Source organism: Mustela erminea, chromosome 15 (assembly GCF_009829155.1).
Source record: "Mustela erminea isolate mMusErm1 chromosome 15, mMusErm1.Pri, whole genome shotgun sequence".
Lineage (NCBI taxonomy): Eukaryota > Metazoa > Chordata > Mammalia > Carnivora > Mustelidae > Mustela > Mustela erminea.
The window spans coordinates 7,488,329-7,560,417 of record NC_045628.1 but is presented as its reverse complement, the minus strand read 5'-3'; positions in this window follow the sequence as shown (position 1 = coordinate 7,560,417).

Sequence of the window (72,089 nt, the reverse complement as noted above, 5' to 3'; positions counted from 1 at the left end):
AATTAGTTTACATCTGTTTCATCAATACAAGTTGTTCAGTATGCAGCAGAGGGTCCGCTGTCTGAAACAGAGGGTCACTTTGCCAGACCAGATCTAGAGAGGTGGAATCTGGGGGGGGGGGGGGGGGAGGTCTCGTGACAGGAGACTAAGCTGACAGCAATCCTATATCACATTTCTCCTGAACAACAACAACGAAAACATCTCTCCCGAGCAACATGCACTGAACCAGCTACCTATGCTCTGTCAGGTACAACACCAGACTCTTTCCTTCTACCACAATCCTTGTAATTGCATGTAGTCCTTCCCTGTGTGGGATCAGGCAGTTTGCTATTGTTTTCTCAAGACTTCTGGCAGAAAGAGTAGCTTCCTACTTCAAAGAACCCTGAACCAACTCCTGTGTTCACTCCCACTGAAACTCAGAGCTCCGATAAAGCGGGGTGCAGCTAAATGCAAAAAGGTAATGGAGAAATTAACCTTACCTTAATTAGTTAGTAACTATGTTCCTTTACATTTACCATATTCTACTGGCTAAAAGCAAGTCATAGGGTCCTCACATACTGAAGGGGAGGTTGTAGGGTGTGAACAGCAAAGCAGTGAAACTCCTGGGGCCACCCTTGATAATTACCACATGTTAATATCAGCACATTAATAAATTCTGCATTTTTGCATTAATATTAGTGCATTAATATTTCAGTAGTTGTGACAATGCCAAATGTTATTGATAAATCAATACATATTTTTATGATATTTTATTCTATATATTCTTTGTTTTTGTTTTTAAATAAAATATCATATACAAAATAAGACCATAGCAATCTTTAACAATTTCATTGTTGCTCAATCTTAACTGTTTCTCTGCTGTGAAGAATAAATTCCCTATAACACATTATGGCAGGATAAGAATTTTAGAAAAACTATCTGAAACAGCAGAAGTGAGAAGCATTCATGAATTTCAAGCACTGTGAGAATTTTTAAAATATCAGAAAGAGAACAGCAGTGATTTTTAAAAATCATAAGCTAATATGTCATTCATTTTGCATAAATTAAGTTTTATTCAGGGCAGCCTCCATTGATAACACATTTGAAAAAGAAAAGTTAAAATGGAGAAATGATTACTGTAAGAAGTTACTTTGACTTTATAAGTGTCTGTAACAAACTGTTCGTAAATGATGGAAAACATCCAAATCATTTTCCTCACTGTACATTAACGATATTTATGTGTATTTGATTATGATTACCATTGGCCTCATTGCGTATTTTACTGTGTGTGCGTGAGAAAGAGAGAGAAAAAGAGAGAGAAGGAGGAAATGATTAGGAAAGATGGATGAGAGTCTAGTAGAGGAAATAGACCTTTTGAAGATGGATGGGTGTGGAACCAGTGACCTTGACAAGGTCATTACTGGACCTACATCCCTGACTTCTGATCAGAAGAACTGATGTTTGTCTATGGCCATACCACCCTGAACGCGCCCGATCTCGTCTGATCGCAGAAGCTAAGCAGGGTCGGGCCTGGTTAGTACTTGGATGGGAGAAGAACTGATGTTTGTTTAGAGTATTTATTGGTCTGAATTATGTAAAACAACTCATCTGCATTCTGGTTTATTGACCACCAAAATCTCATGAAGTCACTACTGGGTTAACATCCATTTTTCTGACAAGGAATCATAGCCTTAGAGAGATTAAGGCACTTGCTAATGTATACTACTAATAATTAGTGGATCCAGAGTTAGAATAAGTTACTTAACTCCAGAATCTGCACTTGGCTTACTAATTCAGGCTTTTAAATTTCAACGTTATAATTGAGGCTAAGAAGCAGAAAATAAGAGACCCTTGGAAGCAAATTAACAGCATTTATTCATTCAATTTTTAATGAGAAGCTGCATTTTTTTTTATCTATGATAACTTCTAATAAATGGTCACAACATTGATTTTTGGATACACATACACGCTATTTAAGTATATCTTACCTCTAAATAAGTTTATTTTCACCATTTGATAACTTCTCATTATCTTATTTCCCTGTTTTGTTTTTTTTCCTTTGTGTCTGTGTTTATTCAATCCCTTTACTTATCTATATTCATTCCAACAACCTGAGACAAAAACTTACCTGCTATGGGAAACAACACTAAAACAATATTTATTAGAATTCATCCACATATGAGAGGCGGACACCAGCAACCTCCTGAAGTTTTGAAAAGTGTGGAGTTGTTCCTGACTTTGCATGTGGAGCTCCTTAGAGAACCACCTAGTAAAGCTAGTCCATAGTGCATAGCTGCAGGACAAAACACCCTTCCATCGGATCCAGTTCCTGACTAGTTGATATGATGTGTCCTGGCATTAACACTAAGTTAGGCTGCAAGCTGTGTGCTTGTATCTCTTTTCTCCTTTCTGATCTTTTCTTTTCTTTCTTTTTTTTTTTTTTTTCTTTTCCCCCCCTTCATCCATATTCACAGCTGTGGAATTGGTCGTCTTTGAGATTTTGATAATCAGGGTACAGATTTGATGGAATCCAGCAATAATCAATAATCCATTGAAGGATATGTACTTCATAGATGGTTCTCTGGGAGACCAATTCATTTACCTAAATGGGCAACCCCCATGCTAATTTACTTAACAGAAACCTGCAGGTGTGGGCGATTCCATGAGATGAGTGGGTTGCATTCCCATACTGGGCTAACACCTTAGGGGCTTTTTTGTTGTATTTTCTTGTCTTATATTGTATGTATGTATGTATGTATGTATGTATGTATGTATGTGTTTTAATTTTACTATTTATCTTGAGAAATGTTCTAGTCTGGGTATGACCTCAGCAGAGCTTCCCTAGGTCTGTCAACCCAAATGAGGCATGCTGACAGGGCTGGGAAGGTAAGCTACGAAGACAGCTCTGGAAGGTAAATGGGTGACCTTTATTATTCCATGATTGCTGAAACCACCTCTGGTGACTTAATAGAAAGTTTATTTGTTTCCAACATACCCATTACCAAAACATGGTAGTTAAGTAACCCCATGGCCAACTGCATTGTGTCAATCAAACACTAGACTAACTAACCTTTTATTAACCAGTTGGCAAGGACTAGTTGGGAATAAAACAAAACAAACACAGACCTCTTGAGTCTTCTTACCGCATCTCCATTTTCCTTTGCTGTTGAAAACAAGCATAACGTGTCAAGCTAGGAGTGAACTTTAGGCAGGTGGAAACCAGCAGCCAAACTTGCTGAGGGTCTGTTGGAGGTTAGTCTCTGAAGTAAAATGATGAATAAGAAATCACTTCCATTTTGGCAACTCAGAGTCTAGGAGGTTGACAGAAATTTAAAAAAAAAAAAAAAAAGGAAGTTAATTACAACAAAGCAAGAAAATGACAAAAGCAAGCGGCAGCTATAATGGTGGTGGGAAACAGAGTGTGCTGGATGAGATGGTGGGCTCCAAGAGGAGCCTTGAAAGAAGAGATGACACTTAACATGAATTCTTTAATATGGCTGGGAGTTCGAGGCTACCACTGTCAAGGTCTACATGCCTTTGTATAGATAATGTATAGATAACAACTAAGAAGAACTACATCTTTGAATCTATGTTTCTCTTTCTTCTGTAGTCATTTGAGTTTCATATCCCAAATTACAAAATGTTTTCAGGGGATAGAGGCAGGCTTGGCCAATAGTCCTTGCCTCAGTAGACCCACAGCCGCTCAGCTCCATGACTGCCACAGCAAAATGCAGATATACGTCAACGATGCAGATCTAATTTAGACTGACGGGGAGTACTCGGAAAAACTCTGGCATTCTGTACAACTAAATGAACACTCGATGGGTTCTGTTGTTTTTAAATGAAACTTCTTGTGTTTGTCCATGAGACCATAAAATGTGGAACAGTGCTGGAGGCCTCTGCTATTTTTATCTGAGGTGCACAGAAAGTATGACTTTTTTTTAAAGGAAATGTCATTCCGGTGATGGGTTGCTAGCTCCTACCACATGCACCAAGGTGACTTTTAGAGCAGTGCTTTGCAGTGCTCAGACAAAGTCAGAAACTCAGAATGTTCAGCATCCTGAAAAAGGCTCACTGATTGGGACAATATTTCTTCCATTGATAGACCACACAGCACTGTGCTTCTCTTGCAGTTTTATAGTTCTATTCTTTGAAGTGATAACTGCTCAGCAGAGCTAGCTGAGTGTCTCTCTGTATGTGTGTGTATCAATGAAACCATGTGTGTATATTCTGAATAAGTCATTAAGTGACTTAACCTAACCAAAACTTAAGCACAGGAGCATAGCTGATACCAGTGTTGGCATGAGATTACTTTCTTCAGGGTAATCCTGGTTCAGCTCTATCTGTGCTGGAAAATCAAACTTAGATTATTAGTAGGGTTGGAAATAAATGGCATACTTCTTTATGGTAATTATATGTGTAGGCGGTGAAATATTAGTCAACAGGCTTTTACCAAAACAGTAAATGTTTTTGTTTTATTCTTTTTTTCTTTTTTAAGATCTTATTTTTATTTATTTGTCAGAGAGAGAGAGAGAGAGAGAGCCCAAGCAGAAGGAGAAGGAGGCAGAGGGAGAAGCAGACTCCCCACTGAGCAAGAAACCCAGGACCCTGGGCTCATGACCTGAGCTAAAGGCAGAAGCTTAAACAACTGAGCCACCCAGGTATCCCTATTTGTTTTGTTCTAAACTCAGTCTTACCCACAATATTTGAAGGTCAGTAATCTTCAAATGCAGACATTCAGATGAGGTTTCACAATGAAAAGATTAGAATGTATCTGTTCAGATAAAGTGTTACATATCGATTTTGAAGTCATGGTTAGTAAAAGCATGGACTTTCATAGGAACCTTCTTACAAAACAGAGGTAACCGAACTGTGACTCATACACTGAACTAAAGAAAATACAGTAACAGCAAAAGCCAATAAAAATGTGATTTCTCAGATAAATATAAATCATTTCTAGGTAAACCAAAAGGGGAAAAAACAGGTGTTAACATCCTATTATATAGAAGTGCACATTACTTTTCAATCTCTTGCTTATTATTTGTGACTTTAAGAATGCCATCTAACCTTTTTTAGGCTTTAGTGATTCCCCCATATAAAATGAAAAAAAAATCGAAATCATCTCAGATTAATATGTATATTATATTTATTATACTTATAATTATATTTAATTTAATTATATATTAAATATATAGATACATAATATATATTTAATTATATATTAATATAATTAAATTGCATTTATGATTGTTATATATTAATATATAAATATGTTATATATACATAACGTGTGATTGTATTTTAATTATATAACATATATAGCATCAAAGAAAGTTTCTTGCTGTTTCTTCCAGCTCCAGGGTCTGCATTCTCACTGGTTTTTAGAATAATAACATATATGCAAACTGCAAATCTCAGATTTTAATGAAACAACTTTTATGTTATGAAGGAGAAAAGATTTCCCAATTTTGAGATTATTCTGAATCTTCAAGGCTGTGTGACTGAGAACGAAGCCGATGTTTCTACTATGTGGTCCGCTTGCCTTTTCCTCCTCATTTGTGCTGACCTGCTAGTTCTTCCTTTGTTACCTGAAATTCCAACAATGGTAATTCTTATTCTTCTTGTCAGAGGCCACATAAATAACACTAGTCATTGTCTAAGTTCAATGTGCCCTCTGGGGTCAATGAAGAAATATTTTTGTGTGAAAACTTGAACTTTCTCTTGGGTAAGGGCCTGTTATTTTCATAATTCAGCTACAATTATGTCATCAGAGCATTCTTTCCAGGACTGCCAGGCATAGAATAATTGATAACAGAATAGCTATACTGTAGAGTGACTTCACTTTATGAAAATAAACCACAGTTATCATTTGAAACTTACATGAAAGAGAGATTAATGGATCAGAAGAAGAAGACTATAATTCTATAAATCACCGCAGCTCACTTGTCCATTTCCAGTTGCGGTGATTGGTGAATGATTCTAGACATTTTGCACTTTGAGTGATCAGTAAGGGACAGTAAATTAGACAGGTTGGAAGAGTTTATTGGTTGTCCTGGTCAGTTTATGTAAGGTTCTATATGTCTTATTTCATGGTAGGAGGCACGATGAAGAATGCCCCAGCATCCTGGCTCATTTCGACTTGCTCTCTGTGTCCAAATCTCTTTACCTTTCAGTTCAATGATTTCAATAACGAAAACATGGGAATTACGTCCTTGGGGGATGATGTAAGATTATTTGAAAAGTGCATTGTGCTATTCCGATGCACGTTGCTACATCAGTAGAAAATATTTTAATTAACAACATGTAAATCACTCCAAATTTCTTGACCAAAAGAGATATTTTGAAGAAGAATTTGAGAATTAAGCACTTAATGAGGAGTCATCTTATGAATATAAATGGATTCATGGGATATGTTCATCAGTTTGAAGCTTAACACAATTGAAAAGCTGTAACAGGAGTTTATTGTTAAGAAGTAGCTTGAACAACTCTTTTAATTCAATGTGTCATTTGAGTTGTTGTTAAATAGCCATAGCTTATTTTGAAATACAAATTAATTATCTATTACAAGCATGCCATTGCTTATCTCCTTCAAAGTCTCATCAGTATGCAAATGATTCTAATTAGGTCACTGTCAGACAATATTAGTGCAGAGTCACTTTCCATGGTTTAGAATGAAAGGTTTTGGTTCTTAAATATTTATAAAACTGTTTCTGAAATCAGCTTTACTTAATTGGGATTATTCTGGAAGTCTTATTGGTTCAGAGGAAATAATCTATGACAACAAAGAAAACATTCTTTACAGAGCACTGATGTTTAACTGACACAAAGACAATTAGAATATTAAAGAAAAATATTCCTACTTGTCATATACATTTTGTTTTATATTCTTAAATCACTAAAATATCTTTCTGTATATTTTAATCATCTGTTTTTTTAACGTTCACCGTGAGAACAAAGAATTAAAATGATTGCAAATGTACTTTATAGAAAGTTTAGTTCATTAGGGATAATATTCTTCCCTACAATAAGAGAATTACTATCAATAGATATTAATTAATAAAACAGGGCATCCCATGGCTGTATTACTATGTCCCATAAAGTAGATTTTGATTAAAAGGATGTCTTTTCATATGTCCAATCTTTATGATCTACTTAGATCACAGAAATTTTTTTTTTTTGAACAGCCATAGCGAGATTTCTTGTATCATTCAAATTCCCCGACATTCTCTTTACTGTTGAATATAGTACAAGTCCAAAGCAATATGTTGAATATGGTATAGGTCTAAAGCAATCATTTGGAAAATGAACAGCAACGAGGGAAAAATCAGTATTGCAAAACTTTTTCTGGGCACTATGTGCTGATGTAGTTTGATTGCCACCACTCTCACCGCCCCCGCCAGGTGATGGTCATAGTGCGTTGTGAACAGAGAACAGTTCTCTGAAGGAGTCGATGGGAAAGGGGGAGGCAGCATAATCAGAGACCAAATGCGGGGGACTCAGAAGTTGAGGCGTGCAGGATGATAATGGTCTAGAAAATTAAAGATGTGAAGAAGAATAGAGAGATTTAATAGAAAGGAAGAGGAGAGGTGAGCAAATACGACATGGGGAAACCAGAAGAAGCCTCAGAAGCCGAAGCACGCACACCTGAAGAAAACGAGGGATCTAAGAAATGAGGTTCGCTGAGACATTCCACAACAGGAGGCAAGTACACCAGACCCCAAGCAGCATGGTCAGAATCTTTGCTCTCCAGCATCCTTCAGCGCAGATACCCTTTCTTCTTTCCACATGAGGAGACCACAACAGAAAGATTACAGCAGTTTGCTCTGGCCAGTGCAAAACTCAAAACCCGTTTTTTTTGTTTTTTGTTTTAGAAATATGTGTCTTTGTTGTTATAGACCTCTCTGAGAGACATTACAGCATCACGATGAAGAATTTATGTTCTGGAGTTAAACATGAGACAGCTAGCACTCAGTCAGAAGTGGGATAATGAGTGCGTCACTTTATTTCTCTAAGACTCAGTTTCCTCTTCTGGGGTTTATGCAGATTTAAGGAATTAAGCATGTACAGGGTTTAGCCGTAATTTCTGGACATAGAACACAGTAAAAAATATGGTATCTATTTTTGTTATTATGTGTCCAAACAACATGGCCCACTTATGTTTATCTTAAATATAAGATATATTATATCTTATATAAGATAAACATTATATATAAACATATATGAGATATTATGTATATATAGTATCTTATATATAAGATAGACATTATCTTATAATGTTTATATTTTATATCTTATAATTATATATAATATATATAATTATATATAAGACATAAGATATAGATATATAGATATATATATCATATATAAGATAAATGTAATTGGGCCATGTTGTTTAGACACATAATAACAAAAATAACTTGCAAATATAATTCATTCTTGAGTTTCTCTGATTTGCCTATGAGGCAAAGCTGCTTCAGCTATCAGGAAGGACCCTCCAACCTCCTACAATATAGTATTCCTCCAACTAAATATTGAACTAATTTTCAAAGAATTCTATTTGAAGGCTGTTGCCCAGAATTCCAAATCGCTTCCATTTGACGTTTTACTAATATCCTACTGATAGCGGAGGAATTTGGTACTGTGAGTGGATAGGCAATGGTTAAGGGTACTTTAACAAATTATTTTTAACCTTGCTAACATATAGTAAAACATAATATGTAAAAACCATTTCCAGTTGTAAATCATATGAACTATGTATTAAATGTAACTTAGTTGTTTTTTAAAGATTTTATTTACTTGAGAGAAAGAGGGAAAGAGAGAGAGAGAGCACAAGCAAGGTGGAGAGGGAGAGGGAGGGGGAGAAGCAGACCCCCAGCTGAACAGAGAGCCTGGTGTGGGGTTCAATTCCAGGACCCTGGGATCGTGACCTGAGCCAAAGGCAGACACTTAACCAACAGAATCACCCAGGTGCCCCAAAATATAATTTAGTTTTTAGTAAAGTTATAAACTCAGTAAGGTTCACATAACAATATCAAGTTAAGATGGTGATTATTCTTTCTTTACTAACTTGACACTCGTGGTGTAAAATGTGCTCCAGGCTTTCAAGGTGCAATGTTGTTGGGATTGAGTTTGCTCACCTGACCGCATGCCGTGTCATGTCTCAATTTGTCTACCATCTTTCTTTATTTGACTTACTGTGTCCCACATGTCACTTAATCTTCCCCTGATATACATAAGTCATTTGTACAGTTAGTCAACATTATTTATGTCTTCTTAGCCCATAATGTTAAAAATAACATGTATTGCAATGTTAGTCAATGAAATTTTGAGATAGTGTTTGATAAAAATTATCATTCGTGTCATCAGAATATGCTTGTATCCTATTTGCATAAGTCACCATCATGGGGTTCCTGGGTGGCTCAGTCAGTTAAGCATCCAACTCTTGATTTTATCTCAGGTTTTGATCTCAGGGTCATGAGATTATCCCCATGTCAGACCCGACACTGAGTGTGGAGCCTGTTTAAGATTCTCTCTCTCCTTCATCCTCTGTAGCTCCCTGCTCACACACTCTCTCTCTCTCTCAAAAAAAAAAAAAAAAGAAGAAGAAGAAGTACAAAGCATATATTTAAATATTGTATTTCTGCATTGTGGCCTACTAGATATCCTACCAACTATACTCTGAAAATCTCTAGAACTTCCTTGTAAATTCTTTTCTGAGCTCCTGAGAGCATGAGGGAGGTCAGCGAGCCTAAAAATATCATAGGGGACAGGAAGCCAGCATTCTACGCAGTCAGTAACACCACCTGTTCCTGTGTATATGCACTGTGCTGACCTCAACGCTTGCATGTTAATACTAGTGTGGGAGGCAGGAAATGGCACCTTAGGCTCCCATGACTGAATCCCCCACAAAAACCTGGGGCCCTCGCAATACTAGAGCTTTGCTGAAAAGGTTCAGGAGAGCAAAATAGGTTTCTATTAGAAGGCAAATTTTTAGTCTGTACCAAGCTATGGTCTCATAAGGAGAAAGATCTTTTCACAGGTAACTTAGAATGATTAATTTTCTCACACATAGATTTAGGGTTTGGATTTGGATTATTTATGTTATTGTCATGGTTCAGGAAATGCTGGAGTTGAGAAATTAAGATAACATGATTTCAAATTGATAGCTCCCAGGGGGTCCTGACAGAAGCAAACACAAGTCTCTCCTGGAGAGGTACAGCCTTCACCAGTCATCTCAGCAGTCTCATTCTGTATCCCGTGTCTTTTGATCACTCTTTCATCTTATTTTATTTTACCATCTATTTTATTGTGTTATGTGGAATTTCCAGGTCACTACTTTTCTCAAGCTGTGCCTAACCTGCTGTTTAATCCATCTGTTGACTTTTAAAGTTACAATAATTTTATTTTTTTATTCTTAAAAGTTGTGTGTGTGTGTGTGTGTGTGTGCGCGCGCGTGTGTTCTCCTTGATAGATTTTTGATACTCTTCCCACTCTACTTTTATCTGGGACTCAGAATGGGTGAAAGAGAGGGTAGAGGGAAATGCCAACAATAATCTGTCAACATTGCATAGAAAATTGTTCTGTATTTTATTGGATTGCCATAATCTGAGTTACTTGGCTATCCCAATTAGTCGGGTTTTATTGTCCCTCCTGCTCACTCATGGTGACTTCTTCCCTTGTTTGAGTACTGAAGTACTAATTTATGAGTGCCATCCTCTTAGAAGGATTTGTGTTTGCTTTTATAAGGCGCCAGTGGAAAGTAGCAACCTCGTACACACATTTAATCCCTTGCCCTTGGGTTTCCATATCCAGCAAGTATTCATTTCAACTCAGGAAAAGTGAGAATAATCTTATTATAAATTGTCAGGTGTTCAGTGTTTCTGTAAAGAAATTTGCCAGACTAAAAACTTCCTGGCACGTTCAAATTTATCCTCTTGCATGAGGAGAGGTATCACACTGCAGGGCCAATTTTTGAGACAACCGCTCCGAGTCCTGTGTGCATGTCTGTTCATGTATTTGGACTGAGGGAAGACATTGTTCTTCACTGACTTTGAGTGTCAGGAAAAATTTGATTTAGTTGTTCAATTACAACATCCTGCTACATATGTTTGATAATATTCAGTTCCTCTTTTTGAAATAAGAATGGCAGAAAGCAAAAAACAGTGAAAAAAAGAACAATTTTTTACTTTATCTAGTTAACACAGAGGAGTTCCTTTGTCTACTTTTTCAGTAATATACTCTGAGAGTCCAGAACAGTGTCTGGAACAGAGTAGATTGAGCCTATGAGCTCAATCAATATTGAGCCTATGATCTCTTTTCTATGTGGAATCTAAACCAAAACAAAACAAGCAAAAAAAAACTCATAGAAAAAGAGATCAGATTTGGGGTTACCAGAGGGGGATGAGGGGGGATGGGGGGAGGGGAGGAAGGTGGTCAGGGTATAAATTTCTATTTATAAAATGAATAAGTACTGGAGATGTAACGCACAACGTGGTGACTACCACCAACTGCTTTGTGACATCGAGAAGAGTTAGGCAGTAAGTCCTAAAAGTTCTCATCACAAGGAGAAATGTTTTTCTTGTTTTTTCTCCCATTTAGTAAGTTCTATATATATGAGAGAATGGATGTTAATTCAATAAGTCAAAAGTCAAACAGAGAAGGATAAATACTGTATGATTTAACTTATATGTGGAATCTAAAATAAAAAAAGGGAAAAAAGAAAATGACAAATGAATAAACAAAAAGCAGAATCAGAGCCATAGATGCTGAGAACAAATCGATGATTACGAGAGGGAAGGAGTTGGGGGAAGGGTAAAACGGGTGAAGGGGAGAGGGAGACACAGGCTTCCAGTTAGGGAATGAATAAGTCACAGGAATAAAAATACATTCGTATCTAAAATACGGGGTGTGGTGCAAAAATAATGAATACTGTTATGCTGGAAATAAAAAATAAATAAAATACACATTTTCAAAATCAATTGTATTCCTATATGCCAGTCTCAAATTACCCTTTTAAAGTAATTGAAAGAAGGTTACTACCTAGAGTAACAACAGCAAAAACAAATCAGGAGCAACCTAACAAAAGATAACCTCTTGTGTGTGGAGAAACATCAAACTTTATTAAGAGAGATTAAGGATATGACACCACACCCATAATGATATGATACCAATCAGTAACATAAATATGTAAGTTTCTCAAAATTACTCTATGAATTTAAGGCAATATCAATAATTTCCTACAGAATTTATTAGAAAAGTCCACAATCTTAAATTGCATTTGAAAGAGATAGTTGCCAAGAATAACTAAAAATATATTTTAAAATATTAATGTGGAGAAATGTTTCTGCCTGATCTAAGGCCCATAAGCTATCATTACTGTACAGAAATAATTAAATATATATATTTATGCAATAGAAAACAGAGCCCTGAAAAAGAACTTAATATATGAGTTAGCATAAAATATGATAAAATTGGCTTTGGTTTTTGGTGAACCTGCAGTATAAATACCAATTGTTGGTAGTATATTAAGAAAAAGTAAAATTGGACCTCTACACCAAAGACAGAAATTAATTCTGGGTAATTTTAAAGATTTACTTTTGGAGCCAAAAACAATCCTTTAAAAATTAAAATCATATTGAAGTGTGCTGGCTATTTGTTGAATTTTTCCCTACTCTATTCCAACCTGCCGTGTTTTTTCTATATACGGCAGAGAGCTGAAACTCTGAAAACTACTTTTCCTAGATTTCATTACCAGCTAGTTTCCACTTTTTCCTTATCACCTTTCTTTCTTCCATGGCCATAGCTGGGTGTTGGTGGCCTCACAGCAGCAGGTGTCTCTGGCCTCTGGAGGAGGGAAGCCCCCGCCTGAGGGACTAAGGTCTTTTGAGCCCCTCCAGGACACAGGCAAGAATACAAGCTGATTTGTACCTTCTATTGTTAGAATCACCCCGGTAGCAGCAGCTTCAGGGTTAAAGTATCCAAGATCGTCCCAGAATCTGGGTTATCTTCTTAACTGTTTTTAATTCCTCTTCTTTCCAACATTTTGTAAACAATTCACTGCATTACCTTCACTCTGTTTGAAATACTCTCTTTTCCTGACACACTCTTAACTGATGAAAAGGAAATACACTTACATTCTCAGATCTGCTTAAAAAAAATGTCAAGTATGCATCATAGAATCATAAACATTACAGTTAGGATAGTGATGATCTCTGGGATCATCACGAGGCGGGGCAATCTTTACAGGCTGGGTGGTTATTTTTGCTTACTTAACCTAAGTGGTAGGGGCATGTGTAATTTTACGTAGTATTTTGTATGTATTAATGTCTGAAATTTTAAAAATGATAATATCACTGTTATATATGATATATAAGAATATATAATGCAGGCTTCTTAAGGATACATCTTCTAGCTACAGAAGTCAATATTTTTTGGTTAAGAAACAAAAGGAAAACAATTTTCCCATGTCCCTAAATCAGCCCTGTTTCTGACCTTGCTCCCTATAGCATCTTTTTACCAGGATAGTCAGAGGGATCGTGTTAATATTTCAGTTGAATGAAGTCATTCCTCTGCTCAAAACCCTCCAGTGCCTCCCATCTCATTCATAGCCCAGCCAGATCCCTACCACATCTTGTAAGCCTCCAGAGCTGACTTCTTACTGTTCTGACAACTCCATTCATTTCTTCGTTCTCTCGGCTCTGGCCACAGAGGTCTCTCTGGTCTGTTTCTTGAACATAGGAGGCAGCCTCTCACCCCAGCAGACAAATGTTCCTCCTTCTCATATCTACATGGCTAATTTGTTAACTTCTCAACCCATCTTCACTGAGGGGGTTTCCATGGATATTCCCCCCTCAGGCATTTCTAATTCACTAAGCATCACTTTTCCCCCTTTTTGTACTTATTATATAACACTTATTATATGAGACGCTATCTATTTCACTTACTGTCGTTATTAATTTCTTCTCCACTAGATTATAAGGGAAGAATTTTTTCAGGGAACATGACTTGGCAAGGGCAAGCATTTAATAAGCGTTTGTCGAGTGAATACATGAATCAATGAGTATCATATTTCCCGGGGCAGTCAGGATACATTGCAGTTGAATTTTTGTTACATCCTTTGCCAATAGCCTCTAAAATTATAGAGTATTTAAAAGAAGATTGGAGGAGGACTTGAAAAAACATCTTTAGAAAAAAAATCTATGAAACGTGAAACTATTTCATTAAAGGTTGGAAATTGGATCCGAATTTCCTTTGTATTTAGCACTGATATGAGCGATTCTCTTTTTATTTTTAAAACCATTTTCAACCAGTAGTGTTGGCTTTGTTGTGCATTCATAGTCTTAATTTCCATTAAACTAATTTTTTGGTGAGTTTTTTATTCTCATAACTTAACAACACATATAAAAATTCGTTCAAAATCTACCTCTTGTAACTTGCATGACGGTTTTATAGCTATTGAAATAGATTTTCATATAAATGAATATCTCTAGGATGCTTTATTAAAAAGTCATGGAGATTACATTTGTGAGATAGTATTTTTAACTGAAGGTTTGATGGGAAAATTTATACATATTTTAAAAAATAACATCTCATAGCCAAATGCTTCCAGTGAAGATCATTTGCAGCCAAGCAGTTTCCTGATGACAAAAATATTAAAATATCATTATGTCATCTATTAATAAAGTGCTACTTTTGCAATTTTTTGACACATTGAAGTAGGCTGTGTGCGTTATGCTGGTAATCACTCATGTGTTCAGTATTTATAATCTGAATACTCATCTTTAATGGGATTCTTTACAGACTCTTACTATTTATTTTTATTTAGTTTCCTCATATGAAATATTATAAACTGAAACTACCATAACCTGAAAATGTTACAGCAATAAATACAAAGATATTATCCTTTTTTCTCAGCTGAATATGCAGATATTTTAACAGTACTTTTCTGAGTATGGAGGAATTTTCCTCATACTTCGATCATGGAGGTATTTATTTAGTTGTTACTGGTGATGATGGAGGTAATGACTGTTGGTATAGCATATTTAGATTCACCCACCCAAGTTTTATACCCTATGGAAGGCATGTTTCTGGGTTATAAACAAGTATTACAAAAGAAACTATGTATGGTAACTTTGCTTTCTTTTTCCTGTCAATCGTTTTAACAGATGATAGCTATCAAGTTCTTGGTGATGAGACACTCAAACACTGTTCCTGTGCTTTCTATTGTGTGCCCCTCTAGAAAATGAGATGATTAATTATTAAATTTTAAAATGCAATATTATTTGAAATCTGGTGATAAAAAATGAGCTAAAGCCTTGGCATTGAAGGTCACATTTCCCAAGTTCAAGCACTACTAATTCATAAATTCAGGTCTTAGGCAAAATATTGTTTTGTTTTGTTTTGTTAACTACCATTTCCCTTTTTTCTTATTATTTATTTTCTTATTTCATTATTCCCTGACCTCTCATCGTGTCACAGAACTGCCTCAAAGGAGTCAGCCCTAAATTGGAAGGAGGAGGAACAAATCATCCCCATTTCAAGGGGCAAAGCTCTGCTTTTAGTATCTCTTATATCTGTAACTCCCAAGATTTCCTCATTTTGTGATTCCATTGTGTTTACATTCTGTATTCCACGATTATCAGTCAACATATATTATGAAGCTAGTAGCTGCACACTTTTCAATAATAGATTTATAAGTTTTCGTTTGAACATTTGTTTGTTGTTTTGATTGTTCATATGACTTTGTTTCAATAATCATTTAATAATGTAAGTTAGTGATATGTAGTTTTTTATTTAAAAATGTGGAATTCACCAAAGGCAATATAAACAGTAAAACTGGTCACATCAAGTTTGAGATTTCCATCTATAGCTCATATAAAAACTACAAGCATAAACAAGTTTAAAGTTACATTTGTATGTTTACTTGAGGAACATAATTTTACAAAATCAATAAATTCTAATCACTTTTCTGTGTCAACAACATGTGTGGGATAGGCTACATTTTTATCAGTAAGATTGGCACTGTATAGTAGTGTTTCTGATATAAGAAATTGTCAGATTGTCAATTATGAATTAGTTGGATTAAATAAGCTTCAAGATTTGCCTAACCCTAAAGTACACAGATTCATACAGGTGTCCTCCAATGGCATGTAATTCTTGATCAGAGAAAAATTGTTTTTATAAAATTAGAAAAATTTATTTATGAAATGAGAACACTAAATTTGATGTTAAAATGACCAAATTTCTATGTAATACTGAGTACAGAAGAAATGGAAGAGAAATGCTATACTCTTTCTTTTATTTTTCCCTATGTTTCTTAATTTCATTGATTATCACTCCTTTTTCTAGAGATAGAGACTTGACCACTTCATAGCATTTTTCTTCCTAAATCCTCAAGGAACAAAATAGTTATACTAGTCATGCAAAATGTCATGGAAGGACCTGAAAATATATATTGATAAAGAAAAAATGCTCGGGGGTATTGTATAAGAACTGCTAGATATCATTTTTCTTATAAATATTTGTAATAATTTTAGTGCCTGTGTGGCTCAGATGGTTAAACTTCTGCCTTCGGCTCAGGTCATGATCCTGGGGTCCTGGGAGCAAGTCCATAGAGCTCCCTGATGGTTGGGGAGCTGCTTCTCCCTTTGTCTCTGCCTCTCTCTCTCTCTCTCTGTCTCTCATTCATGAATAACTAAGTAAAATATTTTTTAAAATATTTGTAATAACTCAAAAATTGATGTTAATTTATTTGGATATTACATTATAGATTTCTCTGTGTTGTACAGTGAAAATATGTGCCTAAAGTAATCAAAAAACTCTCTGGATGCTAAAATGTAAACTTTATTCCTTGCAAACATATAGTCTTTCTAGCATTGACTCCATCTAGATGGAGGCAGATGTGGATTACCACTTGAATCAGCACTTGAATTAACAAGGTACTGCATGCAAAAGAGGCTATTGAGTACGCCTTGCTTGAATTAGGATGCTTTAAAAATATTGGATATGTTGGTTTTTGAAGCTAAAGGAGGCATATAGAATGAGCCCAGTTTTTATTTCTTAAATACATGAATTCATGATTAAGTTAATGAATGAATGGTTGGTTGTAGCTGTTTAGTGGCATAATTCTAAAGACCAAGGACTCTGGAACGAGATCACATGTATGACTCTCTCTTAGTTTCTGAGTCTATAAAATGGGGAATATCTGTTTAATTCATTTTCCCACAAATGTAAGATCTTAGGATGCTAATGGCAGGAACTCACTTAACACAGTTTGGCATGAGAGGGGAACAAAGATGTTTGCAGAGGGCTGTGGTGCCTGAACCAAAGAAGACAGAAATTGTGGAAAAATTGAATGAATTTTGGAGTGAAAAGTTGGGCAGATTGATAAAGTAAGTTGTCATTCTCAAATGGGAAGGCAGAGAGCAAGCCTCTCTATAGAGTCCAATGGATAACATGAAAGAAGGTCACAGAACAACTAACTAAAGAGCTTCACAGCTGTCGCCCTCGACCCGCAAGGACGATAAGAAGCCTGGTATGGTGTTAATGCTTCATCCGTTTATTTCGTTAACGTCCTTAGCTTATATGCGGCACGGTGACCAATAAGGGGCCAAGCAATGGGGAGAGCCAATGAGAGTCCTGTTACTATGCTGATTAAATTTGAAACAGCCAATGACTATGTCCTCCTTTAGGCGGGCTTCACCAGAACCTTCGTTGTTTACTTGCAGCGTATTTTGCTGGCAGTGAGCCAAGCGCCATCTTGTAATGGCGGGGACTTTCCCGGCTGGAGGCGGTCCCTGACACACAGCCTTTATGGAATTCTGGGAGTTCCTGCTTGTGGACCAGTAGGCCATTACTAAAGGTACAAAATCAAAGGTGGTAACATGATATAAGTAACTAGTTAATTCAAAACATCATAGTTATGACTTTGTTCATGAACATCCTTAGCTTCACATACAAATGTTTGCCTCCAAGACAATATGTTTCTTTTCCTTTTCTAGCTTGATGGTTTCTTCTTTATTGATATAACTCCTACTTTCTCCTCACAATTTAAGTGTCTTTCATCTACCTCCAAAAAAAAGGGGTAGTGAAGGAAGGGAATGGTAGGGTTCTGAGTCTCTTGGGCAGTTAGAGAGGGAAGGGGAACACAACAATCACTGGATGTGACAGAGACTGACAGTCAAGAAGTCTAAAACAGAGTCGGAGATGCAGGAGAAAGGGAAGGACAGGTATGAGAAGCCACCTCCTCCATTAACCCTCCTGCTAAGAGAAACTGGTGGAAAGTCTCAAACATTTGGAAGTACATATCATGAAGAAAGGAGGTGGTAGCTGAGACTGAAGAAGGAGTAGGTCAAGGAAGGAGGACCACCTCTCTCTTTGAAGAATGGGAACCCCCATGTCAGGGGCAGCAGCTTCACAGACATAGATACTTTCATCACTGTAGGCAATGTATAGAAAGAAGTCTTCATGGTGTCCCTGCTATAGTTGACCCATTGTGGTACTGGTGGATGGAATGACATTGTTGACAAAGAAAAAGAAGGTATCTATCCTCAGCTCAGAGATGAATTTGCTCGCAGATCAAAAAGTAGAACTGACCAACTATAGGGATGCCTGGGTGGCTCATTCAATTAAGTGACCAACTTATGATTTCAGCTCAGGTCAGGTTATGATTTCAAGATCATGAGATCAAGCCCCATATTTGGCTCTGTGCTCAGCGAGAATTCTGCTTGAGATTCTCTCTCCCTCTCTCTTTGCCCATCTCCCTCACTCAGATCTCACTCAGATGTTCTTTCTCTTTCTCTGTCAAATTAATATATAAAAAAAAAAAAAAAAAGGAACTGACCAGCTGTGAGATGAGAAGGCACTAGCTATTTCTTTTTGTCCAGGTCTCCTGAGATTTGGGAGCCTTTTCTTACTACCACCAGAGTACAATCTAGGTATTTCTTTGAGATCTTCTCACCCTCGAAGCAGCACTTCCTGAACAGATGTTCTTCTTTATACATCCCCCAAGAACTGGGCTGGACCAGCTTGAGCTGAAGGAACTGGGGTGTGGGTGGGGGTGGAAAAGGAGGGACCCAAGACAATATGCTTCTAAGTTCACTGCAAATTACTCCTCATAATGCCCCAAAGGAAAATTCTTCTCTGTTAAAAAAAAAAAAAATGTGTAGCAAAGTATGATTGAGTACAGTCACAAAAGATAGAGTTATTGATGTAAAAACTATGTGTAGACATAAAAAGACATAGCTACTAAAATAATAACTCATTTTTCCATTTATGGGACACCTAACAGTAAATTGCTTACTTTTAAAGTATCTTGAAAATGTTCAAAAGGAAAAGTAGATGAAAAAATATCATAATTTCTACCATACTGGAAAAAAAAAATCCCACTGAATTTAAAATGTTTAGCTGATACTTACATGTGAGTGTTACAGGAGAGACTCACAAAAAGTACAAAATAAGATGTTCATTTTTTCTGTTGTTGGTAGTGTAGCCATCAATAAAATAAGGGATAAAAGTGAATCAGAAGAAAGAACATGTCAGGGCGCCTGGGTGGCTCAGTGGGTTAAAGCCTCTGTCTTCGGCTTGGGTCATGATTCCAGTGTTCTGGGATCGAGCCCCACATCGGGCTCTCTGCTCTGCAGGGAGCCTGCTTCCTCCTCTCTCTCTGCCTGCCTGTCTGCCTACTTGTGATCTCTGTCTGTCAAATAAATAAATAAAATCTTAAAAAAAAAAAAAAGAAGAAAGAACATGCTATTGCATTCATTCATTCATTCATTCATTCATTTACATTTATTAGTATTGCTTATAAGTACCTTGTATCGATTTGGAAGTTTTATTGCTTTGGTTTGATTTTGTTTTGTTTTAGTACTTCGGAGAAAAGTATTTTGAGATTTCTTTTGCCTTCTTTTCTTTCTCCTTTCTTCCTTCCATCTTTGCTCCTTTCCTTCCTTCTTTTCTTTCTAGAAATGTCCCCTTGCTGTTTATTGCAGCTTTATTTATAATAGGCAATATATGAAAGCAACCCAAGCACACATCTGTAGATGACTGGATAAAGATCTGGGATATATATAATGGACTACCACATGTATATATGGAATATATATGGAATTATATATATGTGTGTGTATATATGTATAATGAAATATTACTCAGCCATAAAAAGCATGAAATCTTACCTTTTGCAACAACACAGATGGACCTAGAAGGTATAATGCTAAATGAAATAAGTCAATCAGAGAAAGACAAATACCCTATGACTTCACACCTATGTGGAATGTATGAAATGAAAGGAACAAACAAATAAAGGGAGGAGAAAGAGACAAACAAAAAAAGACTTCTAAATACAGAAAACAAACCGGTGGTAGCCAGAGGGCTCTTGAGGGTGTGTGCGTGTGTATGAGTGAAATAGATAAAGAGGATCAAAAGCTAAAAAGCAAACAAACAAATAACATTAAAAGCAATATCTTTGGCATTTTATTTTTATTTGGAAAATTATTTGCGTTGGATTGCTCACTGTGATACTTTCTGAAGCATGTAAACAAATAGTTTATATTTTTGTTTATTTTTATCCCTTCTCCATTTATAAAAAATAATGTTTCTTATCTGTACATGTGTGGTGTATGTACACGTTTGTGTTTGTCTGTGTGTGTGAGAAGGTGTCTGTGGGTGTGCAATTCTTTTGGAAACAGAGGTCAAGAACCAACTGGATTTTGGTTTCTTAAATTTAGTATCTATTAAAATTCTCCAAAAAGTTAAGTTCTCAATGATATCAATTAGATCCTTTTTGGATGCTGCATTTTAAATCATTCTTACATGCTTAAAAATATTATATATGATAATTATGAGATTTTATAGTTCTTCGGAGAAAATTAACAAACCTAACAAAATTATTTTAATTATTTTTATTATTCTTAAATTAAATTAAAACCATCAACATATATAGGATTTATTTTGGCATTTTCCCACCCAAGTCTACATACAATTTCATATTCTGAATTTTGTTTTAACATTTCAATGGGATTTTTTTTAGAGCAAATTGTTTTTTCACAACAAAACTGAGCAAAAGGTACAGAGATTTCCTATATTTCCCCAATCCTACTCAAGCATAGCCTCCTCCATTATCAGTATTCCCCAGAATTTTAAAATTTAAATGGTGCCTGTGGGCTCATTTAGGTAAACATCTGACTCTTGATTTCATCACAGGTCATGATCTCAGGGACATGACATCAAGCTCCACATCAAGCTCCCTGCTGGGTGTGGAGCCTGCTTGAGATTCTCTCTCTCCCTTTGCCCCCTCCTCCCTCTAAAAAATGAAAATAAAAAATAAATAAAATTTGATGATCTATCATAAATATTCAAGTACCTGTCTATTATATTTTAATTATTTTAATAGAAGTGTGCTCTTATACTGATTTTGCACCATAAACTATTAAGTCAGTCTGTTATTTTCATACAAGAATTCTTCTTTAATAAATAATAGTAAATAATCACTTCGACATTTAATAACCTATTATTAAATTCCGTCCTAAGAATAAACTCTCACAAATTTATGTAAGATTCAGTCTGTGGGGAGCATCTCTTTGGCTCCATCACGTATGCAATTTTCACAGAAGGATTCTATGACTAGACAGTGGTGCCTCCACTCAACACATGTAGCATTTTCTTCATATAGCCCTAAATTAATTTTAATTTTGGCTAATTCAGTAGATAAGGTGATCTTTTTAAGTGCATTTCAAATTTTGTATCTCTAATAACTCATTCAGAGAAACTCTTTTCCAAATATTACCTTATTTAATTAAAAAAAAAAACAAGCAGACCAACAAAACAAGAAGACGACACATTCAGAAGTTTTAAAAGTTATTAATTTCTGTGTATATCTATCAAATCTGTTATACTCTTAAATAATACATATTATTTGTACAAGATATGAGTTTAAATATCAGTTAAAAGCCAATGTGGGAATTGGGAGGAAGATAAAGAACCAAAAATGCAATCCATGATTAGCTGAAGGCTGTTGAAGAGAGAAAGCAACTGTGATCTCAGTAAAAGATTTGTATTTACCAAAAGAGTCAATGAGGTTTCTAAAATATTCATAACTAATTCAATTTAGCATACCATTTCCTTGACTTTTCCTTCATATTTGCCTGCTCTCTTGAACATCTGGGTCACTCTATGTTTATTCTATCACTGTGAATGTCCTGCTTTACCCATGTGGCTTTTCACTGGATGACCATGGAATTAACACAAAAATAGCGCCATCAAAATTAAGGACAAAAAATGAGAAGCCTTATCTTCAACTATGTGAGATATGTTTCAGACTATCACACACACACACACACACACACACACACAGCTGAAAGAACAATAGAGTTTCTGGAAGCAATATTTGTAAATTATGCAGTGATAATTATAGTGGTAATTGAGGAAAAAAAAGAGCATAGCACCAGTCATAAAAGTGACAAGGGTAACATCAGAAGAATGTCATTGATAATTCTTAGTAAATTCAGAAAAGAAAACTACTGAATTTATTTATTAGTATATGTTATAAAGCTGAAGGAGATTTTAATGTATTTTAGGAGAAGTTGGTTTCCTGCTTAAAAAATATTGATTCTAGAAGTTTGGTTAATTATCTACATTTTACATATGACAAGAAATAACCAACTTACATTTTAATTGTCAAAATATGTTTTTCTTGACTTTAAACAACAAAAGATATTGACATTGATTTTATTTTTTTGTTTTTTATTTTTTTAAAGATTTTATTTATTTATTTGACAGAGAGAGATGACAAGTAGGCAGAGAGGCAGGCAGAGAGAGAGAAGGAAGCAGGCTCCCTGCTGAGCAGAAAGCCCGATGCGGGACTCAATCCCAGGACCCTGAGATCATGACCTGAGCCGAAGGCAGCGGCTTAATCCACTGAGTCACCCAGGCGCCCTTGACATTGATTTTAATGTGTGCTATAAAAGTATCAAAATAAAGCTAAAACAAGTGGCTAGTTTTACAGACTTTCACAACAGGACTCAACACCAGTTAGGAAAAAGCCAAACCAGAAAGGATTGTCTTAAACCTGCCCTGAGGTTCATTAAATTATTTTGGTGGAGTCAAGGAAAGAGAGAATCAGGAGGTCCAGGGATTTGGGGGGTTAATGTATTCTTTTTGTTATCCTGATCTCTATACTCAGCCTCATTATCCAGAGTGATTCAGTTAATGTCAAGAGTTATGAAGGAGCAAGAAAGAGCATTCATGGATGGGTGGTTTAATACGGGGTTCTGTGCCTATGTTATTTGTCAAATCTTACAGGGGTAAGTATAATCCATAAGCTTGAATACTGTCTAATACTTGTTATATCTCTTTGTTCTAAAGTATCAGATATGCTTGTTTATTCTCATAATTGCATGTTCAAGCTTGATAGATTATAACGTAACTCTTGTTTTGGATATTTAAAAAGACACACGCTAACTGTTTCAAGTTTAGACCTCATTAGTGGGTCAAATTTTCCCTTTTTCAGAGAGCCCTTTCACCCACTTTGGGCATTAACCAATCATAGAGAGGCTAGTTTAAGGCAAGACAAGGCACATCAAGGGAAGAGATGGGAAGAGAAGCAGATGACCAAGGACGGTTTCTTGGGGAATGCATGAAGTTAAGAGGCAGAAAGCATAAAGACAATGTAAGATGTAAGAGTTAGAAGGTGCTAGAGATAAGGGAAAGGAATAGCATTACTTCTTCCAGTGAAGGTAGAGTCAAGGGCAGCAGAATCAGGGCATAGTGCTGTTTGAGAATGGCAGGGCTGATCTAACAAAGAAGAATGACAATATGCAGGAACACAAGGGCTCTTAGCACCAGGGCACAACTGACAGACTGACAAGGTCAGGACCACAGAGTAAGTAATAGTGGTGTGTCTCAAGGTGAAGATCGGAAAGATATAAGGAAATAAACAAGTACAGATGGCTGTTCTACAGTCTCCATGGCTAAAGGCCACCAGGAACAAGATTAAATGCAAAAATTTGGAGAAAATTCAAGTGGGCGTAAATTAAGATGACCCACTCTGCTTATTATTCTTGGTCCCCTGCCCTGGTATAAAAACTCACTGCAAACCCATCTTTCAGAAGATAAATTAATTACATGACTCTTGCATATTTGAACATATCGGAAAAATAGGGATTATCTCTTAAAAGCTTTCTTAACATATTAGAGTATGAAATAAAAATCAAAAGAAAGTCAACTTTTTTTTTTTTTTTTTTTTTTTATTCCTTTGATGGAGAGAGGGGGAGAAAATAGGAGGCTTTGACAAAGAAATGCTTTTACTGTTCAAAGGGGACTTGTTTAGGAAATTGAACACATTAGCATCTGATGCTTGAGTTTTCCTTTCAAAGTGAAATTAAGCTGAGTAATAATAATCTCCTCCCCTCTGACTTCTTTAAATAAATACATTCGAACATAAAACCTTGCATTGTGGCATGAGGCTTGCAGTTTCTTTTACCTTTAATGAGACCGGGGGCAAACCAAGGGGTAAGAATGGTATGTTAATGAGAGGAGGAAGCCGTGGCCGTCCCAGGATGTAAAGAACTTTTATTCTTGGGAACTGCATAGAGAGTTTCCTTCACTTGTTAACCTCCCTGTGTTTCTGGAGCACATAAAAGAGCATATGGACTTCCAATTGTAAAGGCACTTTGACTGGGGTATTTATACTGCTTTGCCAGGAATTTACATTTCCTTGAGGTAGAGGCAGCCCTCAGGGACTGCCTCCTCAGTCTCTCAGAATGTCAGGCCAAAGTCATTCTTTGATCAGAGGCTCTTGCTCTGACACCTATGCTGCCTGGCACCCCCCCTCATTCCTGATGCCTACAGACTTGTTTATTCCCCTCCTTTTATTGAGAAATTTGCCACCTAGACTGGAGTCTCCCTCTTCTATCTATGTTTTGCTTGCTTTATTCCAACCACTCAAACGAGAAATCTCATGTTATTCTTAGATAGAACTAATGTTCACTTATATTTACCCACTTAGTTAAATTTAAAAAAAAAACCCAAAAAACAAAAAGTGTCTTTTGTATCAAATCTACATTCTGAAACCATTTTCCCGATTGCCGAAATGTATCTTTTTACAAGTTTCCTTTAGTGAAAGTGTGCCGGTGATAGACACTTTTGCGTTTCAGATATCAAAACTTTTTAAAATTTCTTTCCTGATTAGAATTTTGAAGTTTAAATGGATGAGTATTTTCTCTTAGAACATTAAAACGATTCTTTTACTGTTTCTCTGCAGTCATTGATGCTGTCTTTGAGTCAGCTGTCAGCCTTATTGCTCTTTGTAAGTGATCTGTCTTCTCTCTATGAGTGTTTTTGAATTATTTTCTTTTTCCTTGAGGTTCTTTCATTTTAATGTGAAATGTTAAGTGTGGATTTCCTTTTACTTGCATGTTTCATGCTTCCCGGATCTGAACTTTGTGGTCTTCCTCTCCGTTGAACTCTCAGACACTATTTCTTTGAATAGTGCCTCTTTTTCAATTTGTTTCCCTTCTTTCCTTGTGGAAGGTTAATGAAGTATGTACTAGAATGTTCCTATTTTCTATATAATTTTTAGCATTTCTCTCACAGTCCCGTATCTTTTCCTGTATTCTGATGGCTTCAGGGGTCTCTCACTCACTTATGTCTGTCTGATCTTGGGTTTCAATTTTTCGATTATAGGTCTCATATAGAGGTATTCTTTTCATTATTTTCAAAACCTGTTGGTTTATGTCTTAAATGTTTCTCCAATTTTCGTGACTGTCTTCTCAAAAACATATCAAACATCTGTATTTTGTGTTCTGTGACTGGTAACTCCCTGACGAGTCTGTGTGGGTGTGCTCCTCCCTCCATGGTGGGCACCCGCTCTCACCCAGGACACCACACTCGCTCCCCAGGAAGCGGAGATGTTTGCTGATCTTCTGCTGTGAGCCCAGAGTCTTCCCACTGTATCTGTGTGAACATTCTTGGACGCCTAGATTGAAGTTTGCTCGTTTTTCTGAAATGACTGCCTTTACTCATGAAAATGCCTGAGGGTGCTAACAACCTGAGCCCACTAAAAATGAAATGGTTTTCTTAGGATTTTTGGAATATACAGGTGACATGAATTTATACCTCAAAACCAAATGAAGGATGAATTTTCAGAGGGATTTTTTTTCCCTTTTAGCTAGAATTAATGCTTAGAATAAGCATGTGTGCATTTTACCTTCTTTCTTGATGGTACATTTGTTTGCTTTCTTCCTGTCAATGTGAATATGATCTTTATGACCTCAGTTTCACGCAACCAAATCCATCATCTTCCCCCCATCCCATTTACAGACACCTCCACCACTCCCCTGAGCTAGAAAATTCATTCGTCCTTGACCCCTGTAACTCCCTCACTTTCCCAAATCCAACGACTGGGATACAGTTTGCATTTCAGCCCTTAGATATGGGGTTACATCTCAGTTCACCAAATGCAAACAAGTCCACAACACAGGGCCGGTTTGCTTCTGGATGGTCCAGTCCTATCTATACGCTGTTTCTACAAATCATATTATGAGCGAAAGGTTTTGAAATGATTAGTGAAGTCCAATAAACCAGACATTTTCAATGTCTATCACAGATCTCAGTGGTTTGTTCATGATGAAATGTAGTATTGTATCCTCTGCCAAAGATATAATATAAATATCTACTTATCTGGTTCAGTGAAGGCATAAGTACCTCATCATTTCTGAAACTTTTATTATTGCTATGGTACACTTGTCATTAGGATAAAAGTTATGTTGTAATCATGCAACCGTGATGCTATTAATTTATTTCCTGTCCTTCATAGCTTTTGCCATCTCCAGCCATAAAACCAGTTGGGAATCTATTCTGGCACAAAACATCCATTTATGAAACTCAAGCTATGTTGTTTTTTGCTCATAAGCCATATATTTTCTATTCAGAGCATCTTCTGTGTTTTTTCAACCTGAAAAAAAAATTCTGAAATATTAAAGAGAATTTTGTTACTGTTCTTATACAATGAAGTAGTAACCGAACATTTCCTTTATAATTAAAAGCACTATAATATTTCTATTTTTAGAGTCAGATTCAGATATAATGAAAAGTAATTAGTCTATATTAGTAATGAGCGTTCTGGTTACTATTAAGCTGTGGAACCCATCAGCCTTACTGCTCTCAAGGTAGAGCTTCTCTATCTATATTCTTTGAATCCCAAGACATCCTAAGAGCACCTATCTCTAAGAACATGGGCTTTAGGATCACATTGCCTGGATCTACCAACCATTAATTTTGTCCAGTTATTTTCCATCACTTATAAAATAGGACAGTACAGGAACTTGCAGATTGGTCATAAATTTTAACTGAATCCATGTACATAAGTTGCTTGGAAGTTGTCAAGTACTGAAAATAATTCTCAATAAATGACTAGCAGCAGGGGTCACAATATCTTAATTCCCATGGATGCCAGTACATTTAGGCACTTAATATTTCAGGCCTAAATAATTCCAAAAGGTTCTAAATGTATGATTTTCCTCAGCATCTTTTTGTGTTCTCTAATATGTCTACACATAAGCTAAATGTTGCTTATGCAGTGTTGTCCTCTGCTGAACCCTGTGCCGTTTCATCTCTTTTCTCTCAGCTCATATCCACGTCATCCTTTATTGGTTACCTATTGTGGAAAAAATGACCACAAAATTTGTGGCGCATCTTTATTATCTCACAATTTCAATAGATCAGGGTTCCAGATGCAGCTTAGCTGGGTCCTCTTCCTCAGAATCTATTTTTTTGCAAGGTCGCAAACAAGACGTTGACCAAGAAGGGAGTCTTATTTGAAAACTTGCCTGGGGAAGGAGCCTTTTCTCAATGTCTAGCGACACAGAACATTTGTTGCAATCAGACATCTCAGGGCGCACTCAAAAATGCATTCTTGTTTCAACATTTCTTTACTGAGACATGCATTCCCAAATCTGTACGGTGTTCTTGTGTGAGATGTTATGAAGTTATGATGTCAGCTGTCATGGAAAGCTTCTTCCCAGTTCTGTCCTGGGCTTCCACCCCCCAAACTGTACCCACTCCTTTAAGTCTAAGTCAAGCTTCACCTCCACGGAAAGTTTTTTCTCCCTTCTCCAGACAATCATTATTATTTCTTTTTCTCACATCTACTTTTAATTTTGGAACCACACACTTTGCCAGTTTGATGTTCTCTGATGTGTTTATATTCGTTCATAGAGAAAAAGATATTAACCAAGTAATAAGCAACTTGAGAGTACCTGAAAAATAAGCCATGCCTTATTTGTGTTTTACACAAACCCTAACACAAAATTTGAAAATTTGATGCAAATATTGATTATATATACATATATAATCAATATTTGCATATATACAAATATATATACACATATATGCAAATATATGTATATATATATACATATATATATATACACAAAATATATATATTATATATATATCAGGGAGATCTTATAATTTAGTATTAGAAAAGTAAGGCTATGCCTGATGCTTGGAAAGCACTAAAATATCAAATTGTGTTTTCATTAATGCACTTTTAGAGCAAGTGCCATTTTTATTACTTTCTGAAAGAAACACTGCCAATGATGAGTAATCATGGCACGTACAAATTCATGGCTTAAGTTTACAAACAACACTGGGAAAAATTTCTTCTAAAAATTCTATAAAGGCATGTTTATTTAGCACTCTGTATGTATTATAAAATGGTGTCCTATAGTTTCAGCAAATTTAACTATTTGGGTTTCTTAGTGACAATAACGAGTGTGGTCAAGAGCAGCCAACAAAAGCTCTACCACAATCTTTAGTTCCTCTAACTGGCCACTGTCATTTAAAAAAAAAAAATTTATATACACACATCATACACACACACACACACACACACACATATATATTTTTATATATAGTATTTTATTATTATATATTATATTTCATATTTATACATTTGTATGTTTCTGTTCTAAACACATTTTAACAGAATGCCCAGCTCATTTAAAGCTTCAGATGACAAACATACATATGCAAGATTTCTAATATCGGATACTTGTTCACTTAGAAGTCCTTACTGGGATTCTAGTTTTCTATAATAGAGATGCAGAAGCCTTTCAGTGTGGTGTTAGATATTCTACCTTTGTTCACTCATGTTTTTCTATTAAGGTTTTCTTAATTTTTACCTTCATTTTTGTATGCTTCACTTGTGTCTTTAGGCTAGTCTCAGGGAAGGCAGGTTGATATCTATATACATAACCCACATGGCTGAAGATTATAAATGAGGTATAAGGTCAACATAGTACAGAGAAACCACAAGTTCAGAATATGAACTAGGACCTTCTATGGGAGGATACTAGTTATAATGCTAGTACCAAAAGGTTTTGGTTAGATGGTTAGATAACCTTTGTTCAAGTTGTGTTACTGCCCAAAAGGGTGGAAAATTTCCTTTTCTATGGGATCTCTGGAATCTCCTGGCTCTGAGTTTATGATTTCCATGCACTTCCCCAGCACTGTTTTCACTGGAAGAACTGCTTGTGCATTTGTCCATCTTAGATGCATCAACCAATCCCCAACGGTGTTTTGCTCTGTATATATCCTGCCCCTCCACTCATGCGGCAGTGCATTAGGGAGGGTTTAAATCTTCTGAAGGATTTGGGTTTGTATGTTGCCAGAAGCCACATTAGGTTCTCTAGTAAGGTGTAGGTATTGTCATGGCTTTCTTCTTCTACATGATGGTCATGAACACACCGAAAAAGCTTTGATTGTTTTCCAATAGCTTTGGTTTCTGCCTTCTTTGGAGTTTAATCCCATAACAGTCTTTCTTTCCTTCTGAACCCACAAACCACTATTTATTATAAGGCCAAGTCCAAGTAGCTTTGCTTCCTTAGGTTTTCCAACTGGAATTACACAAGATGAAGGTTAAGCATGGTGCATTTTCAGGGTACCTCAACTTTCCTAGTAGATTTCAGGAAACCCACTTTTGGGAAATGACCTTTAAAGCTTGGTGGAGTGTTTCGTCCTTCCTCTGCTGTCAGCAGTTGGATTTTTGTGTTGTCTGCTACTCCGTATTCTGGAGAGAGAGCTGCATGAGATGCAGCCCAATATTCATCATAGTGAGTTTCAGACCAAGCGTTCCGATAATAAGGCCCAGGGTCATCACAAAGGACAGAAGGACTTTAACAAAGATGCCAGACCACATAAAGATGAGAACACAGAAAAGTGGATGTACCTTGAAAATACACTGTGCTTATCCTTTTCCTGGTGTCTTGGGTCTTCTCCTCAAGGGTAAATCCAGCTGGAAAAGGACGGCCTTCATCAGGGCCTCCTACACAGAGTTTCCACCCTTGTGCTCCCCACTATATTCCCTGTCTAGATTCTGCCAGCCCAAAACACAGCCACCCCAGGTAGGGCCTTGTCAATAAGACATTCGGATACTGATTCTGATAACCTGTTTCTTCAAAATATAGGTGCATTTGGAACAGAGAGTGAATGTGCACATCTCCTTATGCTGTCTTTTGAAACTCTTCTAATGCTAGAGTGAGGAAATATTTAAAAGAAATAAATTGAAATTTTTAAGGAATACTGTTTTGAGTCGAGTTATGGCATAATATGTCATTTTAACTTGATCAATCTGGCTTCTGTGTTGAGAACAGACAGAAAAGAAGGTAAAGGCAGAGCAGGTGTATCAGTTGATAGCATCTGTGACAATATAGTTGAGGGAAGATCAGGGCTTTGCCTAGGGTGGTAGTAATAAGGATGGAAGGAGTGGGATCCTAAGTCTGAAGATAATTTGGAAGCAGAATTAATAGGATTTGCTGCTAGATTGAATGAAAAGTAACAGTCTATGACAAAGCCAGACAGGATCTTTACTACTGGCAGAGCAGATTCTTCCTTAGTCCAGTCTTTCTTCCTTTCTTCTTCTTCCTTCCTTCTTTCTTTCTTTCTTCCTTCCTTTCTTTCTTGGAGGTGTGCTCTTATGCATGGGAAGCTGGAAACATCCACTAGACATCTGAGTAGAACTATTGACTAAGCAGTTGAATGTGACACTCTGGAATTCAGAGGAAGGGTTCAGGCTGGAGATGGATATCTGAAGCCATGAAATTAGGTAATGTCACAAGGGGTTTGAGTGTGAATGGAAGACAGTCCTGGGGCTTACCAGCATTTGGAGGTCAGAGCACAAGAGGTGAGATCAGAAAAGCAGACTGAGAAACAAAGTTTGGAACACCAGGTGTTTCCTGGAATCCAAAGGGGGGAAAACTGTTTCAGAGCCTGATTACACCAAATGTTGATGTTCGAGTCACATGACAACTGGGAATTAGTCTTCTTATTAACGGCTTTGCAAGCATGGTGAGAATGAAATCATGACTGAGGAGGATTCAAGAGAAAATGTGATGAGTTCAGTTGAAAAGAGCAAGTCTGTCCAGACAACATTTTGTAGAGATTTGCTTTAATGGGGGATTGGGGTAGGAGGAAGAGAAGTAGAGAAATGTGGGAACTGACTTTAAATGTATTGATAGGATTTCCTCTTTTTAAAAAATGTGAGGAAAATATTTGATAATCATAGTGATCCCATAGAAGTGCAGAAAATGCAGAATATGGAAAAGTGCTATAAAAGTGCCTAGTGTGGCCAGTGTGGGTCTGTTGGGCAGGATGAGAGGCAAACATGCGAGTGAGGGGGTCCACCTGTCCTTACGGGAGACAGGGCAGAGTGTGAAGGATGTGGGGTCAACATGTCCTATCTGAGAGCTTCTGGAGGCCTTCTCTTCTACCCTCATTGGTATTCCCAGGAAAATAGGAAGCAAGGTCAGCTGTGAGTGAGGACTAGAAGGAAGACGTTAGAGGTTTGAAGAGAGAGAAGTGAAATGGTAGTTTAGGGATGTGGGAAGTGAATGAGCCAAGTAAATGGGAGATGAGCTCTGGGTAGGATTCAGAATCACACAAACTCTAACACCAAACACTGATTAGAACGAGAGTGGGATTGAGCTTATTAAAAAAAAAAAAAAGTGTAGATGAAGGTATATATGTGCAAGAGAAGGCAAGGGGAGAAAGAGCTATAGCAGGAGGGCAGTAGATACCAACAAACATGCAATTTGTATAAAAACAAGTAAATGCTTAATCAGATACAAGAGTCAAAGGATTGCCTTATATAGGGACACTGGATTTTAAAATCTGGTAGAACAGTTGATTCTTTATATGCATGAATAGATTTGATAAAAAGAAACTTTGAAACTATTTAATATTTGAAATAGTAAAAAATAGGATAAGAGGGAAAAAAAGTATATGCTCATTTGTAATAGATAGATAGAGCTGTATGCTTAGCTGTTTGTATAAATAATGTACAAGTTTGTTAGTATATACTTCATGGCCTTCTCAACACCAAAAAGGATCTGAGATATAAGCAGAATTGTCAACTTTGTAATGAAGCATCATCACAATTAATAATGGGTAGTCATACATTTCAGCTAACAGAAGTATCAGCTAGACTAACCCACCTAATTATTAAAATACAGTAATAAAATAAGATTTTTTTCTTTGTAAAAGACATCCGCATTCCATGAATCGAAGAGTTAGAATTAAAAAATAGCAACAGCAATGCAGAGAAAAATACAGTTTTCTCATCTATCACTTATGAAAACCTGCATTTTGTCAGCCAAATCCTCCTAATTAACATATCAAGACCACTGTTACTATCATCTTTTAACAAGAAGATTATACACACAGTTCTGTGGATTACCCCGCCATCAAACTACAGAGAATTTCCGAGAAATTAAAATTTAAAAAACAGTAAACTTGTTGGGAAACGCTCATCAAGGGTGCTGTGATCTCTGAAAGAACAGAGGTCATCTGTACTTAGGAGTCGCACTTTAGTGCTGATTTCTGGTGTTCTGGTAGGCTCCAGTTTTAGGTGATAGATTCACCAGTTCACCCATGTTCCCATAGACCTAGGATCCGGTGCCTATCATGCTCAGACCTGGAGGGAATATTCAGGAAATCTCCTCAGACCTTCCTCATAGACCATGATGAAGTGTAGGCTTCTGAACAGTGACATGGACCACAATTGTTTTACTCTGCAGCATTCTGAAAAAGAGCTGATTTAATCTCCATAACATCCACTATGGTTTATTGTATACCCAGAGCCTTAGTTATAATTTCAAACCAAGAACAAGGTCCTCCTGCATATGACATCCAATAGGCCATGAAAGGAACTGAGTACATTCACTACCCTGGAGAGATTCCAGCAGCTTCTCCGCATGAGATCAGTATATAACAGATGGGACCAGGGTGACTGATTTAATTAGAATATTTTAATAGCAGAATGGAGAACATTGTACAGCTCTATCGGTTAGGAGGAAGGCCATTAAATGCACCAAAGTAATTGTTTCATTGGGAGGATATGTCAAATAAAATATATCTACATGTAATATATATATTTAATTTGAAGGGAATTTCAGATGATGATTATGAAAATGAAGTCATTATATAACATATGATGGTTATCTAAATCTTTATGAGAAATGAACCTTTAAAGCTCCTCAAATATTTATCTTGTCTTATTAATTGAAGTGTCCTGCTGCTTTAAGCTCCTTTTGACCTAGTCACTGTTGTCCTCTAGATTTTAGCATGATACATTAGGAGAGGAAGTGATTTTTTTTTCAGTCTGTTCAGAAAAATAGACATTTTTGAGATATAAAAGGCAGTTTATAAAAGATACAGCATTTATCTAGACTTAGTGAACTCTCTAAAGGAAATAATAATATAAAACTGCTGTTCTTAGGGAAAGATAGCATCCTGCATTATGCTCTTGAATGAATTTTACAAATGCAGAAAGCAAATTAATCTCTTTTAATTATCATTATTTAACCATGAAATACTTGAAGGTTTTTATTGAAAAATTTGCATTAGCCTGAAATTTATACTAAGGATTAGTGTATCAAAAAAATAAATAAATAAATAAAGAGAGAGAGAGAAAAAATCTGGTAATCCCAAGGGAAATTGTACTATATATTATCTTTCAAATAGTATCTATAATTTTGTTTTGAACAAATCCTTTATCTAGGATAATAGAGCAAGTCTTCCTATGATAATAAATGATTGCCATAACATAAGGGTTAGCACCCCGGTGCTTAATGGAAATTGAATTAATTTGATGATAGAATTTATGTCATTAGCCTTAGTAGAATCTGTTGTTCAGTTTCTTATCAAGCAGCAATAAGAGAATTTTTTTTTTAACTGAAACAGCCTGTCTTATTCATGTATACCTGATAGGTTTTTTTTTTTTTTTAAGATTTTATTTATTTATTTGACAGACAGAGATCACAAGCAAGCAGAGAGGCAGACAGAGAGAGAGGAAGGGAAGCAGGCTCCCTGCCGAGCAGAGAGCCCGATGTGGGGCACGATCCCAGGACCCTGGGATCACGACCTGAGCCGAAGGCAGAGGCTTTAACCCACTGAGCCACCCAGGCGCCCCTGTTTTTTTGTTTTTTGTTTTTGTTTTTGTTTTTGTTTTTTTTGTTGTTTGTTTGTTTTTAATTTCCTTCACATATCAAGGTAATCAAGTAGGTTTAAGGGGAAAATAAATGAGATTATCTGTCAACCTAACTACCTATCTATGTATCTAAAAGCCATGTTTTTGAAATAAAAAAGGAATGATATATATTTTTACATAGTAATAAAATTTAATGCATTGTCTCCTTGAAATAATAAACTTAATTAATGAATTTCTTTTTTAAGTAACTGGTATACATTGTCATTACCTTATCACTTAAGGTACAGTGGAAAATGCTTACTATTAAATTTTAGAGAGGGGTAACAATAACAGAGGTAAGGAAAAAACTGTAGACTCTTTCACTGTAGTACCCAGAAGAGATCTTTGCTGTGAGAAACCCAGAAAGTATTACAGAGTCAAAGATACTATAGGGGGCTTGGTCAGGAAGTTACTAAGCCAGCAACAGCTTTCTTCAGACCCCAAACTCAAATGAACTACAAAACCTCTCTTACTGCCCTAACACAGATCAAATTTCAAATGAGACAAAACTCAGTAAGCTACGCCAATGACACACTTCTCTGTTAAAGAAACTGGCAGTCGTGGCATTATTCCACAGAAAGCTTGTGGAGGAGGATGATGTATGCCCCACATTACCGTTGTACATGAATTGTCACAGTAGCTAGGAGTAATAGGCTTAGCTGGCATTATATGAATCACTGATAAATATACTAATCTTTTTTGAACCTTGAACATGAGCAGATGGAAAGTCAAGTATTCTCTGCAGATTGTATCAATTTTAATTTTTTCACAGCCAAATTTTGGACAAGAACAGTGTCCACTCAATAGAGTATCAGAAAATAAACCAAACCGGGATGTGGTAAGGAGAGAATTGATACCACCCTGTGATGATGTCCTAAAATGTGCATCAAATTCTCACCCGAGAAGGACCAAAGAGTAACCAGAATCAGTTTATCTGTTCCCTGTGTTTTGATGTATAAATATTTCTTATTCAGTTATTCATTTAATAAACTACATGTAATTCCAAGAGTATGTTTTAGTCATGTTCAATGAAGGTTTTGTCTTAAAAAAAAAAAAAATCCTGACTTAAAAGAACCCTGCCCAGTATTACTGAAGAGCCACCGCCAGTCGCAGTCTAATGCTGGTCAAGAATGATCAGGAAAGGCAGGTGCGTCTTCCGGCATGCGGCTTTACTCACACCCAGCCCAGAATGAGTCTGCTCTGTGCTGCACCCACGTCGTGACAAGGTGTGGCTCTCCATTTTCCACTTCTGTCTCACCCAGCGCTTTCCTTATCTCTGAAAATTTCTTCCCCAGATGTACATGTAGCAATCCTGAGTCTGAAGGGTACGGTACAAAAAGCCTTGTCTTTATTTTTTCCCCTCATCACAAATGCAAAGATTTAGAGTAAAACTTGGTAAGGCACGCCAAAGATAGAAAAACAGTTGGGTCATTTCTTAATGTCTTTCTTAAGACTGACTCTGTGCTAATGCAATAATAAACCACTAAAAAGAAGTGTATCCAAATTAAAATCACTTTTCCATTTTTCTTCTATAAAATATAACAAATGGAATAGTTATTTATATTTCCAATAACTGAATTAGTTCCAGGCTTTGAGATCTTCTATAAATGTTTACAGAGTTAGTGAAGGAGTGAAACCAACCAGCTATTCTGTGCCTGCGTGAAAACGATGCTGATAATCTGTTAGCAAAACCCAAGCTTCAGGCTATGATGGTTAAGGAACAGGTATTCATTTCATCATGACATATCTTGTCCTTCCTTCTGCCTCTGTTGGAATGAATATGTTGTATTCTGACCTGTCCTGTGTAGGAAATTAACTAGAATGTATTAAAATTAAGCCTGTTAACATATACTTGTTAACACATTAATCTTATAAAAAGGAAGTCTAAGGACTTTTAAGTCTTATGTTAATACCCAATATGGGCAGTGATTTTTAAAATGAACGAGCCCTTTGAACTATATACTAAGACAAGATGTAATTTAAAAAAATGTAAGTTGGGGGCTCCTGGGTGGCTCAGTGGGTTAAGCCGCTGCCTTTGGCTCGGGTCATGATCTCAGGGTCCTGGAATCGAGTCCCACGTCGGGCTTTCTGCTCAGCAGGGAGTCTGCTTCCCTCTCTCTCTCTGCCTGCCTCTCTGTCTACTGTGATCTCTCTCTGTCAAATAAATAAATAAATAATCATTTAAAAAAATGTAAGTTGAAAGTGTTATTAGATGTCAAAATAATATTCAAATGAGAAGATATATTTAATTAAAAGCTCTAAATGTGGAGATTATAGTGGCCTAGGGCTGTGTTCAAAGATTTCAAAGACAGCAAGTTCTTGAGTACATTACGTTTGGCTACTAAATCATTTAACCAATTGTATATTTGCAGCACACATTGTAATTTCTAGGTGATATATCTTACCGGTACTATGTCAGTGATGAGGAAACTTAGTCAATAGTTCAAGAAGTTGTCAATTGCCAATTCTGATAGATATTGTAAATAACCTCTTAATGAGTACTCCAGATAAACTTATTTGTAGTCTAGCAATTGGTATGTAGTGCAGTGGTTACTGGAGATTTAACAGATACAATTTGGAAATCACGAAATTATCCTGATATCGAGATTTTCCTTTCTAAGAGGGAAAATATCCTTTCAACGTAGTTATGAAATGATTAATGCTTGGTTCAGATAAGTGAATTTCTTATTAAATTGAATATATAGGTCTATGCATGCAACCAGCTATAAAGGGTGTCCTTCATTTGTTGGTTTAAAGTTCTGGCTATCCAACTAAGAAGATTAAGCATGATCTTAATTTAGCCAGTGGGAATGTAAATGCTCCAAGTATCTAAATAACTCACTATTCTGAAAATGTACTTTTAATGATCCTACATTGTTGAATCCTACCATTGAGTCAGAAGAAGAGTAATTTGCAATAGTGGGCAGCGAGTGGCAATGGTTTAATCAGTGGGATTGTGAGTGTCCCCTTGGAGAAGTCACGCAGGCCATCAGTAAGATACAGTAGGATAACTGACCACTAATGGTCACAGTGGTGTTCCCACCTTCTCTGGATAGTGCAAGAGCTTTGAGGTTTCTTGCATGTGCTTTTAGTTAGTGGGCATACTAGTGATGAAGATAATAATACCAATAATACTAGTGATGAAGATAATAATACCAATAATACTAGTGATGCAGATAATAATACTAGTGATGAAGATAATAATAATGTTTCAGAGCGATTACTATGTGCCAAGTAGCATTCCTATCATTTTACATACATTTTCTTTACTGGTTATCTTCACTAATCTTATGAGGTAGTATTTTGAGGAAACTGAAGCACAGAGGCTGTAGTTGGTTTTCAAGATCCCGGAATTAGAAAATAATAAAGCTAAGGAAGTTGATGTGGAAAGTGTGGTGTCTTTTTATACACACATGTAAACATACACACACACACACACAATCATCACATTGCCAAACTATCTCTCTCTAAATATCTGCTGTCCTTGTGACATTTTAAAATCTAGACATAATATTGAATAGAAAAGATCAGATACCAACTATTAAGAAATCATTGATATTCCACTGCAAATGTGATAAATGGTGCATTTTATTAAAGGCAAAATGTCAAAAATAAAGGCAAAGTATCAACATTGCTCCAAAAGAATTTTAAACATGAACTATTTAACAATCTTTAAGGTACTCCTGATAGTTCATAACATTTTATTGGAAATGATTGATTCAATGCTGAAAAAAGTACAGATCCTTAACTCTCTTATCTTGACTCTTCTTAGAGGTGAGGGGTTGGAACTTCACTTCCACAAGTGACAATTTAATATGTATTTCTGTTTGGTTCAAAACTGTGTGTTATGTCTTAAGCCAAGAGGAAAAAGCATAAAAATTTTATTACACAGACACATGGTATATTGTGACTGTAAAAAAATATGATGAATTTAGTGGATTAAACAGCATACATTTATTCTCTTATAATTTGTAGGTGGAAATCCTGAAATCAGAGTGTCAGCAGGCCTGTGTTCTTTTCCTTTCCAGCTTCTATAGGCCATCTGTATGCCTGGTCTCTTGACCCCTCCTCCATCTTCAAAGATGGTAGCAGAGCATCTTAAATCTCTGTCTCTCTGTCTCACCTCAGCTTCCTCTGTCACAGACAGACATATGATAGGACCCTTGCTATTGCATTTTCCTTTTTGAATAATCCAGGGCCATCTCCCCCACTCAGGATCCATCTCTAATTTAATGACATCTGAAAAGTCCCTTTTGTCATGTAAGATAGCATATTCACAGGTTCTGGAGATTAGTACATGGATATTTGGGAGGCATCATTCTGTCCACCACATATAGGTAGAAAGATAATAGCAAGTGTAAATTAGCCTGGACCCTAAAGCCCATAAATGTGTCCTTTCATCACTAAGTGCACTAAATTTTAGCAGTTAGCCTAGAATGTCTCTTTTGCTTTATTGCTGTGAAGTAAATGAGGATTTGGAGAAGTTCTCTCATTTAGGAGCCCATTGTGAATGTTTTCAAATAATAGCTCTAAGTGGTGAGAACCTATTTTAAAAAGCAGAATATGGGGCGCCTGGGTGGCTCAGTGAGTTAAAGCCTCTGCCTTCGGCTCAGGTCACGATCCCAGGGTTCTGGGATCGAGCCCCGCATCCGGTTCTCTGTTCAGCAGGAGGCCTGCTTCTCTTCCTCTCCCTCTCTGCCTATTGGAGATCTCTGTCTGTCAAGTAAATAAATAAAATCTTAAAAAAAAATAAATAAAAAGCAGAATATGATGTGTTCTGTCCTGTTTGTTTGACAAGTCGTCATCAAACTATTCTGTATATGTGAGACCAAGGGTCCAGCTGCTGTGCTCTGGAAAGGGTCACCGAGGGCCTGTAGGTGTGCTGAGGTGAAGGTTACCACGGGGTGGGTCTGGAGACCTTGGTGGCACTCGGAGGCTGTGGGAGCAGCCCATCCTGCCCTGTGAGCTGACACCCGCCATGAGGAGCCTGATCTGTATACACCAGCACACTGAGCACATCTTGTCATTTCTGTGTTCTCCTGACACAAAAATATGGAGAGCACTCACTCAAACTAATGATCTAGCCATGTTAGTCTTTGTGCTTTGGGCTTAGCTCTCTGCCTCACATTTTAAAGAATTTGTCAGCCATGTGTCTTAACCTGGCATCCAATGTCTTTCACAGCCTATTGCCTTCCTGAATCTGCTGTTCATCTCTCCTCCACAACCGTTCTCTTCCAAGCTGCAGCATTTCTAATGCCAGCAAATTCAAGAAATGCTTACAGAAGTTTTTCTTCACTAAAAAGATAAATAAATAAGCATGTTGTAGCCCAGTGTTCAAAGTATTTTTAATGATGATCATTTATTTAAAAGTAACAATTGGGATTCCATACACATGGAGCAGGCATTTTTCTATTACAGCTTATCAGAGTCTGAGTACGAAGCCCCATATTTAAGACTTACTGTGTGCCTTTTAGAAGCATTATGTTGTCTTACTTGATCCTCTTCACAGCTCTATAATTAAATAGGTCTTAACTTTCTTAAATCATATTTTATTTAATAGAATTTCAGTGGGCATTTTAACTAATGCTTAACTTCAAAGTTAATTGTCTTTCCACTATAGTCCACCATAGGATCATTTAGCTTAACCCATTTATTTTACACAAGAGAAACTGGAGGAGCTGAGTCTTTAAGTAACTTGCCCTTTCCTATGTAACTGATATCACCAAATTTACACAGAATATTAGCCTAAGGAGAAATTTCACTTGAAGGACCAATAGAAAAAGAGCATATGTTTGAGCACAAATGGTACCTGGCTCACCTAATATGTCTATGACTTTTTTCAGTTGTTTTTAACTCTAATCAAATGTGGAGGAATTCTAAGATGAAAGTGGCAAATATTCCAAAATCCTTTCTGAAGACGAACAATGCATGTAGCCTTCCATCTCCTGAGCCTAGACCAGCCCATGGTTCCTGGTTTATTGCTGGTAGATGCAAGTGGGATTTTTTCCCTTCTGTTGTTGTTTTGTTTTTGGAATTTAGCTAAAATTTTATGATAAATAGCTCTTCTTGACGTTAGTGAGAAACATGAAGCAATTCATTCTACAATACAGTAAAGATCTAGCCTGTTATCACTTCAGGGATTCTTAACCTGGGCTCCACTAAACACCAAGAGATTTGTGGATAGACTTTCAGGGCTTTATAAAATTGGATGAGAAAAAAAATGCAGTTTTTCTTTTACTGTCCTTGAACTGAAGTTTAGCATTTCATTAGATGTTAAGTGTAGGCAATAAAACACAGTAGTCCAAGCAATTCTAGGTGACACTGTCAACAATAGAAACAGAAATTTTCATGTTATGTTTAAGTTATTGACAATATCAAAAAACACTGTGTATACTCAACACTACTTTGAAATTATAGAAGTTACTAGTTGTTAATATGTTCACTTTATTTCAATAAGTTGCTTTTTTTTAAATCCCATGCTTATTATGTTATACACTTAAAAATGTTAGAGATTCTTGGGCTCTTTTTTGATAATTTGGCTATTGTTGATAATGCTGCTATAAACGTTGGGGTTTATGTATCCTTTTGAATCACTATTTTTATATCATTTGGGTAAATAGACCCCCCCTAGTGCAATTGCTGGATATGAGGTAGTTCTATTTTTAAGTTTTTGGGGAAACTCTGTACTGTTTTTTGGAGTGGCTACACCAGTTTTTATTCCCACAAACAATGTATCCTGGCCAACACTTGTTCCCTGTGTTATTATTTTCAGCCATTCTGACTGGTATGAAGTGACATCTCATTGTGGTTTTGATTTGTAGTCCCCTGATGATGAGTGATTTGAGCAGCTTTTCATGTGCCTATTGGCCATCTGTATGTCTTCTTTTGAAAAATATCTATTCATGTCTGCAGCCCATTTTTTAAAACTGGATTATTTGTCTTTCAGGTATTCAGTTTTATAAGTTCTTTATATATTTTGGATTCTAATGCTTTTTTTTTAAACCGGAGAAAACAAATATAATTTCTTTTTTTTATTATACTTTTTAAATTTAAATTCAGTTACTTAACGTACAATGTATTATTAGTTTCAGAGGTACAGGCCTGCAATTCCTCAGTCTTATATAACACCCAGTGTTTATTACATCATGTGCCCTCCTTAATGCCCATCACCCAGTTGCCCAATCCCCCCAACTGTTGTCCCCTCCACCAAACCTCAGTTTCCTGTGATTAAGAATCTCTTATGGTTTGTCTCCCTCTCTGATTTTGTCTTGTTTTATATTTTCGTCTTCCCTATGATCCTCTGTTTTGTTTCTTAAACTCCCACCTATGGGTGGGATCATATGTTAATTGTCTTTCTCTGATTGAACTATTTCACTTAGCATAATACCCTCTAGTTCCATCCATGTCATTGCAAATAATAAGATTTCATTTTTTTGGTGGCTGAGTAATATTCCATTGTCTATATATACCACATCTTCTTTATCCATTCTTCTTCCAATAGACAACAGATATCATATGATTTCACTCATATATGGAATTTAAGAAACAAAACAAATGAACACAGTGGGGAGAAAGAGAGGCAAACCAAGAAACAGTGTCTATAGAGAACAAACTGATGGTTACTGAAGGGGAGATGGGCAGGGTCTGGGCTAAATGGGTGATGAGTATTAGGGAGCACACTTGTTGTAATGAGCACTGGATGTTTTATGTAAGTGATGAATCGCTAAACTCTGTACCTGGAACTAATATTGCACAGTATGTTAACTAGCTAGAATTTAAATAAAAACCTGGGGGGTGGGGAAACATTAGAGATGAACCTAGAAGAATGAAACTAAAGTGTAATCAGTGCCCTTAAATTGCCCAACTTCTTCTTTCACAGTTGGGTAGAAAACTGAAATATGACTTGCTATCTATTCCTCTCCCTTTTCTCTCTGAGAACTGAACTCAAGTAACCATTAATAATTCATTCATCACAATATAAGGGAGGTGTGTACTAGCTATTTGTATGTCTTATGTATGTATATATGTATTCATTTATTTAGAAGCCACAGAACTCAACTTCCATATTCTCATTACAAGGCAATAAATATCAGAATACATCTGCTCACAAAGTGCATAATTTCTTCTAATGCCTAGGTTCTCTGGAGTTCCACACAGCTAATGGTTCTGTGTACTATAATACTCTACATCTCACAGTTTTCTTTCTCTGGCAGCACAACTCTGGTTCATGAAACACTGGTGCCATAGAACTAAAGCTCCACATCTCAGAACAGAATGGAGATGAACTTTGGAGTCAGAAAGAGTTAGTTAGAGAGCTCAGTGTTAGAGACAGGGATGAAGGCACATGGATGCAACATCTTCAGGGATCACACAGGAGTGGGGCAGGAATCCTCAGAGTTTAACCCAAAATTTCAGGTTTCAAATAAAATAAGTAACTGATATTTCAATTTTTTTCTTAAATTGAACATAAGAGTTCCATGAACTAAGCTGATATCAAATAAGTAGAATTTGACTGCAAATGAGATTGATTACAAAAATTAGCATTTTTGATTACATCATATTGACAATTATAAATTTTAGTCCAGAGAGTGTCCCTAGTGGTATTTTATTATCCAATTTTGTCAGCTATATTGAGCTTCTTGGATTTAACTCCGATTCAGGCCCATTAACTCTGTTTTGGATTAGGGCCACAGATGCATCCTGATCAAGGCTATTTATCTCACAAACTTTACCACAAGTCCCAAAGAATATTCAGTGGAGGAGTCTGATTAGATAGGAATGGGTCAGTTATCACTAGCAGAAACTTAGCTTGTCATTTATGAGTAAAACTAATATTCTTTTCCTAAGACCCCTCTCTGAGAGTTTGTATGAGATCTCTAGAGAGGTATAAAGTACAGAATGAATCATTAAAAGTGGAAGCAGAAACTAATGGGTTGTACACTTAAAGATGATAAAGTGTGTCATACTTATATCTTACTGTAATTAACATTAATAAGAAATAAAATAAAATAAAATAGTAGAAGCAAAAAGAGCTGTTAGTTTCTATTCAAATTTTCTCCATTGAAGACAAAGCTGTGGTTTGAATTTGCCAATCTAAACACTATTTCCCAATTAAAATTTGAAACTTTGTGAAGGGGCATGTGATAATACATATCATCTGCTCAGAGCAATGCCTATTTCTGTAAGCATCTCCAAAAAATATTTAGCTGGCACGTGAGACATTTTATAAAATTAAGATTTAAAAAAGGTAAAATGGGACTTTATTTTCGTTGACTAAATTTGAAATAATCCAAAAACGGCAAAGAAAACCTGAGTCATGCCAACTCAAATATGATTTGAATGTGGATATTTCAAGATGAAAGTTGGTCAATTTATGATTCTTTCTATTTCATATGTTCTTCCGTTTTTCTGTAGCGTCCCTAAGTATCTACAAATAACGGTATTGTCATGGCATCAGGAAAAGGTGTCTGTCCCTGTATTATCTTGTGTCCGTGACAACACTCAATAAGATGTAACTCACTTAGCCAGGTGTTGAGGCACCTACTGTGGAATCTGGTCCTGATGCTAAGGACCCTGCCGTGACTTCTAGGCACAAGTCCAGGGACTTAGATATTCTGCTTACTTTTCCCAAGACCAGGTTCTGCCCCTCCATTACCCTCTCAGATCCACTCCTTTTCCCCCACCCCATTGTGCCAGTTATCGATCCTTCCTGACAAAGTTCTCCAAATTTAGTGACATAAAACAACTGTTTTATTATATTTTTGGATTCTGAGAACAAGGAATTCAGAAAAGGCCCAGCAGGGACAGCTTGTTTCTATTCTGAGCTATTTTTGGGCTTCATCTGGAATACATGAAGTCTGGAGACATGAATCATCTAAAGACTTTTCTTTTACTCACATGTCTGAAAATCGATGTTGGCTGTTGGTTGCAACCTCAGCTGGGCCTGTTGGCCTCACACCTACATGAAGCTTCTCTTGGCTGCTTGGTCTTCCTCACAGCATGGATGGCTGGGTTCCAAGAACAAAAACATTGAAGAGAAACAGGCAGAAGTTGTTTGCCTTTTATTACTTAGCATTGGAATCCCATCATGTCACTTCTGTTTGTAACCCCACCAGCTTCAAGAAGAAACACAAACCCTACTTCTTGATGGTAGGCCTGTCAGACTCACATAGTAAAAACAGCATGTGGAATGAGAGTACTTGCTGCAGTCATATTTGGAAAAGAGCACCTGCCACACCCCCTCTTAGGGGACTTGATTCTTTCTCTATGAAGGTCAAGATTATCAGAATTTTCTGAAGCTATATCCAAGTCCATGGCCTTATCTATTTTACTGGTTTGGCACCATATTCTGGAGCTCCTCCACAAGGTTTCCACAACCGTGGGCTACAGGTGAACCATATAGAAGACCCCTCTATTTCAGATTTCCCTTAAACATATAAGGGTCCAGCCATTCCCACTGGACAGAGCCAAGGGATGGCAGTGTCGGGCTTCTTCTGGGGTACCATCAGGCTCTAAAGACTAGTCACTTCTCTAGCTTCCTTCCCCCTGCTAATCTTTTGAGATCTTTATCTATCTGCTTGGGAAAAGGACTAGTATATCTGCACATTGTCTTTCTTGCTCAAATATCCGTTATTTACATTTCTCTGTGTTGTACATGTTTAAATGAATTTTTAATTATTTAAATCATTTTTCTTTTTTCCAATTCCATATTTATATAAATCAAAAATATATTCACATCACATGTCAGCTTTGGATTTTAAGAGCTCTATTGGAAGTCAAAATCAATTACTCGACTATTACTTTATATTCTGTTCTTTGTGTTTTCCTTTCTCAAAGCATTAACTCAGAATTATTTTAATGGGGGAGGAACAATAAGATAAAAGAGAACCAGGAAAGAGAGAAACAGTTGAATAGTGTTTCAAAATACTATCCTGCTACAGTTTAGAAAGACCACATACTATTATACTTTCAACTGTATATGGTAATGAACAAGCTTCCTAATGTAAATATATTTATTATGACTAAGTCATTCTAAAATACATTAATCTAATCCAAGAGATCTGAACAATTTCTAATATCCTTTGTATTTTTAGTTGTTTAAGATGTAATGAAATAAACTTTGCTTTCTGTAAATATTCAGTTTATGCCAGATTGCATGGAAACTCAGAAATAGGGCTTTTTGCCCTACCTCATCTTTTTTAAAAAAATTATTTGTTTAGTTATTTGAGAGAGAGAGAGAGTGAGAAAGCACATGAAGTGGGAAGGGGGAAGGCAGAGAGAGGATTTCAAGCAGACTCTGCATTGGGAGTGGGGCCTAACATGGGGCTCGATCTCTCAACCCATGAGATCATGGCCTGAGCCAAAAGAAAGACTTGGATGCTCAACTGACTGAGCCAGCCAGGTGCCTCACTGCCTCATCTTTTTATATTCTAATTTGATGCAACTTCTCTTTGTTGTGTTAATATATGTCCCATATTTAAATTCAGTGAATACATATAATGCATGGTTTGAAAATCAGATGGATTAATAAAAAAAGTAAGTGTCAATTAGTTGTCAAGTCCTCATGGTAAAAAGTTATGAGATTTATTCTGGTCTTGCTGATTGATCCTTCTGCCTTCATCTAAGATACTGGCATATGGGGACATCTGGGTGGCTCAGTGGGTTAAAGCCTCTGCCTTCAGCTCAGGTCATGATCTCAGGGTCCTGGGATTGAGCCCCGCATCAGGCGCTCTGCTCAGTGGGGAGCCTGCTTCTCTCCATCTCTCTGCCTGCATCTCTGCCTACTTGTGATCTCTCTCTATCAAAATAAACTTAAAAAAATACTGGCATATGTAAGATTAGATGATGTGTTCAGGTCAAGTTTCTGTGATTATTTTGAGGCTATTGGACATGAAGAAGATAGTTATAGATACAGATTCAGAAACATTCTTAGTTTAACCAGAAACTGAGGGGTTTTTAGAAGATTAGTCTCCAAAACAGAGGAGATATATACTCAGACATGCTCTGTTAAGACTTGTGATTTCTGCTTCTGCATATAATAAGGAGGTTGGAAGTAACTACTCCATCCTAACCACAAATAAAAAGTTGATCAGACTGGAAAACCAACCACTCCTCTTGAATTCATAAAAAAGGAGGAATATGGGACAAACCACTGCCCCCCAAGATTAAGGAGACAGATGAAAAAGGGAGTCAGAGCTTCTGTGAGCCTCGAAGTAAGCCTGTCATACAAACTATGAACTTTGGGTGACTAGTGTATTAAAGTAGGTTGATTGTAACAAATGTATCACTCTGGCAGAAGATGTTGAGAATGAGGTGCTGTGCATGTGTGAGGAAAATCGTTGTACCTTTGCCTGGGTTTTGGTAAACTAAAACTAAAACTAAAACTAGAACTCAAAACTGCTCTAAAGATGAAGTCCTTAATAAAAATTTAAAATCTACTTTATTAACATAAAGTAAAATAATATCACTGAGGAAGACAAAGAATAGCTAAAAATATCCTGCAATAAAATTAGGCTTTCTTTAATTTTTAATTAGACCCCAAGTAGCTCTAACATGCTCACACACACATTTGAAGAGAGAGAGGAGGAGAACAGAGACATTAAAATGAATATAAAAACAAACAACAACAGCAACAAAACTGAATTAGTAATTGAAGGAAAGGGCTTTCACTTTTCTAAAATAGCAGTTCTCAAAGTTTTCAGATCCCTGGGATCCCCTAGATACGTTCACTGTAACAGTCAAGCTATTTTCATAATAATACTAAGATGTTAGTTGTCTTTCTTATGCTGTTTGCACTGATGTTGCAAAAGTAATTTAAGTAAAACTGCTGGTTTCTTAGCATGAGTCATGGGAATAGCACCAAATACTAGTAGTTGTTGTATTTACAGCCAAGAACTTGTGAGGAAGGCAACACAAGACAAGAAAATATTTTTTTGAGACTGTCTGAGGTGAAACACAAAAGTTATCCTTTTCATTAAATTCTAACTCCCTAATAATGCCATGTGATGACATGGAAACTCTATGAAACACTTTTACTGCATAACAGAGGTCAATGACTATATCCGGGCTCCTATATTTGTCTTGAGTTGTAAGCTAAACTAACTGCCCCCCTGCCCCCACAAATCACCATTTTTACCTGAAAGAAAGACTGACAGAACAAATATGTTATTCAGAACTGAATATTTGGTGGACATTTTCTTGATAGTGAACAAAGAAATTAAACCTGGTGTTTTAAGAAAAACATTTGATAATACTTTTCAATGATGAAATCTGAACTTTCCAATGAAAATTAAACATTTGGAAAGCTTGTATCCACCACTGTGAGACTGGTATATCTAATTCTTAAATACTTTTCTGATGATTGCTGGTGAAATTAATTAATGTGATATTTAATACTGTATAATGAAATGTCAACATTTGAAAGATCAGCATTACTCAATAAAACAATACTTTCCAAATGATCTGTACATGTTACATAATCATTTGTGGTTAAAATATCCATTCAAAATGGAAAATACACCAATGAATTTGAATGTAACAGGGCAAAAAATGATTTTTTTCTGTTTCAATATTTCAACTTCTATTTAAAAATTACCACCTTGGAAAATTTGGTATAATGTTAGACAAGAATATCCCCACTTATCTGAAAAAGGTTACTTATATCACCCCCACTCTTTCCAACCACATGCCTCTGTGATGCTGGATTTTGTTCATATACTTTAATCTAAATAGCTTATGGCAACATGAAGACTATAGAGGCAGGTATAAGAATCAAGATATCTTAAGAGAGACATTTAATAGAATTGCAAAAGTGAAAAATAATGTTTTCATTATATTTAGTTTTAGAAAATATACTGAGTTTTTCATAAAACCAACTGTTATTTTAAAGATTTAATTAATAAATACTTAAAAATGTTCTCACACTCAACTTTTAACTCTCAGTGGATATAACCCACATAAACAAAAGCTCTCAGCTTCTCAAAAGTTTTAACAATACAAAGGGATATTGAAACAAAATTTAAAAAAATAAAATTGTAAACCACGTCTCCAGTTTCCGAATGGTTTGGTGTTGTGTATTTGTCAGGCAGATTGCTGTCATCACTACTCCCTCATTAATACCGTTTTCATCCTTTTCACTCTTTATACTATTAGGATTTTTCTCCTTTTCCCCTATTACTCCTTTCTTGGCTGTTCCAAATATTTTCAAATGTTTGTGTTTCCTAAGGTTTACTCCTAATCACATATCATTTCTTCTCTAGGTTTTCCCTGGGCAACTGTTGGGTAGACCACCCACCTGTCATGGATCATCGGGTACATTCTTTTTTTTTTTTTTTTAAGATTTTATTTATTTATTTGAGAGAGAGACAGTGAGAGAGAGCATGAGAGGGGAGAAAGTCAGAGGGAGAAGCAGACTCTCCAAGGAGCAGGGAGCCCGATGTGGGACTCGATTCCAGGACGCTGGGATCATGACCTGAGCTGAAGGCAGTTGCTTAACCAACTGAGCCACCCAGGCGCGCCCCATTGGGTACTTTCTTAATGGGCCCCAAGAGCATAAAATTTTGACCACTCTTTCCTTGGGCAATTTCTTTGGGTTGTGTTTTCAATGAATGACTTTGAGACCTGACATGAAATCTCCCTCAAAACAAAGAGCAAACCAACTTCGCATCCTACGGAAACAATAGATTTCTCAAGCTAGGTGCTCCTCTTCTGCAGTGCAACCTACTATGTACAAGTGTCCATTATGGGCCACCTGTGTCACCCTGTGGGGTCTGAACAGCATAGATAGTTGATAGAAATAGACTTGAAGCTAGCTACTGCTGCTTGTCTCTTATTAGGGTGCCCTGTGTCTTCTGCCAGAACCTATGAAAATGGGGCAGGCAAACTTGTTGGCTTGCCACTAAGATAAAATCCTAGACCCTGCACAGTTCTTGAGACTGACCTCCTTCTCACCTATAGTTTCCTCCTAAAATTCAGAAATAACAATGACTCCATAATATATGACTTTAGCCTAGATTATTGTCCCAGTTACAGACTGCTTACTAGAACAATATGAAAGAGACACAGTTCATGCTCTATGTACCCAAAGTCTAATTATGTAGGATAGTTAATTTATTCAGTGGTTATAAATTCCCTGAATTTATATCTCTGAGATCTTGCCATATAGATTTTGTGTGTTCTTTGCAGACCTAAGTTTGGTATCAGGTTATAGCTACACTTCTGTAGGTCCTCACTAAGAATTAGTTATCAGAGATAATATTTCCTTCTTTGGTGCCCTAACATCACCTAAGAATTCCCCAGCAATTATTTAAAAGTAAATTACTTCCCCAGATCCCACACTTTCTTGATTTGTTTTCTTTTCTTCCACCATTTCCAGAAGTATAATTAATTTAGCCTGAGAGGTTTTTGCACGTTGCTGCCCTAGGCCATGGCCTTTCCAACAATGTACCTCTGAGAGTGTCTGGAAACTTCGTTGAGCAGAGAGCTATAGCCAGGTCTTCTGCTCAAATGCACCAAATGTGACACATTGGCTCCCAGAGAGCACTCTCTGCTCACCGTTGGTGTGACCATGGCCAGAAGCCAAACCTTGCTGTGGACACATTACCTCTTAGTGAGGAAGAAAAAAATATCCCTCATAATGACTTTTTAGCTATAGTTTGAGGATCCCAACTACTAACAATGTATTTCTATAGTGAAAAATAAAACAATATAAACTTTAATATGATATTTAAGGCTTTGGTATTGCCTCAGGAGGGGTTCAACAGGCATTTGTATAGGTACAGGAATTCTCAGAGGCAACACCACAAAGCTAAAGGTTAGTTTGAAGTGATGACAAATACTCTCAATGAGGAGTCCTTCCGGATCAATGAGGTCACTTGATTTCTTGCTGTATATTCCTACAGAACCAAGTTTTAGATCCTTCCAACCAGGAATCTTATAGCCCATATGACTTCTGTAGATTGTTTGCATAGTTTCTATGAATTCATACTCTGTTTTCTACCTCTGCCAATTGTGATTAGTTAATAATAATCTTCAGGATGAGGCACATTCCAGAATTTAAAAATAATCCTTGATTTTGACATGACATTGACAGAGTCATTTGTAATTGTTCATCAGAAAAACATAGATTCAAGTATTACTCTAATGTCAACCTTTGTTCAAAATAAAGTAGAGAGAAAAGCACGTGTAAAACATACATACATAAAATAGAAATGTGTGCATAAAAATACATATAATCCCATGTCCTTGAAACAAAATTTATTATTTTGTTTATTCCTTCAGAATATTTTACATAATTTCTATATTATTCTTAAAATTATTCAGCATTTCATTTGGAAGTCCATTTTTCCTATGTTGTTAATTAATTTTTATAAAAGTGAGAATTTATAAGAAATATAAATGACATTCACCTAATGTTATATTTTAGAAGGTGTCAAAGTGTAAATATTATGAGGTTTGCATTATACTCCATTCTTTTAGACATTTAATTTCTGTCTCTGGAAGAAAGCATTTCTGAGATCTGACCCAGAACTTTCTTAATGTGCATCACCATGTTGGGCTCTGGAACTCATCCTTCTTCACTGGTGGGAACCCATAATGGTGCAGTCACTTGGAGAAAATAGTTCAGAGGTTTCTTAATATATTCCTGTCATGAAATCCAGTAATCACACTCCTTGGTACTTATCTAAAGGAGTTGAAAACCCATCTACAGAAAAACCTGGAATAACCGTTGATAGTAGTTTTATTTGTAATTGCCAAAACTTGAAAGCAATCAAGATGTCCTTGATGAACAGTGGTCCAACTAGACAATGGAGTATTATTGAGCATTAAAAAGAAATGAGCTGTCATGTCACGAAAAGGCATGTAGGGGACTTTAAATGAATACTACTAAGGGAAAGAAGCCAATATGAAAAGGTTATGGTATGAAAAGGAATATGGTATGATTCTATCTATATGACATTCTAGAAAACGCAAAATTATGGAGACACTAAAAAGATCAGTGGTTGCCAGGGATTGTGTTGGGGAATTAATAGGCAGAATACAGAGGATTTTCAGGACAATGAAAATACTCTATATGATACCGTAATGATGGAAACATGTCATTAGATGTTGCCAAAACCCATAGAATGTACACCATCAAGTATGAACTCTAATGTAAGCTATGGACTTTCAGTAATTATAAGGTGTCAATATTGGCTCATCAGTAGTTTTCAGTGTACCATTCTGGTGAGGATGTTGAGGCTGAGGAAGTTTATGCAATTGTGGAGCAGACAGCATATAGGAAATCTCTGTAACTTGCTTCTCAGTCTTGCTGTGGACTTTAAACTTCTCTAGAAAAAAGTCTCAAAAATTTAATTTTCCATTTTTATAGAAGAAAGAATTAAAATATCTGACATACTTCATTATCTTCTTAAGAGGATCAAATAAAAATTTGAATGTGATTTATAAGAGTACTAATAATAAAAAAGGACTCTAATGCTATGTGCCACTCACTGATGTATATATCCAATATTTTCAATATATCAACATAGTCTTCACTACAAACTTATGGTGTAGATATTATTATTATATTGACACTTCAGATGAGGAAATTATGGCATTGAGACATTGTGTAGCGTGTTCAGGTCACACAGCTTGTAGAGGTGGACCAAGATACGATTTCAGGTGTGGTCTGACTCATGAGTTTATCTCCTAATTCCTACATTATACAGTCACCACAGGTATTAACTACATCCCTTACTATTAAACATGATTCTATAAGAAAGGGGAGATCACTGTCATTATTAAAAATGATATAGATTTGCAGAATAAATGAACATACTTATAACCCCTTTGCTCAAGAAGTTTGCAGATATTTTGGTGTTCTTAAATGAGGGTCTAGGATATGCCAACCCCTGGGTATCCTGTGCTAAGGGTTAGCCTTGAAATAATAGGAATTTATGCAGTAGTTCAGAAGCTTCAGGTTTCATCAAAAAAGGTATACATCAAGAAGGTGGTCTGGAATTGTCCAATATGGAGCACAGAAGAATCTTGTGATCCCGACTGGGTAAGGGAAGAACAGAGAGGGCCGCCATGATGGGGAACATAATAGCTTAGAGTCTACCTCTGACCACCACTGAGTCAATGTGTAAGAAATCATCAGTATTTTCCAGAAGCTGCTGAAAAATTAGATCCGTCTTTCTTGTGCCATGGTGCAAGACTGATTTGCCAGGCTAACCTACTCCACTTTGAATATATTGTGTAAAAAGTGAAAATGCATAATTGGTGAAAAAATTTCTATCAGGATATTTAGAACTTTTTCTGTTGTCTCAAAGTCACTAAAGCCTAGGAAGTTAACAACAGTCAGTGAACTTATCATCACTTCTAAAGACAGGATTTGTAAAGACATGACTAAATTGGTTCAGATTTCTTACAGTGCATAGAAAAATAGCTCTAGATATCCTTCGTATAAGGCATCTTTGCTAATAAGGTAGCAAGAACTTCACAAAAATTAAAGTGTTATGTTATTTTCCAGCCCATTTCCATGGGGGAGAAATGGTGCACGGTTATCCGCACCCCAGCCGGGTGTGGCAGCATCAAAGAACACACAAAAATTGGGGAATTGTTTGCACTACAGAAGGCTGTAGAACATTCCCTGACTCGATGTTTGTTATCAGTCATATCGCAAATTATAACAGAAGTAGTCAAACCTCAGGACATTCTTGCAAAGGTTGGGTTATGCCGCAGGGGTTTTGTATACATGCTGATGGAGGCAGGTGTCGGTTTTAAGCCTGAAGAAGCCAAAAACAGGAAGTTGGCTGGATGAGCCACACAGATAAGGCAAGAAGAAAGGGAGCAATGAAGAAACTCTAGTGCTTCATGGGACAAAGAATTCTCTATTTTTGTTTGGGACACATGACTTCTTACAGGAGGTAACTTTGCTATCGATATCCTGACAAAAACCTGCCCCAGAGCAGCTACCTCCCGGGGCAAGGTAATCTAAAAAGTCCGACCCTGGATAGGCCTGACCAAAGGTAAGAAGCAAAGTTGCCCCAGCAAGAGCATGATGTCAGTGAGGAAAGAGCACTGAGAAAGACACACAGTGGCTGGCAGGACCAAAGGGCAGTGGTGAGTCGGGATGCCCTCAAGGTCCAGAAGTAGATCTTTCCTTCTTCCTTTGAATCACCTCCCCCACTACTCTAGCCTTGAAGGAAAGGCAGGTGGAGGAAGGAGTAAGAAAGGAAAAGGAAAGGGAAGATGGTGGCTGCTCCCTTTCCTCATGACTTAACCAGCCCAGGAGTGGTCTCAGAAGGGATAGGACAGACGTGTTGGAGGGATGATCGATTAGAACTTTAATGGAGACTAGATTGGAATTAAAACCACCTAAAAGCTATTGGATTTTCCCAGGATGCTCCTAAGGATCAGGGAAGGGCAAATTGACAAAATGTATGTTAGGCAACGATAGTGGTAAAAAATAAAACTTTATATTCTGAGTTCAACCCATCCTAAAAGCTAGGGGCTCTTATTTCTCTGGGGTTTTTAAAACTTCCACAAGAAGTTCTAGAAAAATCAAAGCACTCTCCAGCCCATCTCCTTGTTGTGTGAAGAATTACATTAATTCTATGAATCCCCAATGCTGCTTTTAATAACTAGTGCTCTTGAAGATTAAAAAAAGGTACAAGTAGGAGAAAGTATAGCAATTCTTAATGTATGATAGACCTTATAATTAGTTTGCAGTGATTTTCTGTCAGTGTTTTAAATAACTGGGAAGGTATCTCATGATTTTCATAATTGGATAGTATCACGATACTCACCTAATCAAACTCGTTCTGAGGTTTTTGAGGCAAACTTCATGAGTGTTAAATAAAGCAAGTGATGGGGAGCACTAGTTGAACCACCATACCCGTGTCACCGTAAAACACTTGGGCTGCACATGTGCTTTTCTGTCTCTATTGATTTCTTGGACACAGCTGGGTTCTAACCTTAGAGAAATACACTGTGGCACAGCCCAAACGGGGCAGCATTTGATAAACAGAAAGTGCTGGGAAGGGAGAGCTCTTTCAGAGCTCGGGCACCTGCAGGCACGGCCCGGCGCTCCCGTGCCCAGGGCCCACTTGCGAAGCCTGCTGCTGCTTGCCACGAACCTGCTTCCTACCCTCTGAGCCTTGTTGTCTTGCCAACCATGGAAGCTGACATTTTTCCTCTTATTTGCTTTTGCATTTAGAAAAGGTTCTTGAAGGAACACCTGAGGGACAGGCAGCAGAGCAGATCTAGTGGAAAAAAGGGACAAGAAAAGGCACAAAAAACAAAGGCTGCTCCCCCAACCAAAAGCACAAAGTAAACAAAAAGGGGAATAAAAAGCCAAATAAAAAGAAGGAGGCTTTTGGGAACAATGGAAATGTGCTTCTCATGTTGATTTAAGAGAATTATTTTAAATAGATTGTCTCTAACTGAGAGAAAATTGAGACTGGAAAAGGGCACTGAATGTCTTTCTTTACCCAGTTCTTAAAATAAAATAGATTAGTAGTCTCTGTAACTTTTGAAATAGGCACTAAATGATTTTATTACATCTATATTTACAAAGCACTGTCATATAAGGCATGAGTGACCTTAATAAGTAGATACATACATATAGAATATACATTCACATGTAAATAATATAAATAGAAGTGTATTTATATGTATGTGCATATACAGAGCCTAGAAACCATCCACACATACAGATGCATATATTTAACCTCCTTCAACTGAACATTTACATTCCATTTTGTATTATATTTTGGTTATCAATTTGTATTTTAAATGTGTGTTGTTATTTTAAAAATACTAAAAGTATTCTCTTTTTATAATACATGTAACTGATACTAGAGGACTGATCTTGAAATTCTTAAATTCCTTTTATATAAAATGTATTCAGCATTTGGAAGTTAGGAAACTCTGTGCCTTTTCAAAGAGTTTGAGTTGTGCTCTACTGAAAGTCCTGTCTTCAGGCTGATCCCTACCTCTTTTCCCACAGATCTGTCAGCAGACCTTGCAGATAACTCCTCTAAGTAAAGAAATTCTTTCCAAAGAGATCCTACTAAAAGATAAATTTCTGTTCTGCTTAGGATAACCACATGAAGTTAATCTAGGATAAATAGTTTCAGTTTACAAGTATCTGTCTTTGCACTGGGGAGAAACATTCTGTACATGCTGGTTGTAAATGTGGTTCTTTGCAATGCTGATGCCCCAGAAAGCAGAAATCCACTAGCTGGCCCAGGAGAATGGAATCATTCCAAGTGGAGTTGATAACAGGTGGAAAAAAAAAAAAAAAGATGTAAAGTCAGTTTTAAAAACCAATGAAAAGAAAATGCAGGCATTGAGAAGAAAATTGAGCTGATACAAGAAAAAGCAGAAGTAATAGCTTGTATCAGATCATCGAGGAAGAGGGACAGTGGCTTCAGATTCCCAGGGCTGGCTGTGATCTCTCCTAAGTCTTGCCAAAGAGAGCTCTGTCTGCCACAAGAGAGGACAGAGCACAAGGGCCATCACTGTCTTTTAGGAAGACCGCAGCATTCAGTGCCAGATGACTGGGGAGGCAGTCCAAACTGGGTGTGTCCCCTGCAAGGGATACTCCAAACTCCAGGTCTGATGTACAGTTTAGCCAACAAGGATCACTGCTGCCTGGTAACCACACAGCGAAGGCCCCAGTGGGAAGTTGTTTCAATGAGCTTGAAGACAGCATGTCCCTTAACTACCTGCAGACTCCGTTACCTCATTTGTTAAATGAGTACCCTAACAGTCACACCCGAAGCATCCAGAATAGCATACAACTGTCACCTAGTTTTAATATTTCTGCTGCTGTTCTCGTTGATAGAGATATCCACAAACAGCAGCCTTCTGTGCTGGGCATGAGGGAGTTCTTTTGTCCTCACTGCATAAGGAGGGTTTTGAAGTGAACTGTCTAGCAAGATCTTGGTTTCAAAAAGCAACATCTGTATCTTTGAGAAGTGGCAGCAGATGTGATCCTAGGAGGATGAAATGGAACTTCGGCATTAGGAGGAACCTGACGCTCATTACATCTTCACACAGTATTTGCTTGTTGAAAAACCAGTTAGTAAAGGGTCCTCAAGGGGGGCCTGGGTGGCTCAGTCAGTGAAGCATCTGACTTGATTTTGGATCAGGTCATGACCTCAGCATGGTAAGGTAGAGCCCCAGGTTGGGTCCCTCTATCTCCCCCTCTTTAATTAAAAAAAAAAAAAAAAGGCCCTCAAGAAGAGGAAACCACCTCAGGTAAGTAGGGTAAACAGGAAAAATGTGGGAATAAGGAAGGTATAAAAAATATGGGATCAGGTAAAGAGAGCCAGGGCAAACTTGGGACAGTGGAGGGAGGGCATTGTATCATCCAGATCCGGGGACAGTGTTTATTTCAAGCACTTGTAGCAGAGAGTAAATATTTGAAGGGAGGCAGTCTTAAAACACCAAATGCACACTGAACGATTTTTTCAAAGGCTGGTAGTTTGTGCAGATGTAGAAACATCTGTTATGTTTAAAGTTTACAAATAGCTTTAATTCAGTGATACAACGCACTGATACAACAATGTGCTTGAGTCTGGAATGCTTGTGTTTTGGAGAAAGAATGAGAAACCGAGCAGCAGGGATCAGAACTGCCCTTGGCTGTGTGCATTTTGGAAAATGTGTTGAAAGCCCATGTTTAAGATTTTCTATAGTTTTAAAATATTATGCTAAATGTCATGTGCTATCTTAAACTGGATTCTGAAACCCACAAACAAAAACATTAATGGAAAAACCAGTGAACTCTAAACAGCCAGGAGTTTACTTGGCAGTATTATACCAATATTAGTTTCTTAGTTTTGGCAAGTGCCCTGTGGTTATTCTCAGTGCTAACTAGGGGGAAACTGGGTAAATCATATTCAAGAACTCTCAGCAGGATCTTCCAACCTTTTTCATATATCTACAATTATTCCACAGTACAAATGTATTTTTTTTAATTGGGATTTTTGAAGATGTCCCTGAAAACTACATAAAACTATTTTAAAAAGCTGTTTTTCTTTTTTTTCCAAGTGCAGACAAACATACTCCAATGTTTTTTAATGTTTTATTGTTGTTGCAGTTCTATATTTAATAATCGCATGAGATTATTAGAAAAAATCTTCCTTAAAATTTGTATGAATGTCCACTCTTAAGTACAGCCTACTTTGGGGCTTTTGCGTAATTGGGAAGGAATCTTACGTAGAACTTACAAATTCACTCTTCATTAAAACTCTCTGAACCTAATTTTTCAGAAAGACACTTTATGATGAAAGCTGCAACTGATACATGCAAAAAAATTTAAATTTTTGAGGGATTGAACTTTAGAGAAATTAAGTCTAAGGAACCAGTTTGTACAAATGTTAATGAAGCCAAGTACTCAACACCAGAAAACAAGCAGATTTTTCGACCAGTGGGGAAAGTGGTACCTCTTACCTTCCACCACATTGTTTCAGGTGCAGGAATTCTTAGGCACTCTGGCAGTATTTTTCTTGCAAGACATCTTGTCTAGCTTGACATCAGAATGATTGTTCAAGTCTCAAAGATATCGTTTTGGAAGTATGATGCATACCTCTGTAATTGTTTAAAGATTGTTTACAAATCAATTCTGTTTTCTTTAATGGTCTGCAAGTTTTAGTTCATCTAAATCCATAGGTTATCGAGTTGACCCTTGAACAACATGGCTTTCAACTGTATGGATCCACTTATTTGTGGATTTTTTCCTTTCTTTCTTTCTTTTTTTTTTGTGATTTTTTATTTTCAATAAATATAGTAGAGTACTGAAAATGTAGTTTCTCTAATTTACTATTTTTTAACTTTGTTTTAAGATATATTCTCTCTCTATATATATATTTAGATATCTATATCTATCTAAATACACAAAGATTTTATGTATTTGGCAGAGAGAGAGAGAGAGCACAAGCACAGGAACGGGAGAGGGAGAAGCAGACTCCCCACTGCACAGGGAGCCTAATGCAGGACTCAGTCCCAGGACCCCGGGGATAATAAACTGAGCCAAATGTAGACACTTAACTGACTGAGGTACCCAAACACTCCTCCTTTTTTTTTATTTTTATTTTTTTTTTAGATTTTATTTATTTATTTGACAGAGAGGGAGAGCAGACTCCCTGCTGAGCTGAGAGCCAGCCTCGGGGCTTGATCCCAGGACTGCCAGATCATCAGCTGAGTGGAAGCAGATGCTATATATATGGTATAAAAAAATATGTGTTAATCGACTATCAGTAGGGCTTTTGGTCAACAGTAGGCTGTTAGTTAAATTTTGGAGGAGTCAAAAGTTATCAACAGATTTTCAACTGTGCGGGGATTGAAGCCCCTAACTCCTGCATGGTTTCAGGGTCACCGGCAATTGTTGAAATTGTAAACTAGTGTATCAATTTAGTGATTTCATGATAAAATGTCTTATTTAATCTTTACAAACACCAAGGATTTAAACCCAACTTACATTAGATATTAGACAGCTTATTCAATGAGGAATCAGCTAATTCATAACTGATTCTAACCATAGTTTTATTTCAAATGTAGTGATTTAGCTTTTTTCTGTTTTACCATTTTTGATAGCTAAAAATTTGATTTTGTTTGCTAGAAGATGGGAGGTTTGGCATATTAAGAGTTGTGTATTTGTATATTCCCTTCATTTGCCAAAACATTTCAGGCTCAAATTGGATATAAATTTGAAAGGGATATTTTGGAAAATGGTAGGATTTTTTTCCTGAATTTTAAAATTCGCTCCATAAGACAGATGTAGAAACTGTAATAGGGTAAGAAAATTATATATGCATTTTCCTTTATCCTTTTTATCTGTTGATATCCTATTCTTAAAACATATTTTCATCTTGGTAGCTTGACTCTGGAAACTCATACAACTTTCAACAAAATAAATCGTTAAGTGAGAAAGCTATCCCAGAAGTATGAAACAGGGGCTCCTGGGTGACTCAGTCGTTAAACATCTGCCTTTGGCTCAGGTCATGATCCTAAGGTCCTGGGATCCAGCCCTGGATCGGCCTCCTTGCTCAGCGGGAAGCCTGCTTCTCCCTCTCTCACTCCCCCTGCTTGTGTTCCCTCTCTCTTTCTCTCTCTCTTTGTATCAAATAAATAAATAAAATCTTTAAAAAAAAAAAAAAAAGAAGAAGAAGTATGAACAAAGTAGTGTGTGGTCTTGACATTTGCCTAGAATAAGAGAGAAAAATTCTTTTAATATATGTAGGACGTTAACATACCATAGAACGTGTATTTATGTACATGTTCTTCTCCTTTCTCCTCTCCTCCTCCTCCTCCTCCTCCGCCTCCTCCTCCTCTATCTTCTTCTTCACTTATTTTCTCCTCTCATTGGTTGATTTTTGAGGTAAGAACACTATACAATATTATATTCATAGCCACAGTAGAGTACGGCAGATCTCTAGAACATAAACATCTTGATGACTGGAAACGTCATACCCCTTGAACGAAATGTCCCTTTGCATCCTTCCCACCAGCCCCTGGTAACCACCCCACTCCTCTACGTTTCTATGTGTTTGAGTCTTTTAGATTCCTTTTTGAAGTGGCATCATGCAGTAATTATCCTGCACCAAGGATGACTCTGGAGAACAGCATTCTCTGATTTCTCTTTAGCAAGGCAGTAAATATTATTACTCTGTTACAGATATAAACAGTAACACTGCAGGTACGTTTGCTCCTCCCCTCAGCATCTGCCCCTCCCCCCACCACCCTCCCTTATTCCCTGTAATGTCTAGGACCTTCCACAAGATTTCATCTTCACCTCTATCCTAATTGTCTATTGCTGCTGTTAAAAAAAAAAAAAAAAAAAAAAAAAAAAAAGACTACAGACTTAAAACAACAAAAGACTACAGACTTAAAACAACAAAATTACATTATCTTAGCATGTTGGGGTAGGAAGTATAAACTGGGCTGGCAATAAACTGGGCTGGCAAGGCTGCTTCCTGAAGGCTCCAGAGGAGAATGCATTGCGCTGCCTTCTCCAGCTCACTCTGTGACCGTGCCTGGCTCCCACCTCTACTTTCCTCATTGCATCTCCTTCCTGACCTGACTCGCCTCTTTGCCCTTACACGGGCCCTTGTGAGTACATTAGCCTCATCCAGGAAATCCAAGAGAATTCTGTTGCAGCGTGTTTAACTCACTCACATGTGAAGTTTTTGCCATGGAATGTCCTGTATTCACAGGTTCTGGGACTAGGATATGGACCACTTTGGAGAAACATGTTCTGTAGTCCACAATGGCCTACAGAATGAAGTTCCACTCGATAGAATAAAGCCCAAGACCCTCTTATGGTCAAACTCTGATCTACTTTATTATTCACTCCTATTCTCTCCTACTTCTTCTCTGGCATTTTAGATCAAAGCCATGCCACACTATGTGTGGTTCTCTGAAGCCATCTTGTTCTTTTAAATTTACTAATTCTTTTGCTTCCTTCTGCCTGAAATGCATTTTTATTTTTTTTTTCTACCAGACTAAACTCTACTCATCCATGTTGTATTTTAATTACAAACCACTTTAAACATATGGAAGGATACAGAAAATAAAAGAACAGACCCCTATACTCCAACCCCCAAGATTAAACAGATGTTAACATTGTGCTGTGTTTGTTTCAAGTATTTTTTTTCTGTGTTTTAGAGAAATGAAACATTACAGACATCTTGAAAGCCACCTTATCTCCTGTCCCCACCCACCTCTCCAGATGGATGTCTGAATTGGTATTTATCATTCATAAACCATAAATATTATAGTTTTGACTGCTATCAGCATAAAATATAAATTAATGCATGTGTTAGTTTACAGTTTAATTTTCTTCACTTACCATTAGATTGTTTTCAGATCTTATGCATGTTGACACACACTGACTTTCTAATTTAACTCCTCTGGAATATTCCATTGCATAAATGAAACACAATTCATTCACCCAAAATCTATTTAGAATTCATTTTAGAAATCAGAAATTTCTACTTTTTTTGATATTATAAAGGATGCTGCCCTGAGCACTAATGTGAAAATCTCCCTTGACTGATACACAGTTTCCCAGGGTAGATACCTAGAAGTGGGGTTTTCTCCTCTATTTAATACTGCCAAACTGTTTTCTAATGTGGTTGGACTAATTAATAACCTTGCATCCTACCAAATGTGGGTATCATATGATTACATAAAAATTAACCTAATTATTGTGAAAAAATATGCTTTTTAATTATTGATCATATAATGGGCTCTCAGTGAGATTAAAAGTATTTTCATACGTCTATTTGGCACTCAGTTTTCTTGCTCTGTAAATTAAAATCAAAGCGAACAGTTTTTCTTTTTGTGTTGCTTGTGTATGTCTGAGCCTCCTTTAAAAAATCCTTCAAACTTGGGGCAACTGGGTGGCTCAGTCAGTTAAGCATCTTACTCTTGATTTCAGCTCAGGTCATGATCTCAGAGTCATGAGATCAAGCCTCATATTGGGCGCTACACTGAATGTGGAGCCTGCTTGAGATTCTCTCCTTCTGTCCCCCATCACCTCAAAAGGAAAAAAAAAAAAAAAAGAAAGAAAGAAAGAAAAAGAAGAAATCCTTCAAACTGAAGTCATAAAGTTACTCAGATCTTTTCCTCTAAATATTATAGTTTAATTATTCAAATACTTTACTTAAAATACGTGGAATACATATTTAATATGAAACAAGGATCCAAATAGTTAAAATATATACCATTATATGTTTGCCTGTTCCTGGACTCCCTAGTCTTATGCAATGTCTATGTGTGTGTGTGTGTGTGTGTGTGTGTGTGTGTGTGTGTGTGTGTGTTTCTTGTGCTAATACTACACAATGTTATCTATGTGATATTTTCATTTTGCCCTGATAATGGAATAACTCTTTCTCTTCTTCATCTCCTTCCCCTCCTTTTTCATTGTCCTTCATTTTTAAAAACTGAACTTTATTTTTAGAGCAGTTTTAGATGAGCAGCAAAATTGAGTTGAATGTTTAGGCAATCCCCATATAACCCCTGCCACTCCTCCCACAGTCTCCCTCACTGTCTGCATCACGGCCAGGGTGATACATTTGTTGCAATTGGGGAAGCTATATTAACACATCAGTATCAACCCAAATGATAATATGCACTTAGTAATCTGCGTAACACTGTTTTTTTCATGGCTTGAAAAATCATTTATTTTTACTACTGCATAAAATTTCATTGTCTGGATTATACCAATTTATTTATTTATTCACCTGTTGAAAGGAAATTTTGGTTGCTTCCAAGTTTGGCAGTAATCAATACAGTTGTAATAAACATTCAAGTGGAAGATTCTTTTATGGATATAAGTTCCCCACTCAATTTGAAGTGAAATTGCTGAATGATATGGTAGAATCTGTTTAGTTACCTAATAATATGTGATGCTTTTCAACTTACTCTGTTTTATTCCTTTTTAGAATTGTCTGTGCAACTCTTGGCCTTTTATGTGATAATAGTGATGATGATGATGGTGATGATGATGATGATGATGATGATGATTTTAGAGAGCTAGGGGGCAAGAGGCAAAGGGGAAGGAAGAGAGAATCCTAAGCAGACTTCCTCCAAGAGTGGAGCCTGACACAGGGTTCATTCTCACAACCCTGAGATGATGACCTGAGACAAGATTAAGAGTCATACACTCAACCGAGAGTGCCCCAGGCACTCCGTGACATTTTTTTAACAAGACATTTTGAATCTTCTAATTTATCTCTTTTTTAAAAAATTCCATAAAATATATTTCTTTTTTGTATATGTCTACTCTTTTTTCCTAACATCCTTTCTTTCTTATGCATTTGATTCTTTTTTCTTACATTCTTAATTATATTTTTTAAACATAACTATTTTAGTTAGTCCCCCCCCCCCCAGATTGCCTATTATCTGAAGAACTTAGATTCCTATCCTTATGTTGCTTGTATCACTGAATTTTCCTCATGGTGGATTGCTATTTATGGGAGTTCTATGTCTCAAACTAAGGATGTCTTATTTGAGAATGACTTTGCTAATTTCTGTTAGTCTTTGTTTGAGAGTTCTTGAATCATGCAGGTAGTATAACTCTGAACTTTATACAGACACACATCTGGAACAACCACAACAGCAACCCACACACTAACCACTCTGTTTTTCAGTCTAAGAACTTTTGCTTTCCTGGATTTCGCTTTCTGAAGACTACTTGTCACTCTCAGCCAGTATCTTGTGCTAAATGCGCAACTTCAACCTGTATATTTAATCATATTGCCAGAATGAGCAGAGATCTCATTTATAGCTATGATGCCTTTCAAACATTTTACTTTTGAGCCTATCTTTATTTTTAAAGGTTTTTATAGCCAATTGGCACAAACCCTTACCTAGGCATCGTATTGAATCATGAAAACTGGTTCATTCTAGATGATGTAAGGCACAGTTCTATCGAAATGTCCGTGTGATGTGATTGGGAGTCTGTCTGACTCTCTGCTGTCCTGGCCCTCCTTTCCTTTCAACTGAAGTCTTTTAACATGGCTTTTCCATACCACATTTTCATAGACAACTCTACACATCTACTTTCTTTATACATAATGATTATTTATTTATTTATTGTCCACTAAAACAAAATCATGTGACTCTTACCTTCTGTTCTTGGAGATTGTTCCATGTTAGGTTCTGATAACTAAATGCACATTCTTTTTTTTTTTTTTTTAAAGATTTTATTTATTTGGCAGAGAGAGACAAAGGGAGAGAAAGAACACAAGCAGGGGAAGCGGGAGAGAGAGAAGCAGGCTTCTTGCTGAGCAGGGAGCCCGATGCAGAGCTTGATCCCATGGACCCCGGGACCATGACCTGAGCCGAAGGCAGACACTTAATGACTGAGTCACCCAGGCACCCCTAAATGCACATTCTTGGCAAATTTTTAGATGAGATGACAGAGCTAAAGATTGGCTGGGCCAGGATTATGTGCTCCCCTGGGGGGGGGGCAAGAGATGGTCCATTCCACCTAAGTAAATAAAACGGGGAATGAACATCTCACTTGACTTTCATCAAGAAAGTCATATTTGTTACAATAAGAGGATAAGAAGGGAACAAGTGCAATTCTTATCCACCAGTGATTCTCTGTCTTCTATAGATAGTCAGGCAGTGTCTTTCCGTGCCCCCATAGCAGTTGGCAAAGCGGCGGGCTCTGGTGTCCAACCCCAAGGCCTCACTGAATTGTTGGGGTATTGCTTCTCTTCATCCATAATTCCCTCAAGATCAGCAAGTGGTTTTGTTTCATAATGGAAGTCCCAGTCCCAAACATCTCCTAATACCATCAGAAATGGTTATGGCAGAAAGGAAGAAAAGCAGAAAAGAGGAAAGGAACAATTAGGGAGAATAGAAATCTATGCCAAGAAAGGTTAAAATTTTTTCTAACATCACAACAAATTAATGTGAGCCTACAGAAGAACCCAATTTCCACACACCCAGTCAACAGAACAATTTTATTCCATGGATATCCCTGACAACATAAAATATGTTATGATGTTAGTGACTAAAAAACAAAACAAAACAAAACAAAAATTAATGAAACTAAAAAAGAAAATAAAAAATTACTTTTCTTTTTTTGGAATAGTTAATGGAGAGCATTCATTTTCCATGTGTTTGGTTTTAGAACTTCCCCTTTTATCATTTGGTTTTAAATTCCATTTCTTTGCAATTCTCCAGTTTTTCATTTTCTTTTGTTTTTTTACTTGTCTCTGGTTCCAGTTTATCTTCAGGTTCTTCTCTAAGTACCAACATGGGTGTGAATAACCTTGATCTCAGGTCTTCACATCATAATGTCAGGGTAAGAGTGAATGTTTCCTGCAGGGACCGCCATGGAAGATGGAGTACATTAACTTTCAGGGTCATGGATGAAGGTCCCGCAGTGTTTGCTGACTGCATGGCACTGCATAGGCCAGCTCTCCTGGCTTATCAGATGGACCTTGCTGATTGACTACCTTCAATAAGGGCCACCCTGAGCTGTGGATTGGGCCAACCCCCAAAGAACCGCATGGTGCAAACTGTGAATGTTTTGCTTCTGAAAGGAAACTTGGAGGGCTGTAAACATAAGGGAGAATTAATGACTGCTGGGCAGCAAAGCCACCACCACGGAACCCTGTGTCTCCCCTCGAGCAGACTGAAATCTGTGTGCAAATGTTGACAGGTGCTTATTCAGGTCATACCCAATAGTTATTTGCATTTGCCACTAGATAATTGTTTGTTGCTATTGATATTAATTTTCTCTTGACAAGTCAAAACTACGTTCTTTGTTAGCCTTTTTCCTCGCAATGTGCATTTTCCTTACAGACTTGGTAAGACCATCCATGTGGAATTGTGATCCCATATGACAGACACTCTTCTGTTTTAATCGCTAGATCTCATGACATATGTACTTTGTATAACAGACTATCCAGTTAATATTAAAGCAATTACTAAAACTTATATCATATATCCTATTTTCTAAATCTGAACGCCCCCCTTGTGACTTCCTTCCGTAGGGCACTTTTATGCTCTCAGATTGTCCTTGTTGGCCTTTCGACTAATGCAGTGATCTGTCCGAATGAGAAGAGGTCTGGCTCTGAGTACTTAATACTCCATGCCTTCTCTGGAAAAAGGAAGTAATTAATAAATTTAAAAGTTCTTTCTTCCCCTTTGCTTGCTTCTGCTAGACCAGTGTAAACTATGACACTGTTTATGTCAACAAAGTGCAAAGGGATAATCCACATGCTATTATCCAGACTTAGCTGCAAGGAATTCATTTCTGTTTGATAGTTTTGAAAACTTGTCAATATACCACAGCCACGAGGTCCCCTGAGTTTAACCAGATGTGAGAGTCTGGCTGGCCCTGTCAGTCCCTGAGGGGGCCTTGGTCAGGATTTTAAAATCTTTGGCCTTCTGCTCACCCTCCAACAACAGAAGCAATAATCCAAAGTGCTTTATCTTCCTTGGACTTTGGCTCCTTTTTCTACAGATGTGCAACTTCTATTTTTAAATTTTCCTTTCTTCACTTTTTCTATTATAATCTTTCTCTCAGGGACCTTGGTGAAAGAAGGTAAATGATTTTCCTTTAATTCTTGAGGGAAAGTAAGATAGGAAGATACGATGTCATCTTGGCAGGTTGAAGCAAGTCAGAAGCGTGTTTTAATATCTTACAGATGTATAAAACTTTGGCTTATAAATCTCTTTTGTGTGCATAAGCTAAAATCTCAGAAAGGTCCTGTGGGATAGGAGGCACAGAAGGTTGAAATAACACATCCAATATCACATTCCCATGGTGCCATAGAGATGACCCAAAGAATCTAGTCTCAGTGCCAATGTTCTTCTTATGAGGGTTTCTCTCCATGCCTTCACATTGGCTAGATCATGTAGAATAGGGTGCAACATGTACATTTATTCATATATTTTTACTTATTCTTCACCTTTCTTTGGTTTGCTCTTATGTCTTTGAGTCATTGAACATTAATATATTATATGATTTTTTCTGTGAACTGATAGTTTGGCTTCACAATTGTAGTTTGAATTCCTTCATAACCCGTAATTAGGCAATTCCAATAATATTCCAAATACATACACTGTATCTGCTTAGCATATGACTCTGAGTTGCCAGTGTAGCAGAGAGAGGAATGGTGGTTACCGGTGAGAAAAATGGGGAGATGTTGATCAAAGGGTAGACCCTTTCAGGTATGCAAGATAAAGAGTTTCTAGAGATCCTACTTATAGCATGTTAACTATATTTAGCAATATTGTATTAAATACTTGAAATTTACTTAGTAAATCTGAATTGTTCTCACTAAAAAAAGCGGTTGTGTAAGGTGATGGATGTCTTAACTTGATGGTGACAAACATTTCAAAATATATGCATATACCAAAATATCACATTGATTAAATATATACACTTGTAAATTATATCTCAATAAAGCTGTAGAATGAGAGACAGAGGTTAGTGATTGTCCATGAGTCATGCCTGGAAGAAGCCATTTTAAGGTAAAATGAAACAATCAAGTTAGTGACACTGTGAACACCTGAGATCCTGGAATTAGAACAGATAGAGGCAGTGATATTTTCTATCTTTATTTCTAAAATTGTAAGTATTCAAAGCAAAGCCAGAGCTGGTAGGGAGAGACTAACATGGACATTGGAATATAACAGGAGTCAGTGGGTCCCTGTATATCAGTAATCCATTCTCAACTTAACGACAACACCCTTTACGAATTGCAAGGGCTCAGACAGGATGGACTTTCTGGTGTCCCAGATAAGGATGGGTCTCAAACATGGGCTCCCAGAATTCCCACTAGTCCTATCACTCAACAAAGCATAGACTCCAGAGAGACACTCACTTGTGGGTATTGAAGGGATCATATGGCCTGGGCCATGAGCATCTAAGACCTCTATGACGTTGATCCAGCACAGAGAAGAGATTGGTGGTATTCAAGAACATGCATGACTATGGTGAAATTAGGCCATCTCCTTACCTAACTTTTTCACAATAATGCTTGGCAGAGAGAGGCTGGGCCATGTGATGATATACAGCTTCAACTTTTGCTGAATGACATTTAGTACCTTCATGTTCCAACTATAAAAAGCAGAGATAGGATATCACAGGAAGTGTATATAGATCGATGACCCAGGTTAAACATGGCAGAATGAACATCTAAGTTTATCTCTCTTCCCTCCAGAAACCAAGTTAAAATGTCATTGCTGTACAAGAGGTGAGTAGTGATGACTGTCTGCATCCCTTATCACTTACTCCTTTCCACAATAAGGGATAATAAATCAAATATATATTTCCCATACTCTTTTGTGTTGGTAGATTTGGCTGCACAACCCAGTCTGGCTTCACAGAAAGTTGGAGTGAACTGCACCTGCAGAGTACATTCTAGGAAATATTTCCCTCTTTGAGAAATGATAGGTGTTGTTCTAACCTGAAAGGGAGAATAAAGAAGGTATGCGTTTTTATAGCCAAATCATTAATATCTGGATATCTATCAATACATTCATCATTCGTCATTCTTTTGCATACAGGTTCAGTTTCCAGGTGAGTGTCTCTTAGAACAGCTATGGTTTCCCAATCACACCTTTTATACAAATATTTTATGAGAGTTTCATTTTTGTCATTACAAGGTAGGCTTCTTGTAGTTGTCACAAAAATACTTGGAACAATTTTTATAACGTCACAGGGTATGGGTTAAGAGACCAGCTTCAAGCTTCATTAGAAAAACTTATCAGGCAAAGGTCAGCAAGAGAAGAGACGAGAAGGCATAAATCCCCCCATGCCATATCTCGTTTTATCCATACAGAGGCAAACCCAGACCATGGCATGTGTGTGACTTCTTGTTGCCCTCCACAGTTACCAGGAGAGCAAGAGAGCAACCTGCCAGTCAAAATAGGGGAAGACCACTTGGCCCCTTGGCAGTCTGGGTTTGCATAGCAGCTGTTCACGTGGATTTCCTGAACGCAGGTTTCCAAAACCTGGGAAACATGGAGCTTATAGGAGCAGTCCCTCAGCAGAGAATTGCAACCACTATCTTATAGTGAGTTGGCTTTATGTGCTGGTTCTCATGTTAGGAGAAGGAGGAAACCCCAGTTCTTGTTGGTTCATAGTCCAGGTAAACCAGAGCAATTTTTAGACAATCCTGCCTCTCCCACCATGATCTAGCATGGTCTACATCAGTGTACAAGTCTAGGATATAAAAATAATATATTTCATTCTGCACTCAAGATTTAACTGTTCTAAGAATAAATGTTTTCATTATTTATTTATTTACTAGATTCTTTAGAGCACTTGATAGAAATTGGACAATAATCCAATGTTAGCTCAACAACAGTTTTGCTCAGATTTAGTTACAATCTTATTCCCTTGGAGTAAAAATGACATTCTGTGTTTTCCACCCATGGATATAAATTAATCCAGAAGGATTCCAGGATCATTGAGAAAGCACAATGCTATGCACATAATCCTATATAAATCAAGGTTTGATTGGACATTATGGCAGTATTAGCTTGAAGAGAGTGATGTTGATACTTCAAAAATACACCCTTAATTGTAGAGAGATGATTTTTATGTAATACAGTTGGAAAACGTGCCCAGGGAACTGCAAAAGTGAGATCAGATGGCCTTGGTAATATTATGAATATGTTAAATACCCAACTTAATGTATCCAAATTAGTGAAATGTCTATAGTTTATGAGAAAAATGAATTTTTACAGGTCTTCATTTACATTTACAAATTCTGCTCGCTCTTGTCCTTTCCTATTTGAATATAATACTGGCTTGTGCCAAATGCCTTCATAAGTTCTCATGTTGGCATTACATGTACTCTTTTTGTATTCTTTTTGTATTCTATGTACTTAATTTATATACTCATCTACAGGAAACAATACTTATAATTTTATAATTACATAAGTACACTCATGTTTCCTATAACCATCATGAGCCCTCAAAAGTTCAGTAATATATTTTCTATGATAATGCAAAAACTCAGAGCCTAAATTATAATTTATCTTATATGAAATTACAATGATTCTTTTTGTCTATGCACAGTTTTCCTGAAGGAATGCTTCTGTGCATTACACAAAGCACTTCATTTACTTTAAATTCTCTTACAAATCATTTGGACAAATAGACTTCCATTCTCTGTGTCTATTTTGGAAAGTAATAAATTTTCAGTTAGGAAGAAAATAATCTCAAAGGTGCTTAGATTTCAGACTATAGTGTGTGTGGGTGTCTTGTATATGTGTATGTGTATCTTAATGACTCAATTTCCCTGATCAACTGATAGATAAGCAACACTTTTATGGATCCAGAGACACAAGAAATCTTAGTTTCATTTAGTTCAAATAAAAGCTTCTGCAGAAAGTGAAGGGCAATTTATGGAAGAACATGTAAATGAGTGACCCACTTACAAATGTCATTCAGATATTTTTTTAAATCATCCACTTAAAAGCCAGTCTATACCAAAAAGTAGTATTTGTGCTTTATGTCAGCTGCTGCCTCAACTTGGTCATGATTCATTCTACTTTTTATTTTTTTTAAGATTTACTTATTTATTTGAGAGAGAGGCAGAGTGAGCAGGAAGAGGGGCAGAGAGAGAGGGAGAGAAATCCCAAAGCAGACTCCCCGCTGAGCATAGAGTCCAAAGCAGGGCTCAGCTTCAGACCCGGAGATCATGATCTGAGCCAAAATCAAGAGTCAAGATGCTCAGCCAACTGAACCCACCCAGGCACCCCCTACTTTTTCTTGAATAAACAACAAACTTGTGAAGGTTGGAGGAGGCAGACTCTAATTCATTTATTTCCTACAAAACCGAACAGATTGGGGAACATGAGAAAGAAAAACAGGCAGGCTACTGTGCTTGTCTTATGAAGAAATATGCAGAAATAAGTAAAATGACATTTTTTTGTAGCGCTAGAAAGACAGAGAAAAATAGATGGACAGATAGATACAGATAGGATCTCTGAGATGTGTACATAGGACCCCCAGCAATGTTACAGGATTACTGCTTATTAAATTAGTTTGATTTAGAATGATGATTAAAATTATTTTTATATTCAAATCACATCATGCAACATATATTTTGTGAGTTATTTCAATAATGTAATGCTCTTATTCTTTTTTATACAGTAAGCATTTAATGTATATAATGAATTGCTGTGAATTTCTTATTTCTACTAATTTAAAAAATGTGTTGGTACATTAATAATGCTACTAATCATATACAAATCACATGTTTATCGGAATAAATATAATACACTATTCTATTTTAATTCAGTCATGAATTTTTAAATCATGATTTATTTGGGTTAAAGTTTTTAAAAACAAAAGTAGAAATTACTTTGCTTTTTTTTAAATGTATTTTTTAAAATAACGTCTCTCTGCCTGTATTATGTGCATCTGTTTTGTTAGAATCTGATCTTTATGAAGCACCTATCTAAATACCATAGATTATTTGAACAGTATAGGAAGCTCTTTCCATACACACAGTGATGAAGCTTCTGTACTTCCCAAATATCCCTGATGATCAATTTGCACCAACCCTGGACTCACAAAGGCTATGTCACATTTAAATATCCCAAAGAGTTTATTTTTCCATTTTCCCCCAGCAGTGATTCCTGCTGAAAGGACTTAACTATCACCCAATTTTGGATGGTAGTCAACTAAATTTTCTCTTTATTAACTTGGAGTGATTCAGGCTTTCTGATCTTAGCCTGAACATCTCTGTTCCAGCCTTGATATTTACATCCTGTAAGTACTTGTAAACAATTACCATATCCCCTACTTAGTTGTCTGTTAGCCAAGCTAAACAGATTGAGCTCTTTTAATCTTTTCTCATAAATCAATCTCTCCATTCCCTTAATTACTCCTGATGTTCAGTTTTGAACTAACTCCAATACGCTCATCATATTTCTAATACTCAGTTTCCCAGAACCAAAGTAGTTTTTTAATGGCCTCATGTTAAAATTGTGCTTATTCAGTTGAAATAACTGCAGCAAAAGATGTTTTCCACAGTGCTCGGTTCTCCGTGGGTACAGAGGATGGAAACATCGCCATCAGGACACTCATCTCAGAATGTATTCCTTTTGC